This window comes from Aegilops tauschii, chromosome 7 (assembly GCF_002575655.3).
Source record: "Aegilops tauschii subsp. strangulata cultivar AL8/78 chromosome 7, Aet v6.0, whole genome shotgun sequence".
NCBI classification, from domain to species: Eukaryota; Viridiplantae; Streptophyta; class Magnoliopsida; order Poales; family Poaceae; genus Aegilops; species Aegilops tauschii.
In genome coordinates, this window is record NC_053041.3 from 6,368,513 (window position 1) to 6,437,318 (window position 68,806).

At 48.4% G+C, this 68,806-nt stretch overlaps 6 protein-coding genes across 13 annotated transcripts; 3 read left to right on the forward strand and 3 right to left on the reverse strand.

The window, feature by feature from the left end:
• Nucleotides 1-6,290: 6,290 nt before the first annotated feature.
• Nucleotides 6,291-7,352, reverse strand: LOC109785109 (uncharacterized). The gene has a single exon (XM_020343715.4). The coding sequence runs from the start codon at nucleotides 7,204-7,206 to the stop codon at nucleotides 6,685-6,687; it is 522 nt and encodes a 173-aa protein (XP_020199304.1). The 5' UTR covers nucleotides 7,207-7,352; the 3' UTR covers nucleotides 6,291-6,684.
• Nucleotides 7,353-37,857: 30,505 nt separating this feature from the next.
• Nucleotides 37,858-39,874, reverse strand: LOC109785120 (septum site-determining protein minD homolog, chloroplastic). Its single transcript, XM_020343728.4, has 2 exons — nucleotides 39,271-39,874; nucleotides 37,858-38,521 (listed from the first exon to the last, which is right to left on the reverse strand). Exons 1-2 carry the CDS (start codon nucleotides 39,770-39,772, stop codon nucleotides 38,085-38,087), a joined length of 939 nt encoding a protein of 312 aa, XP_020199317.1. The 5' UTR covers nucleotides 39,773-39,874; the 3' UTR covers nucleotides 37,858-38,084.
• Nucleotides 39,875-40,252: 378 nt separating this feature from the next.
• On the reverse strand, nucleotides 40,253-46,750 carry LOC109785119 (uncharacterized). The gene is made up of 11 exons (XM_020343726.4): nucleotides 46,535-46,750; nucleotides 46,133-46,407; nucleotides 45,910-46,008; nucleotides 45,610-45,809; nucleotides 45,032-45,213; nucleotides 44,837-44,942; nucleotides 44,464-44,753; nucleotides 43,620-43,991; nucleotides 42,948-43,032; nucleotides 41,237-42,736; nucleotides 40,253-40,774 (listed from the first exon to the last, which is right to left on the reverse strand). Exons 2-11 carry the CDS (start codon nucleotides 46,150-46,152, stop codon nucleotides 40,608-40,610), a joined length of 3,021 nt encoding a protein of 1,006 aa, XP_020199315.1. The 5' UTR covers nucleotides 46,153-46,407; nucleotides 46,535-46,750; the 3' UTR covers nucleotides 40,253-40,607.
• Nucleotides 46,751-46,906: 156 nt separating this feature from the next.
• Nucleotides 46,907-51,136, forward strand: LOC109785118 (protein REVEILLE 6). 8 transcript variants are annotated; one of them, XR_012189891.1, is made up of 9 exons: nucleotides 46,907-47,188; nucleotides 47,915-47,972; nucleotides 48,279-48,405; nucleotides 48,492-48,653; nucleotides 48,745-48,882; nucleotides 49,474-49,583; nucleotides 50,001-50,060; nucleotides 50,545-50,672; nucleotides 50,757-51,136. XR_012189891.1 is itself a non-coding variant. In XM_020343722.4 (8 exons), exons 1-8 carry the CDS (start codon nucleotides 47,028-47,030, stop codon nucleotides 50,611-50,613), a joined length of 867 nt encoding a protein of 288 aa, XP_020199311.1. In that variant the 5' UTR covers nucleotides 46,910-47,027; the 3' UTR covers nucleotides 50,614-51,136. The 8 variants fall into 8 exon arrangements, 4 of the variants coding, with proteins under 4 accessions (XP_020199311.1, XP_020199314.1, XP_020199312.1 ...); XR_002238007.4 differs by having other exon boundaries at nucleotides 46,911-47,188; nucleotides 48,267-48,405; nucleotides 50,575-50,672; XR_002238008.4 differs by having other exon boundaries at nucleotides 46,912-47,188; nucleotides 48,267-48,405.
• A 338-nt stretch (nucleotides 51,137-51,474) lies between these two features.
• Nucleotides 51,475-54,352, forward strand: LOC109785108 (guanine nucleotide-binding protein subunit gamma 3). Its single transcript, XM_020343714.4, has 5 exons — nucleotides 51,475-51,859; nucleotides 52,509-52,561; nucleotides 53,389-53,433; nucleotides 53,516-53,569; nucleotides 53,847-54,352. The coding sequence occupies exons 1-5, from the start codon at nucleotides 51,761-51,763 to the stop codon at nucleotides 54,103-54,105; spliced, it is 510 nt and encodes a 169-aa protein (XP_020199303.1). The 5' UTR covers nucleotides 51,475-51,760; the 3' UTR covers nucleotides 54,106-54,352.
• A 4,210-nt stretch (nucleotides 54,353-58,562) lies between these two features.
• On the forward strand, nucleotides 58,563-60,429 carry LOC109785117 (F-box protein At5g49610). The gene is made up of 2 exons (XM_020343721.4): nucleotides 58,563-58,863; nucleotides 58,960-60,429. Exons 1-2 carry the CDS (start codon nucleotides 58,738-58,740, stop codon nucleotides 60,148-60,150), a joined length of 1,317 nt encoding a protein of 438 aa, XP_020199310.1. The 5' UTR covers nucleotides 58,563-58,737; the 3' UTR covers nucleotides 60,151-60,429.
• Nucleotides 60,430-68,806: the final 8,377 nt, after the last annotated feature.

The window sequence follows — 68,806 nt, forward strand, 5'->3', positions numbered from 1 at the left end:
CATACCAATTTTAATCATAAGTCATTTGTCGTGCGGTGCAGCCCAGCAAGTCATTTTGTGTACTCCATTCATTCCAATGAATAAGGCGTGCACACATCCCCAAATTCAACTTTGATCATAAAGTAGACCAACAAAATATGAATTATATTTTATATGATAGAATTCACACCGTTGTTTGTATTAAAAATGAGTTTTTAATGGTAGAATTTTTATGTCACAAATACGTATAATCTAATTTACGATTAAAGTTAGATTTTAAAAAACATGCGCCCCTTATTTATTGGAATGGAGGGAGTGTTGCTCATCAGTCGTCATGTTTTTTTTTTGAGACAACCAATCGTCATATTTAATGACCTGCGCGGAAGACAACGCACAAACACGCATGATTTGGGCCGGCCCGTGTGCGCGGCGCCAGGTTCCCCTGTCCTTTTCCCTTATGAGTCGTCTCTTTCCTTTTCTTTTTTCATTTTTTAATCCCAAAAATATGTCCAGGATATCACGAATTTGGAAACTGTTTCCAGATTTCAAAAAACGTTCATATTTTTTTTTTATTTTTTTCTAAAATTTAAAAAATACCTGCGAATTAAAATATCTTCATGAATTTTAAAAATCTTCGTTTTTCCTGAATTTAAAAAATGCTTGTAAATTTCAAAAACTATACTCAAATTATTAAAAAAGACACGACTTAAAATATGTTTTGGAATTTTTAAAATTATACACAGATTTCAAAAAAGGTCCGTTGAGTCAACAAAAACTGATCACAAATTTTAAAAATGTTCGCAAATGTAAAAAAATGTACCCAAAAACTAAAAACATTCTAGTATTTCAAAATATGTTGACGGATTTGTAAAATATTTTAAGATTTAAAAGAATGTTATCAATTTGAAAATATTGCCGTATTTCCATAATATTCATGATTCAAAAAATATTTGTAAATTTGAAAACAAATTCAAAATTTCCAAAAGAATTCAAGATTTGAAAAAAATTCGCAATTTTCAAGAAACTTCAGGAATTTTAGAAAAGATCACGGATGAGGGAAAAGTTCAAAAATTTCTAAAAAATCCAGAAGTTTTAAAAATAGTTCATAGATTTGAAAAAAAAAGGTGAAAAAAAATTAGTTGCATTGGTTGACATACAGAGCAAAAAAACAGTCCCATGAGGCCTTACCTGCCTGGGCCCAAAACTTCACATAACCTCTTCGTGCTGCTGTTGGCAAGTAAAGCTAGGACTGCTATCTCCACTTCCTCTATGTAGATAGTTGAGGCTGCCTGAAGGCATTGCTTTGGTTTGGTTGTTGTAACACTAGTAGCTCAGAACCTCAGAGACTGTTTTTCTGTTCTTTTCTTTTCTGTACAAACTTCTTAACAAAAAATATAAAAATTATGATGTGAGAAGAAATACTCACTGTTTCGCCTATACAAAAAGGTAACTGCAAAGAAAAAAAAGTAAATGATAAAAGAAAAACAAACGAAAATTCGCACAGGCTTCAAGAGCGACGCGATATGGGCCGGCCCATTAATGGTTGCTGCAATCCCGGTTTTGGGAAGTTACCGGCGAGACGTTTGGTTCGCAGAAAAGCCGAGGCTTCCGATTCCAATGCTTCCCGAAACCGTACAGTTGTGTTTGGTAAACCTGCAATGTCTTTCGTAACCGCGGTTTCCGATACAAGGCTTCGCGAAACTAAAAATGCCCAGATCAAAGCAAATTGGAAAACAGGAACACATGTGCGCCAACCAAACAAAGCGGGTTTTCCATAAAACTAATCGGACATCGGAGCTTCCTGATACGATAAAATGAATACGTTACTGGGGCCGAACCAAACGCGTCGTAGAGGTTCCCACAGTCGGGTTTTCCCGTTTTGGGAACCTTCTAGGAGGTTTCAGAACCGGTTTTTTCATTCTATTTCTTTTTTGTTTTTCTCTCTTTTTTAAAAAAATTTCTTCTTATTTTCTTTTTCCAATTGTTTGTTTATATGTTCTTGTTTTTCAAAAAATGTTCGCGTTTCCAAAAATCATTCATGTTTTCAAAAAATGTTCACGTTTGCAAAAATTGTTCTCTTTTTTTTAAAGTCGCAAATATAAATAAATGTTCCTGTTTTCAATTTTATTCAGGGGAGTTTTAAAAATGTCCACGTTTTTAAAATTTGGTTAATAGTTTTAAAAATGTTTCGGTTTTAAAAAATATTCATATATCCAGAACATGTTCATATTTTTCAAAATGTTTGAGCTTATTCTGAATTCATTTGCAGAATTTGAAAAGTGTACGGGTTTCGTTTAAACATTCATTTAAAAAAACTTATTTTTTATAAACATGAACAGAAAATGTTCGTGTTTTCAAGATTTGTTCGCAAATTTCAAAAAACGTCCGTGTTTCCCAAAATTGTTCTGGATATTTAAAAAATGTTCACGTGTTGTAACATTTGTTCACAAATTGAAACAATGTTCGGAATTTCCGGAAATGTTCCTGTTAAAATTTATTCATAAACACCCAAAATGTTCATATTTTTAAAAAAATCACAAATTTGAAAAACTGTTCGCAAATTTATAAAATTGTCCACATTTTCAAAAACACTAGATCCCATCTTAATAAGGTTCAGAAAACATTATTTTAAAAAATCAGAAAAAGAGTTGGAAGCATAGTCTGTCCCACCTTTTTTCACTTTGCAAGAGGCACAGTTGTGCCTCTCGCGCAAGCAAACCTGTGCCTCCATGAGAACAAAATTGTGCCTCTCGTGGAAGCAAAAAAAAACTTGTTTTTACCTTTTCAAGAGGCACAATTGTCTCTCTCGCAGAAGAACACATGTGCCTCTACAAGAAGCAAATCCGTCCTCTTGGGTAACAAAAAAAACATTTCCCCCCTTTCCAATAGGTATAGTTATGCCTCTCATGAAAAGCAAACATGTGCCTTCACGAGAAGCGAATTGCGCCTTGCGAAAGCAAAAAAATGCGTTTTTCCCTTTCCGAGATGCACTGTGCCTCTCGCAGAAGAAACATGTGCCTCCACGAAAAGCAAATCTACGTTTCTGACAGAAGCAAAAAATGTGTTTTTTTTTCATTTTCGATGTGCATCTCGCGGAAGCAAATCTGCGCCTCCATGGGAGGCAAATCCTTGCCTCTCAGAAAAGCAAAAAAACACGTTTTGTACACATTTTTCTTTCTGAAATTTTTCCTCGAAAAACTTGGGAAAACAGGGCAGTAACCGAAAAGTAGGAAAAAACCCAGGAAAAAACCATCTAAAACACAAAAACACATACAGAAAAATAAAAAGAACAAAATCTCAAGGGAGCGCCCAGCACGGGACTCGTGACGGGGGCTGAGAGTGTGCTACTTGGCGCGCTTGCAAGGGGTAGCCCTTGGTTAGTTGCTCCCGATAAGGATTATTGTGCAAACGAGTGAACCCCCTCCATTCCCATAATTCTGAATGGGCCGGCCCACCAAGCACACAAAAGGGAATCCCCCCCCCCCCCCCCCCCCCCCCCGGTTTTAATGCTTCCTAGGCCGGTTTTCGGAAGCTTCTGAAAGCTTTCTCACTGGGTTTTTTGTTTTCCTTTTCTTTTTCTTTCTTTTTTATCCCTTTCTTCTGGCTTTGTTTTTCATTTTTTTCATTCCTTTGCTCTTTGCTCTTTTTCTTTCTCATTTTTTATTTGCGCAAACTTTTTCTAATTTGAAAACTAACTTTAAGTTTGTGTTTTTCTTAAATTTGTGACAATTTTTTCCAAATCTCTGAACATTTTCCAAATCCACTAAATTCTTTTCAAAATCATGTTTTTTTTCAATTTTGTGAACTTTGTTTTCCAAAATCAATATTTTTTAGAAAATTAGTAATTTTTTTACTAGAATACATTTTTCTTTCAAATTCATGAACTTCTCAAATCCTGACTTTTTTCAAAATCGACATATTTTTTTTCTAATTCTTGAACATTATTTCTACAATATCATGAACTTTTTTCTAATCTATGAATAGTTTTCAAATTCGTGAATTTTTCAAACTTATGAAAAAAAACTCAAAATTGTGATTTTTTTATCAAATCAGTGAACTTTTTAAAAATCCATGAACATTTTTTTAAAGCTAACTGATTAGCGGTCAAGTTTCCCACAAAACCTGATTTGCGCTCAACGACAGACTACGTTAATTGGTTATCGGACGAAGGAAATCCGGCCGAGCGAGTTGCTTCGCTTTTGTTGGGCGGCCCAGAAAGGCAGGGCCCTGGGTGCCCAGGTTGTGGCTCGACCCATGATCGGTCTATATCGTTGCAGTGTCGTGTGTGTGTGTGTGTGTATGAAATACTATGGATGATTGGGAAGGTCGTGCACTATTATTTTCGTTAAAAAGGGAAGGTAATTGTTAAGAGTGTGTTTTTTCAATGAAATTATTGAGTTTTATTCCATGGTAACAGGTTTTTTGCGGGGACCATGTTAACAGGTTTCGTCTGCTAATACATTATGCTATTTGGCACAACCAAACATCAGTGCTAACACTAGCTCTACAATGATGAGCTAAACAATGAGCAACTTTTTTTTAACGAAGTAATTTCTGGGGAATAAACTCATGACTTTCAAGTAGAAGCTTGATTTCAATTAGCAGATGACCTTAGCAGGACCGGTCCATCGAGGTACTAGCGAGAGCTCTAATAAGAGCGACACAGTCTGCTTGGATGATCATGGGGTGATCCGTCATTGCAAGTTGAGAGTAATGCCCTCCAAAAATATGTGTATCTCCAATTTGAGGGCATCATTGCAATAAAACAAGTGCATCAAAAAGGGACCCATCAACAAACGAAGACATCCATCCCATGGTTGGCCGAGGCCAAGGATCCGACGCCAATGTTACCTTTGTCAAAGTAGGTCGAGCCCATTCAATGATTGTCTTACCCTTCAGTACCTCCTTCATGGCCTGATGTCTTAATTGTAGAACCACTTTGAGATAGCTACAAAGGAATTCCTTCCAGATGCGCACCAGTGGTATTTGCTTGCCGTATACCTTATCATTCTTGAGGTTCCAAATTTGACAGATGAGAAGAAATATCATGGATCATACCAATTCCATTTTGTTCAAAGAACATGAAATAACCACTTCAACACTGAGATAACAACCTCTTTCTTGCGAGGGATCGACCACTCCCCCCCCCCCCATTGCATCTGAAAGCTTCCCAACATTCAGGCTAGTGGCCAAAGCAAGGGCAGTATCTTCTTCTTCGACACCACACAACGGGCATGTAGCATGTACTATCAAATGGCGACATTTCGTACACTGGTTAGTCCCTATTTGGAGCACATTACACAACAAACCAAGTTCCTCGACAAATACTTCCTCCAAGTGAATCATGCCATGTGACTAGTCAGAGAAGACACCATTGGGATGAAGTATTTCTTCATGATGGGGTTGCACCCGAACATCACGAAAGCTAGTCTGAAACCCCATGTCTTGAATCCATGCTCCAGTTTGCTAATACCATGGTCAAAGTGTTTGGAGCGGAGTACTTGAGAGAACCAACTGACAAAGACACCGCATGACTCATGGAACTGTCGTAAGCTAGTGGTTGGCCAGGTATGCTTCAATTCCTCGATTGCATGCACTGGCAATGGAAGAATTGTCCCATATTCTCTATAAGGGCAATATCAGGCCTATTGCAAAAAAGCCCGTGATCATTCTTGAAGTAGCTGCATCATAAGACTTTTGGATTTGTCACTCTTTCTTTGGGATTCTCGGGTCTCACAATGACATCACTGTGCTGCAGCGGTCTCCATTGTTTGCAAGGTTGTGTGTGTGGGACAAGCTCTTTCATGCAACTACACCATCAATGGTTATGAGTACAACATGGGCTATTATCTTTGTGATAATATCTATCCTTCATGGGCGACCTTCGTCAAGACCATATCTGATCAAATGGGTGAGAAAAGAACTCACTTTGCCCAAAGACAAGAAATGTGCTAGAAAGGATGACGAGAGGGCATTTGAAGTGCTCCAAGCCCGTTTTGCAGTTGTTCCTGGACCCGCATATGGGATCCAGAGGCGTTATGGAAGGTGATGGCAACTTGTGTGATTATACCCAACATTATTGTGGAGGATGAGGGTGACGGAGTTCGCCTCGGTCTGGAATTTAAGCATGTGGGTGATTCTATACAATTTTCAGAGCAGAACCTGTTATCCAAATGCATCAACAGATTCTTCATCGAGCAACTCATGAGCAACTTTAGATCTGGTTGAGCAGAAAACTAAAAAATATGTCTGAATAAGTTGAACTCAAATTGAAACTATTTTATTGAAAAGCTTCAGACGGTGGCATTCCAAACTTGTCAGATAAGAATGTTTGCACATTCTTACTCGGATTAGAATCATATGGCAAGATCGCAAATAACCCCAATTAATATTTAGATCCTAAAGCTAAAGAACGACATGATATAATCGTGTTTTTGACAACCTTTATCCTGATTTCACGGATTAGGAGATTGGTGTTCATGTCACATTATCACTAGTTCACTACAAAGACATGGTTTAAAACAGACTTTGCCATTATGTCTGCACTATATTCTGTGCGGATCATAATAGTATTTGCACTACTTGTCAAAGTGTTTACACATGACGAAGAAATCACGAGAACGTGAGAGAAAACTGGTGTGTTGGGGACTTTCTAGAAGCTAGTTTTGTACATAGCCGCTACGCGCGTCATCTTGCAAACACGCGTCACGATCGAGCCGCGAAGGCCTCGCTCGCCGCCATGACGGCGACAAACCCACCGCCAGGCGCGCGCACCCCACCGACCGCCGAGGCGCGCCTCCTCAGCTCCGGTGGCGTCAGCGCGCAGGCGCCGAAGTCGCACGGCCCGTTCTCGGCGATGGTCGCCATCGCCGGCCCCTTCCTCCGAGCCGGCACGATCGCCGGCGCCACCGGGCCAAGGCGGCCCTTCTTTGCTGCCCCGACATCCGCCGGCTGATCGGCCGTCGCCACGCGGCGCTGCTTCGTCGACGCGGCGCGGATGAGGTCGTCGGCGCGGTCCGAGCTCGTCCACAGGTGCACGGTCGTGGCCGATCTGACAAAGCCGGAGCCGCGGCCGCCCGCGACTGCCCCCGCCGGCACGCGGGTGGCGCACCCGGACATGCCGCGCACGTAGAGGTCGCAGGCGGAGTCGCACGCCCGCGACAGCGCGCGCATCGGCGCGCCGATGCAGAGGCACCCGCCCGTCTCGCTGCCGCCGTCCTTCGTCATCTGCTGCGTACTAGGAGCGTGGAGGTTGCTTCCGACCGACAATGAAACACAGACGGAGCGCTACTGGTACTGGTACGGTCGTCGAGGTTTCTTGCTCTTTATAGAGACAACTCGACGGAGGTCTCCGTTATCTCTGGGTTGAGAGAGAATCGAGCACCCGATGATGGGGTTCACACCGGGTTGCTTGTGCAGTCGAGGTGCTTGGTTTTTAATATTGCTTGGTTAACAATGGCGTAAGCGGTTTTTAATACCGGCGGTAAGGGCGAAATGGTCAGGATGCACATGTATGTGATGTATTTTGGGGCCATAGAGTGATAGGGGAGTTGAGCCGGCCAAGTCTCACGAGCGCAGACGCGCTGCATCGGGTGGTGCCGGGTGCACGCATATGTAAGCCGGGGGCTGGTATCATTTGGTTTTCTGTTAACAAAACCAGTCGGCCTACTAACTTGGGATTTTGACGTGCTAATTAAGCTTAGCAATCGCCGTTGCTTGTGTCAACGATGCAATTGTAAAACAGAGCGAGCGAGCAACCGCGGGAAAGATGGCGACTTTTTCCCGACTAATCGTGTTCCCTGACAGAAGCGCTGGCCGTGAGTCAGCCGTTAATTCTGACAATGGTGGCATTTTCCTAATTTCTTTTGGACATGGACAATGGTGGATTTTTTTTTTAACTTGACAATGGTGGCAACTGGGAAGGAGAGAAAATGAAAATAGCAAGACACGAACCCCGCCACTGTCATATCAATACATCATGCTTAAGCAAAACAGAGAGTGACCGCGTTAAGTCATGGAGTTATCCCGGCAAAGAAAAAAAGTAATGAAGAACTTAGCGCCGGTGTTTTGTGCAATGCAAGTAAGTAATGCATTTCCTTTCTACCAACAGTCCCCAAGGACCTAGGTAGAAGTGGTTACTCCACAACTATTACAATGACCCTACAGAAATATAAAATTAGGCACCAGTCCTTCCTTTGTGCATAAAGGTCCTTGGATGGAGAACTAATAATACAATTGAGTCCCCATGACGATGCCAACCTTGTCAGAGTAGGTGGAGCCAGCGATGCCGACAAACATCACCTTGTCATTACTCTTGGGACTGTGCTCATGAGACTTGCTATGAATTTCCACTATGTGCAACATGTGTTGGGGCAGGGCATCCCTATCTTGGAGGTTCAAGTAAGAGGTGTGTGGGATCGGTGCCAAGCCAACGATCAACCCAAGAACGCCTCGATGCACTCTCTAGACATATGATATTAGGGGTCTTCAACTCCAGCAAACATCGACATTGTGTGATGGACGATGGGGGGTGGGGGCGATTTCACTAGAAGCTCGTCTATCCCTTTGATCGATGACAACTTCTAGAAGATAAAGCTTGTCGTGGAAGGACAGATTCAGAGCAAAGCTTCATGAGGGAGAGCTCAAGCTCCGCTGTCGCATCATCATCACTATGGCCCGGGGAGAAGAAGCTCGGAGCTATCACTCACAGAGCACTCACTATGTCTGCATGTCACTTTATTTAGCGCCAACGACACCAAACACGGGATACCTAGGGTAATATGCATATATTTGAGGGACCCTAGGGCTACCCACCTTGTCTCTCCGGCAGCCGGAGCCACATGCGAAGGAGAAGGTCAGGGGAACCCTCACGAAGGATGAAAGAAACTGACTTATGGGCAAGTCGTTTTTCTCTCAAACTTATTGCGGTTAGTAATGTATTGGTGGGTTGTAGAATGATTTCAATCGGTAAGTCTATTTTAAACCTTGAACTCCTAGAGCCATTCGTAATCATATCCTGAAGTCCTCGTAGCTGAAATGGGCACCATGTAATTTGAACCCGGGCAATCCCGACACTAGACTTGTTTGTCCCTCCGGGGAAGGAGGATCCCGGTAGGGATTATTTTCCCAACTAATTAAGCAGGCACACCCCATGATCTCTCGAGCTACCACTCACCCCCTCACGTGCCTTGCGCCTAGCCACATGCACTCAAGCGGTCGTGCACACGAGCCAAACCACATGTAGAACTTGCCATCTCTCGTGGGAGCTCCTATTTGACACTCTTTGTTTAAAATAGAAGCGCACAACACATGGGGCTCCCCGAATGGGCTGACTCAGTAGCGAGTGGCACTTTGTAGCACAAACAATGGAAAATCCCAAGAATGTCGTGCGATGAACTTTGGTGTCTTGTAGTCAGCGTAGCAACATTGAAACTATCAACACCAATAGATCAAAACATTTTTGAAATATCAAATGAGATTTTTTTTAAAATTAAATATTTTTTAGAATGTGAACATTAACAACTTTGTGAAAAAAAAGTAAAACACAAACATTTTTGGAAACCTCAAATATTTTCCTAAAATGCAAATATTTTTGAATCTCTGAACATTTTCTGAAATTTTGCAAACGCAATAATTTTCCGAGAAAATAAACATTTTTTTAAAAATTGGAAACATTTTTTTAAATGCGAGATTTTTTCTAAAAAGCAAAAATTGTCTGGATTTGTCAACAATTTTTGAAAAAATGCAAGCAATTTCCGAAATTACAATTATTTTGGAACTTGAGCAATTTTGAAATTTTGAACTGTTCTTTTAATATAAATTGAATATTGTTTGAAATTTGAAAAGAAAAGAAACAGAAAAAAACAGAAAACCAGAACAAACAGAAGGAAAAAACCAAACAACCAGAACAAAACAGAAAACCCGGATCCTAAAACAAGAAAAAACAAAGATCCACATTTTGCTCTAAATGGGCTGGCCCATATCTCGTTCGCATGCCTGGTTTTCTCTTGAATGAAGGAAAAAAAAGGATTTTCCTTCAGGAAACAGTGTTTTGCTGCAAGAAGCACAACTATACCCCCCAAAAAGGAAAATGCACGTCACATGCTTTCCGAAAAGGAAAAAAACAAGCATAGATGTGCTGCATGAGAAGCACAACTATGCTTTTCCCGACCGTTGTGCTTCTTTGAAAAAAAGAAAAGCAAAACTTTTGAAAATACAACTGTGCTTCCCTGGAAAAGGAAAAAACACAGCTTCTGATTCCACGAGAAGCACAATTGTTTCCCCAGAAATGGAAACGCAAAGCATGTGCTTCGCAAAAAGGAAAAAAACACAAATGTGCTTCCAGAAAAATTGAAAAAGCACAATTGTGCTTCCAGGTTCCAGTTTTTTTTGGTTTCCTTTTGTTTTCATTTTCTCATTCCATTTGTTTGTGAAAAAATTGTTGAAACCTATTAGTATGAAATATGTTCGAAGATATCGCCACGGGAAATTCAATGGTGAAAACGGTTCGTGATTTAGATGCATGGTTCAAAATATAAAACATTTTAAGAAAATAAATTCAACAAAAGAAAACTCTCAGGTTGCGCGACAACTAACGCACATACAATGTGTCATTTGTAAACATGAGGGCAAAGATGGAGTGACTTTTACAAGAGATACTTGCCAATCAGTAATTTCACTAAATTTCATCTCTGCCTGCCCACTCGAAGATGTGCAACATCACAACCGCCACGGCTCGCACTGAGGCCCGTTTGGAGCCCAAGGCCTGGTTAGTTCCCGCCGCAGCCCGAGGAGCTTCCCCAACGCGGGCGAGACTAGAATGAGATCAGCAAAACGCGTGAGATCTTGCGATCCAGCTAGAAGAGCCATTGGATTAAGAGCCGATGGTACAGATCGAGAAAGGTGGGATGTGGTGGACATTTTGCATGAATCTCCTCGTCATATGGAAATATTGCAGGCAGAGCTGTACCCCAACACTAACTCTCTCTCTTTGCTGGACCAGTGCACGCACGCCAGCATCCATGGATTTGTTTAAAGATTTTGATTCATGGAGCTGACACCGAAGCCTCAGTCGACTGTTTCCTTCTTCCTTTTCTTAGACACTTTTCTAATCTACTGCTTTTCACCTAATTCAGAAATATATGTGATGAATCTAATATGAAATTCTTTCTTCCAGCCACTGTTAAAACTAAAAGCTGTACCAACCCACTGAAAACATCAAATCAGCAGGAAATGGAGTAGTTATATTTACAACATACACGCCAGAGATGCAATGGCTAACATATAATTAGCCCATTGAACCAGTTAAATGGTGTTCGACCATTGAAGCTATCTTGTATTTTCCATTACCGTCCTGATTGACATAAATGTGAGCTTCACATCCACACCTAGTTACTTTGACCTTGCAGCTTTTTTTTGAAGGATTTTTATCCAAGCAGTTAACAATGCACTTGTCTTTTGAGGTCTGATGCCCCTCCCTTGACTATAAGAAATACTTCCAATGAATTTCATTATTCACCAACCTTTGCGCCCCGAGGCGGACATCAAATCTCATATGATGTGCATACTTCTTGTAAAATGCCTGCACAACAATAATATCATCAAATTGCATACCTACGGCTGGTTTGAGTGCATCATCACACACGGGTTTGTACAATGAACCCTGCAAATCAAAAGATTTTTTTATTAAACACAACCTTCGTAGTTGGGAAAGATCGAGGCTGGAGTATGGATGCAAGTTTTGTGTATTTAACATGCCTAATGATTCTAGACAAGTAAACATTTGCATTCGTTGATTGTGGAGTACATATTTTCTCCATTTTGAGAAAAATATTTATGAGATATTATGTGCTCATGTCACAAGTATACACACAGAAATGCATGCGTCCATTATATTACAATCTGCAGTGTACTTACATCGACAGAAAAACAGGCACTGACCTTCACATGGAGCTTACGTGAGGACCCTCCACACACACACACACACACACACACACACACACACACACACACACACACACCCCCTCCCGCGTCGCTCTCCCGCAGGGCGACTCAGGCGGCGACCAGATCCGCCCGGCCTCGGCTCCCCTTCCCAGCCCCTTCCCCTCGCCGCCGCCGGTGGTCACCTCCGGCAAAGCCCGGCCTGGTGACGGCGGCGGCGGGGATTCGCCCTTCGTGGCTCGGTGTGCAGCGGAGGTTGCGTTGGGGCGGCGGACCCACTCTGCGGCGGATCTGGCCGGCGCGCTGGATCCTGGCCTGCAGCTGGCTATGGGCGTCAGGGCTGCGTTCCCTGGCGTCGCGCGTGGTGGTCACGCCGTCTGCGGGCTGCTCGGGTGGCGTGGCGGCGGGGCCAGGCCCATTTCTCTCTTTCCTGCCAGATCCAAGTCGGGGGCAGCTAGGTGCGTCCTCTGCTCACGTCCTCCCGCAGATCTCGCACTCCCTGACGCGCCTTGCGCGGTTCCACCCATGTTGGCTGCTTCGGCGGTCTGGTGTTAGACCGGCAGGCGCTCGATCTGTTGAGGAACGTAGTAATTTCAAAAAAATTCCTACGCACACACAGGATCATGGTGATGCATAGCAACAAGAGGGGAGAGTGTGTCCACGTACCCTCGTAGACCGAAAGCGGAAGCGTTAGCACAACGCGGTTGATGTAGTCGTACGTCTTCACGATCCGACTGATCCAAGTACCGAACGCACCGCACCTCCGAGTTCAGCACACGTTCAACTCGATGACGTCCCGCGAGCTCCGATCCAGCAAAGCTTCGCCAGAGAGTTTCGTCAGCACGACGGCGTGATGACGGTGATGATGATGCTACCGACGCAGGGCTTCGCCTAAGCACCGCTACGATATGATCGGGGTGGATTATGGTGGAGGGGGGCACTGCACACGGCTGGGAGAGATCAACAGATCAACTTGTGTGTCTAGAGGTGCCCCTGCCCCCGTATATAAAGGAGCAAGGAGGGGAGGCCGGCCGGCCCCTGTAGGCGCGCCAGGAGGAAGAGTCCTCCTCCTAGTAGGAGTAGGACTCCCCTCTTTCCTACTCCGACTAGGAGGGGAAAATGAAGGGGGAGAGGGAGAAGGAAAGGGGGGCGTGCGGCCTGCCCTAGGCCAGCCCTCTCTCTCTCCACTAAGGCCCATAAGGCCCACTATTTCTCCCGGGGGGTTCCGGTAACCCTCCGGCACTCCGGTTTTCGCCGAAACCACCCGGAACACTTCCGGTGTCTGAATATAGTCGTCCAATATATCGATCTTTACGTCTCGACCATTTCGAGACTCCTCGTCATGTCCGTGATCATATCCGGGACTCCGAACTACCTTCGGTACATCAAAACACAAAACTCATAATACCGACCGTCACCAAACTTTAAGCGCGCGGACCCTACGGGTTCGAGAACTATGCAGACATGACCAAGACACATCTCCGGTTAATAACCAATAGCGGAACCTGGATTCTCATATTGGCTCCCACATATTCTACGAAGATCTTTATCGGTCAAACCGCATAACAACATACGTTGTTCCCTTTGTCATCGGTATGTTACTTGTCCGAGATTCGATCGTCGGTATCTCAATACCTAGCTCAATCTCGTTACCGGCAAGTCTCTTTACTCGTTACGTAATGCATCATCCCGCAACTAACTCATTAGTCACATTGCTTGCAAGGCTTATTATGATGTGCATTACCGAGAGGGCCCAGAGATACCTCTCCAACAATCGGAGTAACAAATCCTAATCTCGATCTATGCCAACTCAACAAGTATCATCGGAGACACCTGTAGAGCACCTTTATAATCACCCAGTTACGTTGTGACGTTTGGTAGCACACAAAGTGTTCCTCCGGTAATCGGGAGTTGCATAATCTCATAGTCATAGGAACATGTATAAGTCATGAAGAAAGCAATAGCAGTAAACTAAACGATCAAGTGCTAAGCTAACGGAATGGGTCAAGTCAATCACATCATTCTCCTAATGATGTGATCCCGTTAATCAAATGACAACTCATGTCTATGGTTAGGAAACTTAACCATCTTTGATTAACGAGCTAGTCAACAATTACCTAGCAAGATCTGCATGGGACATCACTGTCGGAGTTAAATCCGGCTGATCTCTAGGTAAGGGATCCTAAACTAGGCGTCTTGGGATGATGGTAACAGAGACACATGATTTACCCAGGTTTAGTCTCTCCGAAGAGATAAAAGTCTAGTTCTGCTTGTGTTATATTGCATTAGAGTGTGTACAAAGTACATGTAAACTAACAAGAGATTGTATGATGAGATGTAGATTGCCCTCTATCGACTAGCCCGATCCCAGCTTATATGAGATACCGAATGCCTAGGATTAGAAGAGTCCTCGGTTGCGTCAGTGGAGAGGAGTCCTCCATGCATACGGAGTCCTTGTCTTGAACGTCAGGGCTTCCATTATCTTCTTCGTAGAGCGTCATGAGCCGACCAAAGTGGCCAAAAACGGAACCAACCTAGAGGTCCTCAGCCCGGCCCACAAAGCCGGAAACCGACATGGCGACAGACCCCTGGGTCGGGACACCGTCAGCATCTAGAGGAACGGTCTAGCTCGCAGAGGGGATTATGATCCCCATGGTGTAGATGAATGAGGATGGCGGCCTGCTTTCACCCGTGGCGAGCGAGAGAGAGAACGAGAGGTCGCCCCGGCAGACTGGCAGGGCTTTGTAGAGGCACCGAGCCAACGGGCCTGCCCCGGTAGCCAACTCCGCGAGGCCAAAAAAACCAGCAGAAATGATGCGCCCTGGGTTCAAACTCGCGACGCTGACTCGTCAGTGCGTAAACCAAGCCGCTGGAGCTAAACACCTTTTATGAATAGTAAGCAGCGCAAACTTTTAAGTAGTTAGACTCACATAAAATTCCTAAAAAAGATGGGCTCCGTCAGCATGGAGAGGAACGGTCTAGCTCGCAGAGGGGATTAGGATCCCCATGGTGTAGATGAATGAGGATGGCGGCCTGCTTTCAGCCGTGGCGAGCGAGAGAGAGAATGAGAGGTCGCCCCGGCAGACTGGCGGGGCTTTGTAGAGGCGCCGAGCCAACGGGCCTGCCCCGGTAGCCAACTCCGCGAGGCCAAAAAAACCCCAGCAGAAATGATGCGCCCTGGGTTCAAACTCGCGACGCTGACTCGTCAGTGCGTAAACCAAGCCGCTGGAGCTAAACACCTTTTATGAATAGTAAGGAGCGCAAACTTTTAAGTAGTTAGACTCACATAAAATTCCTAAAAAAGATGGGCTCCGTCAGCATGGAGAGGAACGGTCTAGCTCGCAGAGGGGATTAGGATCCCATGGTGTAGATGAATGAGGATGGCGGCCTGCTTTCACCCGTGGCGAGCGAGAGAGAGAATGAGAGGTCGCCCCGGCAGACTGGCGGGGCTTTGTAGAGGCGCCGAGCCAACGGGCCTGCCCCGGTAGCCAACTCCGCGAGGCCAAAAAAACCAGCAGAAATGATGCGCCCTGGGTTCAAACTCGCGACGCTGACTCGTCAGTGCATAAACCAAGCCGCTGGAGCTAAACACCTTTTATGAATAGTAAGCAGCGCAAACTTTTAAGTAGTTAGACTCACATAAAATTCCTAAAAAAGATGGGCTCCGTCAGCATGGAGAGGAACGGTCTAGCTCGCAGAGGGGATTAGGATCCCCATGGTGTAGATGAATGAGGATGGCGGCCTGCTTTCAGCCGTGGCGAGCGAGAGAGAGAATGAGAGGTCGCCCCGGCAGACTGGCGGGGCTTTGTAGAGGCGCCGAGCCAACGGGCCTGCCCCGGTAGCCAACTCCGCGAGGCCAAAAAAAACCCAGCAGAAATGATGCGCCCTGGGTTCAAACTCGCGACGCTGACTCGTCAGTGCGTAAACCAAGCCGCTGGAGCTAAACACCTTTTATGAATAGTAAGCAGCGCAAACTTTTAAGTAGTTAGACTCACATAAAATTCCTAAAAAAGATGGGCTCCGTCAGCATGGAGAGGAACGGTCTAGCTCGCAGAGGGGATTAGGATCCCCATGGTGTAGATGAATGAGGATGGCGGCCTGCTTTCACCCGTGGCGAGCGAGAGAGAGAATGAGAGGTCGCCCCGGCAGACTGGCGGGGCTTTGTAGAGGCGCCGAGCCAACGGGCCTGCCCCGGTAGCCAACTCCGCGAGGCCAAAAAAACCAGCAGAAATGATGCGCCCTGGGTTCAAACTCGCGACGCTGACTCGTCAGTGCATAAACCAAGCCGCTGGAGCTAAACACCTTTTATGAATAGTAAGCAGCGCAAACTTTTAAGTAGTTAGACTCACATAAAATTCCTAAAAAAGATGGGCTCCGTCAGCATGGAGAGGAACGGTCTAGCTCGCAGAGGGGATTAGGATCCCCATGGTGTAGATGAATGAGGATGGCGGCCTGCTTTCACCCGTGGCGAGCGAGAGAGAGAATGAGAGATCGCCCCGGCAGACTGGCGGGGCTTTGTAGAGGCGCCGAGCCAACGGGCCTGCCCCGGTAGCCAACTCCGCGAGGCCAAAAAAACCAGCAGAAATGATGCGCCCTGGGTTCAAACTCGCGACGCTGACTCGTCAGTGCGTAAACCAAGCCGCTGGAGCTAAACACCTTTTATGAATAGTAAGCAGCGCAAACTTTTAAGTAGTTAGACTCACATAAAATTCCTAAAAAAGATGGGCTCCGTCAGCATGGAGAGGAACGGTCTAGCTCGCAGAGGGGATTAGGATCCCCATGGTGTAGATGAATAAGGATGGCGGCCTGCTTTCAGCCGTGGCGAGCGAGAGAGAGAATGAGAGGTCGCCCCGGCAGACTGGCGGGGCTTTGTAGAGGCGTCGAGCCAACGGGCCTGCCCCGGTAGCCAACTCCGTGAGGCCAAAAAAAACCAACAGAAATGATGCGCCCTGGGTTCAAACTCGCGACGCTGACTCGTCAGTGCGTAAACCAAGCCGCTGGAGCTAAACACCTTTTATGAATAGTAAGGAGCGCAAACTTTTAAGTAGTTAGACTCACATAAAATTCCTAAAAAAGATGGGCTCCGTCAGCATGGAGAGGAACGGTCTAGCTCGCAGAGGGGATTAGGATCCCCATGGTGTAGATGAATGAGGATGGCGGCCTGCTTTCACCCGTGGCGAGCGAGAGAGAGAATGAGAGGTCGCCCCGGCAGACTGGCGGGGCTTTGTAGAGGCGCCGAGCCAACGGGCCTGCCCCGGTAGCCAACTCCGCGAGGCCAAAAAAAACCAGCAGAAATGATGCGCCCTAGGTTCAAACTCGCGACGCTGACTCGTCAGTGCGTAAACCAAGCCGCTGGAGCTAAATACCTTTTATGAATAGTAAGAGCGCAAACTTTTTAAGTAGTTAGACTCACATAAAATTCCTAAAAAAGATGGGCTCCGTCAGCATGGAGAGGAACGGTCTAGCTCGCAGAGGGGATTAGGATCCCCATGGTGTAGATGAATGAGGATGGCGGCCTGCTTTCAGCCGTGGCGAGCGAGAGAGAGAATGAGAGGTCGCCCCGGCAGACTGGCGGGGCTTTGTAGAGGCGCCGAGCCAACGGGCCTGCCCCGGTAGCCAACTCCGTGAGGCCAAAAAAAACCAACAGAAATGATGCGCCCTGGGTTCAAACTCGCGACGCTGACTCGTCAGTGCGTAAACCAAGCCGCTGGAGCTAAACACCTTTTATGAATAGTAAGGAGCGCAAACTTTTAAGTAGTTAGACTCACATAAAATTCCTAAAAAAGATGGGCTCCGTCAGCATGGAGAGGAACGGTCTAGCTCGCAGAGGGGATTAGGATCCCCATGGTGTAGATGAATGAGGATGGCGGCCTGCTTTCACCCGTGGCGAGCGAGAGAGAGAATGAGAGGTCGCCCCGGCAGACTGGCGGGGCTTTGTAGAGGCGCCGAGCCAACGGGCCTGCCCCGGTAGCCAACTCCGCGAGGCCAAAAAAACCAGCAGAAATGATGCGCCCTGGGTTCAAACTCGCGACGCTGACTCGTCAGTGCGTAAACCAAGCCGCTGGAGCTAAACACCTTTTATGAATAGTAAGCAGCGCAAACTTTTAAGTAGTTAGACTCACATAAAATTCCTAAAAAAGATGGGCTCCGTCAGCATGGAGAGGAACGGTCTAGCTCGCAGAGGGGATTGGGATCCCCATTGTGTAGATGAATGAGGATGGCGGCCTGCTTTCACCCGTGGCGAGCGAGAGAGAGAATGAGAGGTCGCCCCGACAGACTGGCGGGGCTTTGTAGAGGCGCCGAGCCAACGGGCCTGCCCCGGTAGCCAACTCCGCGAGGCCAAAAAAAACCAGCAGAAATGATGCGCCCTGGGTTCAAACTCGCGACGCTGACTCGTCAGTGCGTAAACCATGCCGCTGGAGCTAAATACCTTTTATGAATAGTAAGAGCGCAAACTTTTAACTAGTTAGACTCACATAAAATTCCTAAAAAAGATGGGCTCCGTCAGCATGGAGAGGAACGGTCTAGCTCGCAGAGGGGATTAGGATCCCCATGGTGTAGATGAATGAGGATGGCGGCCTGCTTTCAGCCGTGGCGAGCGAGAGAGAGAATGAGAGGTCGCCCCGGCAGACTGGCGGGGCTTTGTAGAGGCGCCGAGCCAACGGGCCTGCCCCGGTAGCCAACTCCGCGAGGCCAAAAAAAACCCAGCAGAAATGATGCGCCCTGGGTTCAAACTCGCGACGCTGACTCGTCAGTGCGTAAACCAAGCCGCTGGAGCTAAACACCTTTTATGAATAGTAAGGAGCGCAAACTTTTAAGTAGTTAGACTCACATAAAATTCCTAAAAAAGATGGGCTCCGTCAGCATGGAGAGGAACGGTCTAGCTCGCAGAGGGGATTAGGATCCCATGGTGTAGATGAATGAGGATGGCGGCCTGCTTTCACCCGTGGCGAGCGAGAGAGAGAATGAGAGGTCGCCCCGGCAGACTGGCGGGGCTTTGTAGAGGCGCCGAGCCAACGGGCCTGCCCCGGTAGCCAACTCCGCGAGGCCAAAAAAACCAGCAGAAATGATGCGCCCTGGGTTCAAACTCGCGACGCTGACTCGTCAGTGCGTAAACCAAGCCGCTGGAGCTAAACACCTTTTATGAATAGTAAGCAGCGCAAACTTTTAAGTAGTTAGACTCACATAAAATTCCTAAAAAAGATGGGCTCCGTCAGCATGGAGAGGAACGGTCTAGCTCGCAGAGGGGATTAGGATCCCCATGGTGTAGATGAATGAGGATGGCGGCCTGCTTTCAGCCGTGGCGAGCGAGAGAGAGAATGAGAGGTCGCCCCGGCAGACTGGCGGGGCTTTGTAGAGGCGCCGAGCCAACGGGCCTGCCCCGGTAGCCAACTCCGCGAGGCCAAAAAAAACCCAGCAGAAATGATGCGCCCTGGGTTCAAACTCGCGACGCTGACTCGTCAGTGCGTAAACCAAGCCGCTGGAGCTAAACACCTTTTATGAATAGTAAGCAGCGCAAACTTTTAAGTAGTTAGACTCACATAAAATTCCTAAAAAAGATGGGCTCCGTCAGCATGGAGAGGAACGGTCTAGCTCGCAGAGGGGATTAGGATCCCCATGGTGTAGATGAATGAGGATGGCGGCCTGCTTTCACCCGTGGCGAGCGAGAGAGAGAATGAGAGGTCGCCCCGGCAGACTGGCGGGGCTTTGTAGAGGCGCCGAGCCAACGGGCCTGCCCCGGTAGCCAACTCCGCGAGGCCAAAAAAAACCAACAGAAATGATGCGCCCTGGGTTCAAACTCGCGACGCTGACTCGTCAGTGCGTAAACCAAGCCGCTGGAGCTAAACACCTTTTATGAATAGTAAGCAGCGCAAACTTTTAAGTAGTTAGACTCACATAAAATTCCTAAAAAAGATGGGCTCCGTCAGCATGGAGAGGAACGGTCTAGCTCGCAGAGGGGATTAGGATCCCCATGGTGTAGATGAATGAGGATGGCGGCCTGCTTTCACCCGTGGCGAGCGAGAGAGAGAATGAGAGGTCGCCCCGGCAGACTGGCGGGGCTTTGTAGAGGCGCCGAGCCAACGGGCCTGCCCCGGTAGCCAACTCCGCGAGGCCAAAAAAAACCAGCAGAAATGATGCGCCCTGGGTTCAAACTCGCGACGCTGACTCGTCAGTGCATAAACCAAGCCGCTGGAGCTAAACACCTTTTATGAATAGTAAGCAGCGCAAACTTTTAAGTAGTTAGACTCACATAAAATTCCTAAAAAAGATGGGCTCCGTCAGCATGGAGAGGAACGGTCTAGCTCGCAGAGGGGATTAGGATCCCCATGGTGTAGATGAATGAGGATGGCGGCCTGCTTTCACCCGTGGCGAGCGAGAGAGAGAATGAGAGGTCGCCCCGGCAGACTGGCGGGGCTTTGTAGAGGCGCCGAGCCAACGGGCCTGTCCCGGTAGCCAACTCCGCGAGGCCAAAAAAACCAGCAGAAATGATGCGCCCTGGGTTCAAACTCGCGACGCTGACTCGTCAGTGCGTAAACCAAGCCGCTGGAGCTAAACACCTTTTATGAATAGTAAGCAGCGCAAACTTTTAAGTAGTTAGACTCACATAAAATTCCTAAAAAAGATGGGCTCCGTCAGCATGGAGAGGAACGGTCTAGCTCGCAGAGGGGATTGGGATCCCCATGGTGTAGATGAATGAGGATGGCGGCCTGCTTTCACCCGTGGCGAGCGAGAGAGAGAATGAGAGGTCGCCCCGGCAGACTGGCGGGGCTTTGTAGAGGCGCCGAGCCAACGGGCCTGCCCCGGTAGCCAACTCCGCGAGGCCAAAAAAAACCAGCAGAAATGATGCGCCCTGGGTTCAAACTCGCGACGCTGACTCGTCAGTGCGTAAACCAAGCCGCTGGAGCTAAACACCTTTTATGAATAGTAAGCAGCGCAAACTTTTAAGTAGTTAGACTCACAAAAAATTCCTAAAAAAGATGGGCTCCGTCAGCATGGAGAGGAACGGTCTAGCTCGCAGAGGGGATTGGGATCCCCATGGTGTAGATGAATGAGGATGGCGGCCTGCTTTCACCCGTGGCGAGCGAGAGAGAGAATGAGAGGTCGCCCCGGCAGACTGGCAGGGCTTTGTAGAGGCGCCGAGCCAACGGGCCTGCCCCGGTAGCCAACTCCGCGAGGCCAAAAAAACCAGCAGAAATGATGCGCCCTGGGTTCAAACTCGCGACGCTGACTCGTCAGTGCGTAAACCAAGCCGCTGGAGCTAAACACCTTTTATGAATAGTAAGCAGCGCAAACTTTTAAGTAGTTAGACTCACATAAAATTCCTAAAAAAGATGGGCTCCGTCAGCATGGAGAGGAACGGTCTAGCTCGCAGAGGGGATTAGGATCCCCATGGTGTAGATGAATGAGGATGGCGGCCTGCTTTCAGCCGTGGCGAGCGAGAGAGAGAATGAGAGGTCGCCCCGGCAGACTGGCGGGGCTTTGTAGAGGCGCCGAGCCAACGGGCCTGCCCCGGTAGCCAACTCCGCGAGGCCAAAAAAAACCAACAGAAATGATGCGCCCTGGGTTCAAACTCGCGACGCTGACTCGTCAGTGCGTAAACCAAGCCGCTGGAGCTAAATACCTTTTATGAATAGTAAGAGCGCAAACTTTTAACTAGTTAGACTCACATAAAATTCCTAAAAAAGATGGGCTCCGTCAGCATGGAGAGGAACGGTCTAGCTCGCAGAGGGGATTAGGATCCCCATGGTGTAGATGAATGAGGATGGCGGCCTGCTTTCACCCGTAGCGAGCGAGAGAGAGAATGAGAGGTCGCCCCGGCAAACTGGCGGGGCTTTGTAGAGGCGCCGAGCCAACGGGCCTGCCCCGGTAGCCAACTCCGCGAGGCCAAAAAAACCAGCAGAAATGATGCGCCCTGGGTTCAAACTCGCGACGCTGACACGTCAGTGCATAAACCAAGCCGCTGGAGCTAAACACCTTTTATGAATAGTAAGCAGCGCAAACTTTTAAGTAGTTAGACTCACATAAAATTCCTAAAAAAGATGGGCTCCGTCAGCATGGAGAGGAACGGTCTAGCTCGCAGAGGGGATTAGGATCCCCATGGTGTAGATGAATGAGGATGGCGGCCTGCTTTCACCCGTGGCGAGCGAGAGAGAGAATGAGAGGTCGCCCCGGCAGATTGGCGGGGCTTTGTAGAGGCGCCGAGCCAACGGGCCTGCCCCGGTAGCCAACTCCGCGAGGCCAAAAAAACCCAGCAGAAATGATGCGCCCTGGGTTCAAACTCGCGACGCTGACTCGTCAGTGCGTAAACCAAGCCGCTGGAGCTAAACACCTTTTATGAATAGTAAGCAGCGCAAACTTTTAAGTAGTTAGACTCACATAAAATTCCTAAAAAAGATGGGCTCCGTCAGCATGGAGAGGAACGGTCTAGCTCGCAGAGGGGATTAGGATCCCCATGGTGTAGATGAATGAGGATGGCGGCCTGCTTTCACCCGTGGCGAGCGAGAGAGAGAATGAGAGGTCGCCCCGGCAGACTGGCGGGGCTTTGTAGAGGCGCCGAGCCAACGGGCCTGCCCCGGTAGCCAACTCCGCGAGGCCAAAAAAAACCAACAGAAATGATGCGCCCTGGGTTCAAACTCGCGACGCTGACTCGTCAGTGCGTAAACCAAGCCGCTGGAGCTAAACACCTTTTATGAATAGTAAGCAGCGCAAACTTTTAAGTAGTTAGACTCACATAAAATTCCTAAAAAAGATGGGCTCCGTCAGCATGGAGAGGAACGGTCTAGCTCGCAGAGGGGATTAGGATCCCCATGGTGTAGATGAATGAGGATGGCGGCCTGCTTTCACCCGTGGCGAGCGAGAGAGAGAATGAGAGGTCGCCCCGGCAGACTGGCGGGGCTTTGTAGAGGCGCCGAGCCAACGGGCCTGCCCCGGTAGCCAACTCCGCGAGGCCAAAAAAACCAGCAGAAATGATGCGCCCTGGGTTCAAACTCGCGACGCTGACTCGTCAGTGCATAAACCAAGCCGCTGGAGCTAAACACCTTTTATGAATAGTAAGCAGCGCAAACTTTTAAGTAGTTAGACTCACATAAAATTCCTAAAAAAGATGGGCTCCGTCAGCATGGAGAGGAACGGTCTAGCTCGCAGAGGGGATTAGGATCCCCATGGTGTAGATGAATGAGGATGGCGGCCTGCTTTCACCCGTGGCGAGCGAGAGAGAGAATGAGAGGTCGCCCCGGCAGACTGGCGGGGCTTTGTAGAGGCGCCGAGCCAACGGGCCTGTCCCGGTAGCCAACTCCGCGAGGCCAAAAAAACCAGCAGAAATGATGCGCCCTGGGTTCAAACTCGCGACGCTGACTCGTCAGTGCGTAAACCAAGCCGCTGGAGCTAAACACCTTTTATGAATAGTAAGCAGCGCAAACTTTTAAGTAGTTAGACTCACATAAAATTCCTAAAAAAGATGGGCTCCGTCAGCATGTAGAGGAACGGTCTAGCTCGCAGAGGGGATTGGGATCCCCATGGTGTAGATGAATGAGGATGGCGGCCTGCTTTCACCCGTGGCGAGCGAGAGAGAGAATGAGAGGTCGCCCCGGCAGACTGGCGGGGCTTTGTAGAGGCGCCGAGCCAACGGGCCTGCCCCGGTAGCCAACTCCGCGAGGCCAAAAAAAACCAGCAGAAATGATGCGCCCTGGGTTCAAACTCGCGACGCTGACTCGTCAGTGCGTAAACCAAGCCGCTGGAGCTAAACACCTTTTATGAATAGTAAGCAGCGCAAACTTTTAAGTAGTTAGACTCACATAAAATTCCTAAAAAAGATGGGCTCCGTCAGCATGGAGAGGAACGGTCTAGCTCGCAGAGGGGATTGGGATCCCCATGGTGTAGATGAATGAGGATGGCGGCCTGCTTTCACCCGTGGCGAGCGAGAGAGAGAATGAGAGGTCGCCCCGGCAGACTGGCAGGGCTTTGTAGAGGCGCCGAGCCAACGGGCCTGCCCCGGTAGCCAACTCCGCGAGGCCAAAAAAACCAGCAGAAATGATGCGCCCTGGGTTCAAACTCGCGACGCTGACTCGTCAGTGCGTAAACCAAGCCGCTGGAGCTAAACACCTTTTATGAATAGTAAGCAGCGCAAACTTTTAAGTAGTTAGACTCACATAAAATTCCTAAAAAAGATGGGCTCCGTCAGCATGGAGAGGAACGGTCTAGCTCGCAGAGGGGATTGGGATCCCCATGGTGTAGATGAATGAGGATGGCGGCCTGCTTTCACCCGTGGCGAGCGAGAGAGAGAATGAGAGGTCGCCCCGGCAGACTGGCGGGGCTTTGTAGAGGCGCCGAGCCAACGGGCCTGTCCCGGTAGCCAACTCCGCGAGGCCAAAAAAACCAGCAGAAATGATGCGCCCTGGGTTCAAACTCGCGACGCTGACTCGTCAGTGCGTAAACCAAGCCGCTGGAGCTAAACACCTTTTGTGAATAGTAAGCAGCGCAAACTTTTAAGTAGTTAGACTCACATAAAATTCCTAAAAAAGATGGGCTCCGTCAGCATGGAGAGGAACGGTCTAGCTCGCAGAGGGGATTGGGATCCCCATGGTGTAGATGAATGAGGATGGCGGCCTGCTTTCACCCGTGGCGAGCGAGAGAGAGAATGAGAGGTCGCCCCGGCAGACTGGCGGGGCTTTGTAGAGGCGCCGAGCCAACGGGCCTGCCCCGGTAGCCAACTCCGCGAGGCCAAAAAAAACCAGCAGAAATGATGCGCCCTGGGTTCAAACTCGCGACGCTGACTCGTCAGTGCGTAAACCAAGCCGCTGGAGCTAAACACCTTTTATGAATAGTAAGCAGCGCAAACTTTTAAGTAGTTAGACTCACATAAAATTCCTAAAAAAGATGGGCTCCGTCAGCATGGAGAGGAACGGTCTAGCTCGCAGAGGGGATTGGGATCCCCATGGTGTAGATGAATGAGGATGGCGGCCTGCTTTCACCCGTGGCGAGCGAGAGAGAGAATGAGAGGTCGCCCCGGCAGACTGGCAGGGCTTTGTAGAGGCGCCGAGCCAACGGGCCTGCCCCGGTAGCCAACTCCGCGAGGCCAAAAAAACCAGCAGAAATGATGCGCCCTGGGTTCAAACTCGCGACGCTGACTCGTCAGTGCGTAAACCAAGCCGCTGGAGCTAAACACCTTTTATGAATAGTAAGCAGCGCAAACTTTTAAGTAGTTAGACTCACATAAAATTCCTAAAAAAGATGGGCTCCGTCAGCATGGAGAGGAACGGTCTAGCTCGCAGAGGGGATTGGGATCCCCATGGTGTAGATGAATGAGGATGGCGGCCTGCTTTCACCCGTGGCGAGCGAGAGAGAGAATGAGAGGTCGCCCCGGCAGACTGGCGGGGCTTTGTAGAGGCGCCGAGCCAACGGGCCTGTCCCGGTAGCCAACTCCGCGAGGCCAAAAAAACCAGCAGAAATGATGCGCCCTGGGTTCAAACTCGCGACGCTGACTCGTCAGTGCGTAAACCAAGCCGCTGGAGCTAAACACCTTTTGTGAATAGTAAGCAGCGCAAACTTTTAAGTAGTTAGACTCACATAAAATTCCTAAAAAAGATGGGCTCCGTCAGCATGGAGAGGAACGGTCTAGCTCGCAGAGGGGATTGGGATCCCCATGGTGTAGATGAATGAGGATGGCGGCCTGCTTTCACCCGTGGCGAGCGAGAGAGAGAATGAGAGGTCGCCCCGGCAGACTGGCGGGGCTTTGTAGAGGCGCCGAGCCAACGGGCCTGCCCCGGTAGCCAACTCCGCGAGGCCAAAAAAAACCAGCAGAAATGATGCGCCCTGGGTTCAAACTCGCGACGCTGACTCGTCAGTGCGTAAACCAAGCCGCTGGAGCTAAACACCTTTTATGAATAGTAAGCAGCGCAAACTTTTAAGTAGTTAGACTCACATAAAATTCCTAAAAAAGATGGGCTCCGTCAGCATGGAGAGGAACGGTCTAGCTCGCAGAGGGGATTGGGATCCCCATGGTGTAGATGAATGAGGATGGCGGCCTGCTTTCACCCGTGGCGAGCGAGAGAGAGAATGAGAGGTCGCCCCGGCAGACTGGCAGGGCTTTGTAGAGGCGCCGAGCCAACGGGCCTGCCCCGGTAGCCAACTCCGCGAGGCCAAAAAAACCAGCAGAAATGATGCGCCCTGGGTTCAAACTCGCGACGCTGACTCGTCAGTGCGTAAACCAAGCCGCTGGAGCTAAACACCTTTTATGAATAGTAAGCAGCGCAAACTTTTAAGTAGTTAGACTCACATAAAATTCCTAAAAAAGATGGGCTCCGTCAGCATGTAGAGGAACGGTCTAGCTCGCAGAGGGGATTGGGATCCCCATGGTGTAGATGAATGAGGATGGCGGCCTGCTTTCACCCGTGGCGAGCGAGAGAGAGAATGAGAGGTCGCCCCGGCAGACTGGCGGGGCTTTGTAGAGGCGCCGAGCCAACGGGCCTGCCCCGGTAGCCAACTCCGCGAGGCCAAAAAAAACCAGCAGAAATGATGCGCCCTGGGTTCAAACTCGCGACGCTGACTCGTCAGTGCGTAAACCAAGCCGCTGGAGCTAAACACCTTTTATGAATAGTAAGCAGCGCAAACTTTTAAGTAGTTAGACTCACATAAAATTCCTAAAAAAGATGGGCTCCGTCAGCATGGAGAGGAACGGTCTAGCTCGCAGAGGGGATTGGGATCCCCATGGTGTAGATGAATGAGGATGGCGGCCTGCTTTCACCCGTGGCGAGCGAGAGAGAGAATGAGAGGTCGCCCCGGCAGACTGGCAGGGCTTTGTAGAGGCGCCGAGCCAACGGGCCTGCCCCGGTAGCCAACTCCGCGAGGCCAAAAAAACCAGCAGAAATGATGCGCCCTGGGTTCAAACTCGCGACGCTGACTCGTCAGTGCGTAAACCAAGCCGCTGGAGCTAAACACCTTTTATGAATAGTAAGCAGCGCAAACTTTTAAGTAGTTAGACTCACATAAAATTCCTAAAAAAGATGGGCTCCGTCAGCATGGAGAGGAACGGTCTAGCTCGCAGAGGGGATTGGGATCCCCATGGTGTAGATGAATGAGGATGGCGGCCTGCTTTCACCCGTGGCGAGCGAGAGAGAGAATGAGAGGTCGCCCCGGCAGACTGGCGGGGCTTTGTAGAGGCGCCGAGCCAACGGGCCTGTCCCGGTAGCCAACTCCGCGAGGCCAAAAAAACCAGCAGAAATGATGCGCCCTGGGTTCAAACTCGCGACGCTGACTCGTCAGTGCGTAAACCAAGCCGCTGGAGCTAAACACCTTTTGTGAATAGTAAGCAGCGCAAACTTTTAAGTAGTTAGACTCACATAAAATTCCTAAAAAAGATGGGCTCCGTCAGCATGGAGAGGAACGGTCTAGCTCGCAGAGGGGATTGGGATCCCCATGGTGTAGATGAATGAGGATGGCGGCCTGCTTTCACCCGTGGCGAGCGAGAGAGAGAATGAGAGGTCGCCCCGGCAGACTGGCGGGGCTTTGTAGAGGCGCCGAGCCAACGGGCCTGCCCCGGTAGCCAACTCCGCGAGGCCAAAAAAAACCAGCAGAAATGATGCGCCCTGGGTTCAAACTCGCGACGCTGACTCGTCAGTGCGTAAACCAAGCCGCTGGAGCTAAACACCTTTTATGAATAGTAAGCAGCGCAAACTTTTAAGTAGTTAGACTCACATAAAATTCCTAAAAAAGATGGGCTCCGTCAGCATGGAGAGGAACGGTCTAGCTCGCAGAGGGGATTGGGATCCCCATGGTGTAGATGAATGAGGATGGCGGCCTGCTTTCACCCGTGGCGAGCGAGAGAGAGAATGAGAGGTCGCCCCGGCAGACTGGCAGGGCTTTGTAGAGGCGCCGAGCCAACGGGCCTGCCCCGGTAGCCAACTCCGCGAGGCCAAAAAAACCAGCAGAAATGATGCGCCCTGGGTTCAAACTCGCGACGCTGACTCGTCAGTGCGTAAACCAAGCCGCTGGAGCTAAACACCTTTTATGAATAGTAAGCAGCGCAAACTTTTAAGTAGTTAGACTCACATAAAATTCCTAAAAAAGATGGGCTCCGTCAGCATGGAGAGGAACGGTCTAGCTCGCAGAGGGGATTAGGATCCCCATGGTGTAGATGAATGAGGATGGCGGCCTGCTTTCACCCGTGGCGAGCGAGAGAGAGAATGAGAGGTCGCCCCGGCAGACTGGCGGGGCTTTGTAGAGGCGCCGAGCCAACGGGCCTGTCCCGGTAGCCAACTCCGCGAGGCCAAAAAAAACCAGCAGAAATGATGCGCCCTAGGTTCAAACTCGCGACGCTGACTCGTCAGTGCGTAAACCAAGCCGCTGGAGCTAAATACCTTTTATGAATAGTAAGAGCGCAAACTTTTTAAGTAGTTAGACTCACATAAAATTCCTAAAAAAGATGGGCTCCGTCAGCATGGAGAGGAACGGTCTAGCTCGCAGAGGGGATTAGGATCCCCATGGTGTAGATGAATGAGGATGGCGGCCTGCTTTCACCCGTGGCGAGCGAGAGAGAGAATGAGAGGTCGCCCCGGCAGACTGGCGGGGCTTTGTAGAGGCGCCGAGCCAACGGGCCTGCCCCGGTAGCCAACTCCGCGAGGCCAAAAAAAACCAACAGAAATGATGCGCCCTGGGTTCAAACTCGCGACGCTGACTCGTCAGTGCGTAAACCAAGCCGCTGGAGCTAAACACCTTTTATGAATAGTAAGCAGCGCAAACTTTTAAGTAGTTAGACTCACATAAAATTCCTAAAAAAGATGGGCTCCGTCAGCATGGAGAGGAACGGTCTAGCTCGCAGAGGGGATTAGGATCCCCATGGTGTAGATGAATAAGGATGGCGGCCTGCTTTCACCCGTGGCGAGCGAGAGAGAGAATGAGAGGTCGCCCCGGCAGACTGGCGGGGCTTTGTAGAGGCGCCGAGCCAACGGGCCTGTCCCGGTAGCCAACTCCGCGAGGCCAAAAAAAACCAGCAGAAATGATGCGCCCTGGGTTCAAACTCGCGACGCTGACTCGTCAGTGCGTAAACCAAGCCGCTGGAGCTAAACACCTTTTATGAATAGTAAGCAGCGCAAACTTTTAAGTAGTTAGACTCACATAAAATTCCTAAAAAAGATGGGCTCCGTCAGCATGGAGAGGAACGGTCTAGCTCGCAGAGGGGATTGGGATCCCCATGGTGTAGATGAATGAGGATGGCGGCCTGCTTTCACCCGTGGTGAGCGAGAGAGAGAATGAGAGGTCGCCCCGGCAGACTGGCAGGGCTTTGTAGAGGCGCCGAGCCAACGGGCCTGCCCCGGTAGCCAACTCCGCGAGGCCAAAAAAACCAGCAGAAATGATGCGCCCTGGGTTCAAACTCGCGACGCTGACTCGTCAGTGCGTAAACCAAGCCGCTGGAGCTAAACACCTTTTATGAATAGTAAGCAGCGCAAACTTTTAAGTAGTTAGACTCACATAAAATTCCTAAAAAAGATGGGCTCCGTCAGCATGGAGAGGAACGGTCTAGCTCGCAGAGGGGATTAGGATCCCCATGGTGTAGATGAATGAGGATGGCGGCCTGCTTTCAGCCGTGGCGAGCGAGAGAGAGAATGAGAGGTCGCCCCGGCAGACTGGCGGGGCTTTGTAGAGGCGCCGAGCCAACGGGCCTGCCCCGGTAGCCAACTCCGCGAGGCCAAAAAAAACCCAGCAGAAATGATGCGCCCTGGGTTCAAACTCGCGACGCTGACTCGTCAGTGCGTAAACCAAGCCGCTGGAGCTAAACACCTTTTATGAATAGTAAGCAGCGCAAACTTTTAAGTAGTTAGACTCACATAAAATTCCTAAAAAAGATGGGCTCCGTCAGCATGGAGAGGAACGGTCTAGCTCGCAGAGGGGATTGGGATCCCCATGGTGTAGATGAATGAGGATGGCGGCCTGCTTTCACCCGTGGCGAGCGAGAGAGAGAATGAGAGGTCGCCCCGGCAGACTGGCGGGGCTTTGTAGAGGCGCCGAGCCAACGGGCCTGCCCCGGTAGTCAACTCCGCGAGGCCAAAAAAAACCAGCAGAAATGATGCGCCCTGGGTTCAAACTCGCGACGCTGACTCGTCAGTGCGTAAACCAAGCCGCTGGAGCTAAATACCTTTTATGAATAGTAAGAGCGCAAACTTTTAAGTAGTTAGACTCACATAAAATTCCTAAAAAAGATGGGCTCCGTCAGCATGGAGAGGAACGGTCTAGCTCGCAGAGGGGATTAGGATCCCCATGGTGTAGATGAATGAGGATGGCGGCCTGCTTTCACCCGTGGCGAGCGAGAGAGAGAATGAGAGGTCGCCCCGGCAGACTGGCGGGGCTTTGTAGAGGCGCCGAGCCAACGGGCCTGCCCCGGTAGCCAACTCCGCGAGGCCAAAAAAACCAGCAGAAATGATGCGCCCTGGGTTCAAACTCGCGACGCTGACTCGTCAGTGCGTAAACCAAGCCGCTGGAGCTAAACACCTTTTATGAATAGTAAGCAGCGCAAACTTTTAAGTAGTTAGACTCACATAAAATTCCTAAAAAAGATGGGCTCCGTCAGCATGGAGAGGAACGGTCTAGCTCGCAGAGGGGATTAGGATCCCCATGGTGTAGATGAATGAGGATGGCGGCCTGCTTTCACCCGTGGCGAGCGAGAGAGAGAATGAGAGGTCGCCCCGGCAGACTGGCGGGGCTTTGTAGAGGCGCCGAGCCAACGGGCCTGCCCCGGTAGCCAACTCCGCGAGGCCAAAAAAAACCAGCAGAAATGATGCGCCCTAGGTTCAAACTCGCGACGCTGACTCGTCAGTGCGTAAACCAAGCCGCTGGAGCTAAATACCTTTTATGAATAGTAAGAGCGCAAACTTTTTAAGTAGTTAGACTCACATAAAATTCCTAAAAAAGATGGGCTCCGTCAGCATGGAGAGGAACGGTCTAGCTCGCAGAGGGGATTAGGATCCCCATGGTGTAGATGAATGAGGATGGCGGCCTGCTTTCACCCGTGGCGAGCGAGAGAGAGAATGAGAGGTCGCCCCGGCAGACTGGCGGGGCTTTGTAGAGGCGCCGAGCCAACGGGCCTGCCCCGGTAGCCAACTCCGCGAGGCCAAAAAAAACCAACAGAAATGATGCGCCCTGGGTTCAAACTCGCGACGCTGACTCGTCAGTGCGTAAACCAAGCCGCTGGAGCTAAACACCTTTTATGAATAGTAAGCAGCGCAAACTTTTAAGTAGTTAGACTCACATAAAATTCCTAAAAAAGATGGGCTCCGTCAGCATGGAGAGGAACGGTCTAGCTCGCAGAGGGGATTAGGATCCCCATGGTGTAGATGAATAAGGATGGCGGCCTGCTTTCACCCGTGGCGAGCGAGAGAGAGAATGAGAGGTCGCCCCGGCAGACTGGCGGGGCTTTGTAGAGGCGCCGAGCCAACGGGCCTGTCCCGGTAGCCAACTCCGCGAGGCCAAAAAAACCAACAGAAATGATGCGCCCTGGGTTCAAACTCGCGACGCTGACTCGTCAGTGCGTAAACCAAGCCGCTGGAGCTAAACACCTTTTATGAATAGTAAGCAGCGCAAACTTTTAAGTAGTTAGACTCACATAAAATTCCTAAAAAAGATGGGCTCCGTCAGCATGGAGAGGAACGGTCTAGCTCGCAGAGGGGATTGGGATCCCCATGGTGTAGATGAATGAGGATGGCGGCCTGCTTTCACCCGTGGCGAGCGAGAGAGAGAATGAGAGGTCGCCCCGGCAGACTGGCGGGGCTTTGTAGAGGCGCCGAGCCAACGGGCCTGCCCCGGTAGGCAACTCCGCGAGGCCAAAAAAAACCAGCAGAAATGATGCGCCCTGGATTCAAACTCGCGACGCTGACTCGTCAGTGCGTAAACCAAGCCGCTGGAGCTAAATACCTTTTATGAATAGTAAGAGCGCAAACTTTTAAGTAGTTAGACTCACATAAAATTCCTAAAAAAGATGGGCTCCGTCAGCATGGAGAGGAACGGTCTAGCTCGCAGAGGGGATTAGGATCCCCATGGTGTAGATGAATGAGGATGGCGGCCTGCTTTCACCCGTGGCGAGCGAGAGAGAGAATGAGAGGTCGCCCCGGCAGACTGGCGGGGCTTTGTAGAGGCGCCGAGCCAACGGGCCTGCCCCGGTAGCCAACTCCGCGAGGCCAAAAAAAACCAACAGAAATGATGCGCCCTGGGTTCAAACTCGCGACGCTGACTCGTCAGTGCGTAAACCAAGCCGCTGGAGCTAAACACCTTTTATGTATAGTAAGCAGCGCAAACTTTTAAGTAGTTAGACTCACATAAAATTCCTAAAAAAGATGGGCTCCGTCAGCATGGAGAGGAACGGTCTAGCTCGCAGAGGGGATTAGGATCCCCATGGTGTAGATGAATGAGGATGGCGGCCTGCTTTCACCCGTGGCGAGCGAGAGAGAGAATGAGAGGTCGCCCCGGCAGACTGGCAGGGCTTTGTAGAGGCGCCGAGCCAACGGGCCTGCCCCGGTAGCCAACTCCGCGAGGCCAAAAAAACCAGCAGAAATGATGCGCCCTGGGTTCAAACTCGCGACGCTGACTCGTCAGTGCGTAAACCAAGCCGCTGGAGCTAAACACCTTTTATGAATAGTAAGCAGCGCAAACTTTTAAGTAGTTAGACTCACATAAAATTCCTAAAAAAGATGGGCTCCGTCAGCATGGAGAGGAACGGTCTAGCTCGCAGAGGGGATTAGGATCCCCATGGTGTAGATGAATGAGGATGGCGGCCTGCTTTCACCCGTGGCGAGCGAGAGAGAGAATGAGAGGTCGCCCCGGCAGACTGGCGGGGCTTTGTAGAGGCGCCGAGCCAACGGGCCTGCCCCGGTAGCCAACTCCGCGAGGCCAAAAAAAACCAGCAGAAATGATGCGCCCTAGGTTCAAACTCGCGACGCTGACTCGTCAGTGCGTAAACCAAGCCGCTGGAGCTAAATACCTTTTATGAATAGTAAGAGCGCAAACTTTTTAAGTAGTTAGACTCACATAAAATTCCTAAAAAAGATGGGCTCCGTCAGCATGGAGAGGAACGGTCTAGCTCGCAGAGGGGATTAGGATCCCCATGGTGTAGATGAATGAGGATGGCGGCCTGCTTTCACCCGTGGCGAGCGAGAGAGAGAATGAGAGGTCGCCCCGGCAGACTGGCGGGGCTTTGTAGAGGCGCCGAGCCAACGGGCCTGCCCCGGTAGCCAACTCCGCGAGGCCAAAAAAAACCAACAGAAATGATGCGCCCTGGGTTCAAACTCGCGACGCTGACTCGTCAGTGCGTAAACCAAGCCGCTGGAGCTAAACACCTTTTATGAATAGTAAGCAGCGCAAACTTTTAAGTAGTTAGACTCACATAAAATTCCTAAAAAAGATGGGCTCCGTCAGCATGGAGAGGAACGGTCTAGCTCGCAGAGGGGATTAGGATCCCCATGGTGTAGATGAATAAGGATGGCGGCCTGCTTTCACCCGTGGCGAGCGAGAGAGAGAATGAGAGGTCGCCCCGGCAGACTGGCGGGGCTTTGTAGAGGCGCCGAGCCAACAGGCCTGTCCCGGTAGCCAACTCCGCGAGGCCAAAAAAACCAACAGAAATGATGCGCCCTGGGTTCAAACTCGCGACGCTGACTCGTCAGTGCGTAAACCAAGCCGCTGGAGCTAAACACCTTTTATGAATAGTAAGCAGCGCAAACTTTTAAGTAGTTAGACTCACATAAAATTCCTAAAAAAGATGGGCTCCGTCAGCATGGAGAGGAACGGTCTAGCTCGCGGAGGGGATTGGGATCCCCATGGTGTAGATGAATGAGGATGGCGGCCTGCTTTCACCCGTGGCGAGCGAGAGAGAGAATGAGAGGTCGCCCCGGCAGACTGGCGGGGCTTTGTAGAGGCGCCGAGCCAACGGGCCTGCCCCGGTAGCCAACTCCGCGAGGCCAAAAAAAACCAGCAGAAATGATGCGTCCTGGGTTCAAACTCGCGACGCTGACTCGTCAGTGCGTAAACCAAGCCGCTGGAGCTAAATACCTTTTATGAATAGTAAGAGCGCAAACTTTTAAGTAGTTAGACTCACATAAAATTCCTAAAAAAGATGGGCTCCGTCAGCATGGAGAGGAACGGTCTAGCTCGCAGAGGGGATTAGGATCCCCATGGTGTAGATGAATGAGGATGGCGGCCTGCTTTCACCCGTGGCGAGCGAGAGAGAGAATGAGAGGTCGCCCCGGCAGACTGGCGGGGCTTTGTAGAGGCGCCGAGCCAACGGGCCTGCCCCGGTAGCCAACTCCGCGAGGCCAAAAAAAACCAACAGAAATGATGCGTCCTGGGTTCAAACTCGCGACGCTGACTCGTCAGTGCGTAAACCAAGCCGCTGGAGCTAAACACCTTTTATGTATAGTAAGCAGCGCAAACTTTTAAGTAGTTAGACTCACATAAAATTCCTAAAAAAGATGGGCTCCGTCAGCATGGAGAGGAACGGTCTAGCTCGCAGAGGGGATTAGGATCCCCATGGTGTAGATGAATGAGGATGGCGGCCTGCTTTCACCCGTGGCGAGCGAGAGAGAGAATGAGAGGTCGCCCCGGCAGACTGGCGGGGCTTTGTAGAGGCGCCGAGCCAACGGGCCTGCCCCGGTAGCCAACTCCGCGAGGCCAAAAAAAAAACAGCAGAAATGATGCGCAATGGGTTCAAACTCGTGACGCTGACTCGTCAGTGCGTAAACCAAGCCGCTGGAGCTAAACACCTTTTATGTATAGTAAGCAGCGCAAACTTTTAAGTAGTTAGACTCACATAAAATTCCTAAAAAAGATGGGCTCCGTCAGCATGGAGAGGAACGGTCTAGCTCGCAGAGGGGATTAGGATCCCCATGGTGTAGATGAATGAGGATGGCGGCCTGCTTTCACCCGTGGCGAGCGAGAGAGAGAATGAGAGGTCGCCCCGGCAGACTGGCGGGGCTTTGCAGAGGCGCCGAGCCAACGGGCCTGTCCCGGTAGCCAACTCCGCGAGGCCAAAAAAAACCAACAGAAATGATGCGCCCTGGGTTCAAACTCGCGACGCTGACTCGTCAGTGCGTAAACCAAGCCGCTGGAGCTAAACACCTTTTATGAATAGTAAGCAGCGCAAACTTTTAAGTAGTTAGACTCACATAAAATTCCTAAAATAGATGGGCTCCGTCAGCATGGAGAGGAACGGTCTAGCTCGCAGAGGGGATTAGGATCCCCATGGTGTAGATGAATGAGGATGGCGGCCTGCTTTCACCCGTGGCGAGCGAGAGAGAGAATGAGAGGTCGCCCCGGCAGACTGGCGGGGCTTTGTAGAGGCGCCGAGCCAACGGGCCTGCCCCGGTAGCCAACTCCGCGAGGCCAAAAAAAACAGCAGAAATGATGCGCCCTGGGTTCAAACTCGTGACGCTGACTCGTCAGTGCGTAAACCAAGCCGCTGGAGCTAAACACCTTTTATGTATAGTAAGCAGCGCAAACTTTTAAGTAGTTAGACTCACATAAAATTCCTAAAAAAGATGGGCTCCGTCAGCATGGAGAGGAACGGTCTAGCTCGCAGAGGGGATTAGGATCCCCATGGTGTAGATGAATGAGGATGGCGGCCTGCTTTCACCCGTGGCGAGCGAGAGAGAGAATGAGAGGTCGCCCCGGCAGACTGGCGGGGCTTTGTAGAGGCGCCGAGCCAACGGGCCTGCCCCGGTAGCCAACTCCGCGAGGCCAAAAAAAAAACAGCAGAAATGATGCGCCCTGGGTTCAAACTCGTGACGCTGACTCGTCAGTGCGTAAACCAAGCCGCTGGAGCTAAACACCTTTTATGTATAGTAAGCAGCGCAAACTTTTAAGTAGTTAGACTCACATAAAATTCCTAAAAAAGATGGGCTCCGTCAGCATGGAGAGGAACGGTCTAGCTCGCAGAGGGGATTAGGATCCCCATGGTGTAGATGAATGAGGATGGCGGCCTGCTTTCACCCGTGGCGAGCGAGAGAGAGAATGAGAGGTCGCCCCGGCAGACTGGCGGGGCTTTGTAGAGGCGCCGAGCCAACGGGTCTGTCCCGGTAGCCAACTCCGCGAGGCCAAAAAAAACCAACAGAAATGATGCGCCCTGGGTTCAAACTCGCGACGCTGACTCGTCAGTGCGTAAACCAAGCCGCTGGAGCTAAACACCTTTTATGAATAGTAAGCAGCGCAAACTTTTAAGTAGTTAGACTCACATAAAATTCCTAAAAAAGATGGGCTCACAAGGATTCAAACACGGCACCTCTTGGAAGTAAGCAGTGGTACATAACCACTGGAATACATAATTTTGATGTTTCAAAGTTGCAATGCGGCTTATAATAACTGTGAAAGGCCACAAATCAATTTTTTTAAGAATTTCGAATGTGTTTTTATTTAGGAAAGCAAATAATTATTGAAACAAAAACACTTCAAAATTGTGATAAAATTTACAACTTGGAAAATTGTTTGAAACGCGAACATTTTATGGAAAAGTGCAACATCTTTCAATCTTGAACAAGTTTTAGAAAAAGGGAGGAATTTTCAAACAATTTTGGAAACTCTGAAAAGAATTAAAAGCAAACAATTTTTGCACATGTGAACAGTTTTAGAAACTGTGAACAAAATTAGAGAAAGGCAAACAAATTCAATATCATGAACAGTTTTTTGAACTTGTGAACAAAATTTGATAAACCAGGAACTTTTATGAACTTTTGAACAATTTTAGAAACCCTGAACAAAATTTAGAATGATATTTTTGAAACTTAAGGATTTTTTTTAAATTGCTAAAAAAATTAATTTATGAGCATAATTGTAAAGACAAAAAAAATTGAACTTAGAAAAATTGAAACCCAGAACTAAATTAGGGAAAAGAAAACATTTTTTCAAATATGTGTACAATTTTATTAAAATAAAGAACAGGTTTTTTTGTTGTTGAACAAAAATTAAAAGGAACATTTTTTAAACTTCTGAACGTTTTTTGAAAAGCGTGAACATTTTTTAAATTTAAGTACAATTTGAAAACGAGAACATGTTGTGGAGTTTTGAAAAGTTATGAGCAACACAAATACTTCTTTTTTGGAAAAAAAAGAGAAAACTTGAAAAAATGAAAATGAAAATGGAAGAAAAAAAAAGGGGAAAAGTGGGAAAATGAAAAAGAAAACAGGTCGGGGAATCTCCTAGAAGGTTCCATAAGCGGAAAAACCCGGCTGCGAACCACGTAGAAACATACCAAAACCAGGAGCGCTGAAACCTATAACGGGCCGGCCCATCCCGAATGCTCGTTGATCTTCCCTTTGCGTCGCTCCGCAACTTGCCGCAGCGAGCGGCAAATAGGAAAACACCCCACAACGACGGATCGACTGGACTCATTCGCGTAACGGACTGTAGTTAGCAAATTGGTAACTGGGCTGAGAGAAAAGGCCCAAATAACTAGAGGGCTCAGTTTTTTCTTCTGGAGTAGCTGCCACAGTTGGCCCATAAAAAAACTGCGTTAAAGAACAAAACTGACAGCACATCTAGCGGCCAGATCACGTGAACGGACGGTCATGAGGGACTGGGTTTAGGTTCGGTTTTACTGTCCTAAATTCCTATATATTGTTGCACGCCCTGACACACCATGATGTTTAAATTTTTTAGAATGCAACAAATTTGCCCACAATGTAAGAACTTGGTATTTCGAATGTCGTGGAGTTCTTGATTCACTTTTAATTACTGTTTTAAAACCTAAAATTAGAACTAAACATTTCAAACAAATGCAAGATAAATAAATAAAGAAATATTGTTCTAATGGCTTGCAATGGGTGCGTTCCTGGGAAGGATAAAAAAGAGCAATGCCCCTGGCCAATTTTCTCTGCTCCTCTTCTCTCCCATCTCCTCTCCATCTCAGTTCAACAATCAATATTAAGCCATGAACAACAACACTCAAACAAGATGAAACCGCAGCAACAGTAAGAAGCAATCAACCACAAAACTACATACATTTACTCTGCTAATGTTCAGCGTGAATTTGGAAGAACAAAGAAAAGACCGTCTGTCTGTGGAATCAAGCACACCGAATGAATCGTGCTACGCTAGGGAAAACAAGAGCAAAACAAACCGAAAAACGACTAAGCAGCTCCAAATCGCAGCTCTATACACACCACGTACGTCACCGGCGGCTCGACTCAGCTCAGGCTTCACCCGCCGAAGAAGGAGAAGAAGCCGCCCTTCTTCTTGGGCCGCTCCTGCTCCTCGACCATGACGGCCGTCATCGCGTCCCGCTCCACCAGACGCCACGTCGCCTGCTCCAGGGCGAGGCCCGCGGGCGTGGGCGGGTCCGTCAACACCAACGGCACGCCCCTGTTTGTGCTGCGGATCACCTCTGAATCTTCTGGCACCACACCTAGCAAAGGCAACCCCAGCATTTCTTGCACGTCGAGCGCTGACATCATGTCCTCCCCCCTCACCAGGTCTGGCCGCACTCTGTTCACGATGATCTTGATGTCCTTGATTCCGTCGCACTCCAGCAGCCCCGCGACGCGGTCTGCATCACGGAGTGCCGTGATGTCGGGAGTGGTGACAAGCACCGCCTCTTCAGCAGGGGCGATGGCTGTGACGAACCCGGCATCAACACCTACAAGGCAAAAGACCAAGTTCAGCAGGGGCAAGATGCACGTTTCAGGCAACTGCATGAAACAGGGTCGAATGCACATGCAGAGGCTGGGAATCATCAAACATCTTGTAGAACAACTGTTGTTACTGATAATGATGCAAATTATACAGAATTATGCTATGTTCACTGCTACATTACAGATAGAGTACATGATACTACTAGCCACCAGGCAGTTTGTTAAAACGGCAGTTTATGACAAGTCCAAGCAGTGAAACTCGAGTAATGCTGCTTGAAAACAGCAGTAAGAAAATGCAACTAAGATACACCGTTGTAAGAATAACCCGATAAATGGCTCAAATCTGGCAAATCCAGATACCATCCCCGTACCATAAGTGTGGACTAGCATCATGAAACAACCACAGATTCAGAACAAGTCCTGGCTCTGAAATCCTTATAATCTAGGGAGGGGTGAACAAACAACAATAGTTGCATTCCTCAAGCAAATGGGTGAACAAACAACAACACTGACAATTAACCATACTAGCTATTATACGGGGCTGTCCATTTCATAAGAGTAATTTGTACACAGTGTAGGTATTACGGTATAATCATACGAGTAAATGAGTAATTGATTGGCTACACTAGAGAACATAATGGATTCATGGTAGAATCATCATACTGACAAGACCATGTTGACATGAATTGGTTACGGTTTGGATTCTTTGGGGGGCAATGGGAATGCGGAATTCACGCGGGGAAAAAGGCCGGACCTGCGGGGCAGTCGATGAGGATGAAGGCGGGCGGGTCGGCGCCGCGGCGGAGGGCGTCGGCGACCCAGGTGAGGATCTTGGAGCCGAAGGCGAGGGGCAGCTTGGAGCGGGGCTTGGAGAGGCAGAGCAGGTGGAGGCCCCGGAGGGAGCGGTGGCGGACGAGGGCCTGGTCGAGGCGGCAGTCCCCGGCGAGCACGTCGGCGGCGGTCAGGTTCACCCGGTTCTCCAGCCCCAGCAGCAGGTCGAGGTTCCGGAGGCCCGCGTCGGCGTCCACGGCCACCACGGGGAGCCCGAGCCGGGCAAGCGAAGCCGCGAGGTTGGCCGTGGTGGTGGTCTTCCCCACGCCGCCCTTGCCCGAGGTCACCACCACCACCCGCGGCGTCGGGCCCGAAAGCTCCGGCGCCGTGCGCCCCACGCCGCCGCTGTGGCGCGCGGAGGCCCGCGCCGGTGGGGCGGGCAAGGGGGGCCGTGGCGGCAGCAGGAGCCGCGGCGCGAACGCCATTGGGCGCGGCGGCTAGGGTTTCGGGAGGATCTCACGAGGTGGCGGCTGCGACCATGGCTGAAGGAAACCACACTACGCTCCAACACAGTACCGCTGCTTCAGAGTTCAGACTAGCAAAAAATGCCCATTTTACCCTCACAAAAACAGAGTGAAAAATGGCACTGCCTTTTCTTTTCTCGGTTATAAGGTAACATTTGTTCTTTAAGATTGACCAAAACATACAAATCTTGGATTTGTAATGATCATGTGACAAATTTCAGTAAGTATTTTACCGCAACAAACTGAAAAAACACCATCAAGTTCAGCATGGGGTGCATTTCTCCCGCTCTGTTGAGCTGAAAAACATTGTGTAGGGATGAAATCCATCCATGTACTGGTCTTTTTATTTGTTGAACTTTAACTTTGTGTCACAGCCTTTTATCCCAGTTGATGTGAATGGTTAGTTTTTCTTCACACAAAAAAACTAAAACATCAAGGGGGGGACCAAATGCAAATATGTTATTGTTAATCTGGTCCTTTTTTTTAGTATTTATACAAAAATGAAAAACAAATAGCCAGACACAGACACGGACACAGGTACAGATGTGGCTGCTACAATGACAGCACCCAATGTATCCTCCATCCCTCCCTCCCTCCATCCTCACCAGATCATCATCAGCAACCCATCCAACCATTTCAGACACAAAGTACTACATACATGGCGCACGCCGGCACCAGCGAAACTTCCTCCCCGACGAGCTATCTTATCTTGTAGCAACCGCAAACGCTAGCGCAAGTTCATGGACACAGAACATGGTGGTTTGTCTGGGTATGACAGGCACAACAGGGTCGTTCTTCATCTGTATCTCAGGTTCATGTCGAGCTCGGGCCCGTACATGCCGCCGCCTGGTACAGGGCCGGCCATGGCTGGGTGTATCTGCTTTGATCTGGCTGTGAGCTCCATCTGCATCAGCCTCTCGAAGGCGTCTGGGTGGTTGCCTCGCACCTCTGGACCCGATGGACCTAAATAAAGAGAAAACAGAGCTGGATCATAATAAATTCAGGATAAAAGTGAACGGTTTGGATGTCGCGTGTCTGCTAATTCAAACTGGAAAAACAAGAAGCCATTTTCCTGAAATCAGGGAGAAACAAGGAGATAGTAAACTACCTTTAACTTTGAGAATAAATGATTTCTTTTCACGTTTTAACAGTAAATGAAGTTCCGAAGAAAGATCATAAAAGACCCAGAATTCAACTCGAATCAACAAATTCAGATTGGTAAAATTTCAGGCACAACTTGAATGAGTGGATTTTGTGGAGTGTAACAAGAGATGTCAGATTTTGGAAGTAAACAAATCGTTCTTGTCTAGTCACCAACAGCAGGCCAGAGCCTCTCTGCCATCAAAACTTTGACACAAACAAAACACTGACGGAATAAACTGCAAGTAAACACAAAGTACGAAATGAACTTGTACAGACTCTTACCTGGTGGCATCAGTCCAAAGTCTCCATAGCTGGGCTGGCGAGGGTGCATATGGAAATTATTTACATTGTTCATCTCAGGTCTATAACCAGCCGCCTGATGCACAGGCTGAGATGGCAGAACACCTCTTGGCAAGCCTTCTGCTGGAAAACTTCCACTCATGCGCTGCAGCATAAGATGATGGGCAGCAGGATCTACATGAGGGACCCCTGGAGCATTTAGTGTGTGTTGCATAGGATTCATGTTAGGTGGGAAAGAACGGCGGGGATCATGCCGTATCGCTTGTGGCATGTCAAATGGGGCTTGCTGACTCCTATTACCAACGCGATCCAGCATCGGACGAGGAGCCAGTGCAGGTTGCCTACCACCCTGTAGAAGATGGTAAAGATTCTGAGACTCAACCTGATAACGCTGTTCGTGGGAACGAGGCCCCAGAGCATCAGGGCCAAGTACTTGAGCAGGTTCTACATCACCAGGCACAAGGCTTTGAAGCTTATAGTTAAGATCATCAACTGCCTTCTCTGGTAATTGAACCTCCACCCTACCGGATCTCAGTGATGGCAACATATCAGGCTTTCGAACACCAAAAGAGTCATTCATTGTAAACAAACTGTCTTCCTCAGGCAGATTAATTTCCAACCCATTCTTGTCAAAGCTAGTACCCTGACTTGGACCACTGAATGGTGTATTCCTGTACTCTATTCCAGTTCTTGGTTCTTTAAAAGGATCTCCACCTTCATTGCTGTTAAAGGGCTCTTCACCAGGGTAGTATCCTTCATGACTAGATGCAGATCCCCGAACAGAAACTGGCGCATCCTTGGAATGGAGCTCATTCATAAATGCAGCCCCAAATAATGCTTCCAAGGTCACGCTCTTCCCTGAAGCAGGAACAGTTTCAGTTTTGTTAATCGGAACAGTTTCAGTTTTGTTAATCGGAACAGTTTCAGTTTTGTTACTCGGAACAGTTCCATATATACCACCATTGGCCCTGGCATTTACATCAGAACTCTGTGGTTCATCGGCTGATCCTATGTGGAAACCAAACGGAGATGATCCCTTGCTATCTGTTCCCTTCTGTAATAATGAAAGAAGATGATGTGATGCATGATTGTCTACAGCTACTTTCTGCTTGGCGGCCGGCTCATCCAAAACAGCCTGATGCCTCTGTACAGCACTCTTCTGAGTAGAACCGCTGTTGCTAGCAACCTGTGCCAGCATCGCCTGCTCAAGATCCTCACATGTCATCATAACTGGAGCTGGCTCTGGGATACCAGCATGCCTGTACTGCTCCTGGATACCACCAGCAGGTGCAGGAGATGGAAATGGTAGTAGCCTTGATGAAGCATCGAATTTATCGGTAGTTAATTTTGATGATAAATTCTGATGAATAGCACCATCAGACAAAGTTGGACCAGGAGCTATGTTTTGTGGGCCTGTTTTGTCATTGTTCACAATCATGGAGAGCAGGCTCTTTGATGGCAAGTCCTCTGAAGGTTTTGAATCTACAGTATATACAAATACAAAAATTATCAAACGAACCTTGTAAAATAAAAGGAGAAGTGTAAACATGTCTTTTAACCTAAATTTAATTTGCATACTGGAAAGGGGGATATGTATACAGAATTTATTTCTGTTAGGAAATTTTCATGGCATGACTATCCTACTTCTATTAACTGACACATAGCATATGACACAATTATGAAACAGGATTACCTTCATCACGAAACCAGCGAGCAAATTTGGATGATTCTGGTACAGAAGAGGCCATCATATCAGCACCCGTATTCAGCTGTTGACTCTGAAAAAAGATGGCGGAGACAGAATAAACACACGGCAGTTAATAGATATCTGAATGCCCAACAAATCTGTAACTTCCTTCTTACTGGAGAACCTTGCAGCAACGTGGCAATAACCAGGAATATTTTCACTTCTGCACTGTGACCACCAAATGCTACTTTTAAGCACGATAACAGGCTAAGTTATGGGTATGATGCCATCTAAAGAAGTAAAAGGTCCAAGAAGTTTATGTCACCATCAGCCATCAACGCAGCCATTCATCCCCAGAAACAAAAATCGTTTGGCACAGAAAAATATATCATATTTGAGGAAGACCCATTGGCATTTTGTGACGACATGAACAGCATAAAACTGTCATAACATCAGATATAAAATTACAGAGGTGCAAATTCAGCCAACAGCACATTTACATTCAGAGGATAAGGTTGGTCCATGTCACAGGTCATAACTGTACAAAATGGTCTTAATTTTGTAATATGTGAGTATTTAATGCTTATATACAGAGATGACAGAGATCCACATGAGAAAACCGCACATGTCGGAATGTAAGAGTGAGCACAACAAAATAAGTATTAGTTGGCATATTACCTCAACATATGTCGGTAAATTGCCACTGCCTTTTGACAATGCGTTGCCAAAGAACTCCTCCAAGATTGAGATTGAATTGTCCTTGCCAACTGAACCACCATTTTTTGACATGCCTTGTTTCTCAATGGAGTACTTATCATCCATTGCATCAGCTTCCCAGTCCTCAGTTCCTTTCAGAATTTTAGGAACAAATTCAGTTGAAGAGCTAACGCCTCCAGATGGAAGTGTGTGCTTTTGATGTACACCAATGTTGTCAGTAATGCCCTTCTTTTTGTTGCTTGCAGTGATATCTGTTGCTGACTGGTTTCCCTCTACTTGGCTACTAAATTGCACAATAGTCGGTAACTTATCCTCTCTAGCAGGAATGTGAGCCTAAAAAAGAGCAAACACAACTGAGAAACAGTATCACATTGGCAGATAGTAATATATTGTTAACATGTTTTGCTACAGAGATGGCAACTAGAATCCCAAGAGTGCTATTCCCTTTATACTGATGAACACATCAATCTAGTAATTGCGGAAATCAGAACAATATCTCATAGTGCATGAGTATCATAAACTATAAAGTAACTGCTTTTCACCTAGTGTTACACACTCATGTCAGTAAAAGATATAAACCAGATGAACCGATTAGATTTAGACATGAGTAAAAACTGTCAGCAATAGTAAAAAGATTTTTTAGACCAATTTTGATCACAGAGAAGAAGATGTGATGGTTCAGTAAACTAATTTTTAATACCAGATCTTGTTAGCAACTACATGGTACAGAGCTGGTACTTAGATGATAATTGCATGCATTTGCTGGCATCTAACTATATTACTGAAACAATGTCAAGCTGTGCACCTTTGGTTCAAGTACAATGTTGGACGACTGGGACTGAACCTTTTTCTCCACAACTGCATTTGAGAAACCAGGCGGGACAAGTGGCCTCGCCGCAGGAGCTGGTAGAATAGAAGATGTTTTAGTGGTATCTTGATGAACTGAGGGCACTATTCCATCTGGCTTCCCACTGTTAGTTGCGGAACCTAAGTTTTCAGTAGAATTCTGTAACATCGTCATGATATCATCACCAGGACCAGTCTTCTTTTCTTGTAGAGATTTATGTTGCTCTTTCCTCATCAATTCAAATGATGCTGCACAGAAGGGCAGCATCAGATATTGTAGATGACTACAGCAGAAACAACATACATTATATGTCGCAATAATAAATACTGACCCCTTCGTTTCTTTTCTTCTTCTGCTCTATCGTCATTTGAGCATTCAAAAGACCCAAATGTTTCATCATTCATTGAGTCAACATCTTTTCGTGAAAGAGGTCCAGCCTGTCATTGGTGTGTAATGTATTCACTAAACAATTGTAGTTGACCTATACAATATAAAGAAAGATGGAGACACGCGTGGAAGCTCAAACCTTGTAAGGGCGTGGTGGCTGATAGCGCTCAGCTGTTCTGTTTGGCTGAGGCGCATTCCCACGATCCTTGGCCGCCAGCGGCCCTGCATATCCTGATGGTCTAGGGAATCCACCGCTTCCCAGTAGGCCATCATGTTCTACTTTTTGCCAAGTGCGTTTGTATTGGGTTCCATTATTCCTATCTACAGACATAAAAAGAATTCCACAGCAGATAAGAAGAATGCCAGTTGACATTTCTAATAAGTGCATAAATTAGGATGCACAGGAGAGAAAATTAGTATAGCTAACTAATACACAGTATGACCATGTAATTAATTGACTTCATCTGTTTACTATTCTTAGCGACATCGATGCACACACAAGCACAAACCAGCACATCGGGTTTCTTTTTTGAGACACAAGAGTAAAAAGCACCTGATACGCAACAAAAATATCATTTGACCAACACAGAGTGGTCATATCGAAAAGGTCAACATAACTACTACTCCCGGTATTAGCTAATCGTTCACATGTTCCCAGAGCTAAAAGGAAAGCAAGTACTGACAGCAAACACTTGCCCGAAAAGAAGGCATGCTTACCCTGCGTCAGCGAGTCGCGGTCAGGAAAGTCCCCTTCCCGGTCGCTCGACCCCGTCGAGCGAGTGTCCCACCTCCCGCCGGAGCTCCCGCCACGCGACGAGTAAGTGTAACCCCCGGACCCGTCGGACCTTCCGAGGGGCGTCGTGTACTGGCCCCTGTTGCCCCTCTCGTACGCCACCGACGACGCCTCCTGCAGCTCGCTGCTCAAAGACAGAGATAAACGTTTGTCACCACCTGAACGCCGCAGACAAAAGAAAGCAGTTATACACACTAGTAGGGGGGCAAAGCGACAGGCGGTACTTGAGGAGCGACAGGTTGACGCCGGGGGGCAGGTTCTTGCAGCGGTCCGACTCGCCGATCGAGATGAGGAACTCCCTTGAGTAGACCGTCCTCATGTTCCTGCCGGCACAGAGAAACAAACGTGCAATCGCGCAGCGAATCAGATGAAAGGGTTCATGTCGCAGGAAGACCGGCACACTAGCAGCAACAGACAACGCAGGGCACACTGACGAGTACTACTCACTTGGGGGCCTCGGAGCTCATCGCGCAGCAACAGCAGCAGCAACACCTCTAGGCTCTAGGGGCTAGGCTAAAATCTCTGTCAGCAGCAGCTAATTAACCGGGGCGGGCGGGAGGGAGGGAGGCGGTGGTCGGGCTCAAGCCGCGGCCGCCATCCTAGTAGGTCGAAGGAAATCTAGCTCATCCCACGCCGCGCGCCGAAACCCAGCCTCCCAACTCCCTCCGGCGCCGGGGGCGAGAAGAACCCGCCCCGGACGGTGGCCGCCGAGAATCCTCCTCCTGCAGCACGCGAAACCCGCATCAGGACAGAGTTAGCCGCGGAAAAACAAGGTAAACCGCGGGCTCGCGATTCAGAGGCGAATCTGGGCGAGGGAGGCCCGGAGCGGGGGAGCCGGGCCGCACGCACCTGGGTTTTCCGGGGATCCGCGGCCGGCGACGCGTCGGAGACGGCGGCGGGGGGCGCGGGTTGGGGCTGGCGGATTTGGGTGCTCCGATTGGCCGGGGTCGGGAGGGGGGAGGGAGAGATCGGACGGGGATGATGATGGCGAGGAAGAGAGAGAGAGAGACAGACAGAGGAAGGAAGCTAACAGGAGAGAGAAAACATTTTGGAGAAGGGCGGCCCATTTCGCGTCTCGCCCCTCCGTGCTCCGCGTATTTGCGTTTCAGTCCCTGGATACGTGGGGCCCCGGCGTCGGTGAGAGTGGGGGGAACTCGTGGCCAGGAGCGGCCGGGCTCCCCGCCTCGTCTCGCCTTCCCCACGCGCGCGGGCAGGTCAGGGGTGGAGGACTCTGCTGCTGGCCACAGAAGAGTTCCATTCCATTCCTCATCAACAGACGAAAGAGAGAGAGAGAGAGAGGGACTGAGATCGGATCAGAGAGAGGGGATCTGAGGCGTGGGTGATGGCGGCGGTGATGGAGTCGGCGGCTATGGCGGGCGTGGGGAGCGGGGAGGGGGAGGGGGCGGAGGGGGCGGGGAGGGTGAGGAAGCCATACACCATCACCAAGTCGCGGGAGAGCTGGACGGACCCGGAGCACGACAAGTTCATCGAGGCGCTCCTCCTGTAAGCAGATTCCACCTCCTCCCCCCCACCCGTCATGTCTTGTCTGCCGGTTGGGTTCGGGCTTAATTAGGTCCGGCTGGTCGGAGCTCGTCCATCGGCTCGCTGGCGTGCTAGATCGCCGGGTTTAGCCGAGGATCCCGCCGGCCGGGCTAGAGGCTGGAGTAGAACATCTGGCAGCAGCCTGCCTAGTTGATTTTGATTTGGACCGCATGCTGTACTAGACGCCTGGTCTCAAGTCTGAACTGAATGAATCCCCATGGAGCTTGGCAGGTGGGAGCAGGATCTCTTCCCTTAGGACGCTTGGCCCAGCGGTTAACTGCTTAACCCGTTGATCGATGCTATGCTCGATGCGGAACGCACTGGCGTCGTAAATCATCCATCCATCCATCTGTTACCAGCAAACCATGGGCCATTTACATTTGATTTTTACCATATTTTCACCAATTAATCATATTGCCCTGCACTACTTCACTTTGTTAACTTGTTCCGACCGAGTGGCCTCCACATCGTCCTCCGTCTGCCGGAGCGACTTAACATTGAGGTTTCGTGTAGCCGTTTCATAGGTTCAGATAAATCTGTGGACAGAGCACAAGACTGCTTTGTGTTGGCACCTTAGGCCGTCTGCTTCTCGAGAGGCTCGTGTGGCAACTGAAATGGCTCTCTCTGTATATTCTGACTATCCTCGTTACTTACATGTATCTCATTATTTGTGTTTTTGTATAATAGGTTCGATCGTGATTGGAGAAAGATCGAAGCATTTGTTGGCTCCAAGACAGTGATACAGGTATATACATGTGCTCTGTTCTGCACCCACCTTCTGCTTCTGTTAGCTGTTTACTTGGTTATCATCTCACAAAATATGCCTAGTCGTTTGGCTTGGCAACCAACATTTTATACTAGCTGGTATACATTTTCCAGGTCTGTTTGGTTGCAGTCTTTTATCTGCTTCTTCTCTGAACGTGGTCATTATAAGTTTATTATAGCTTTGCCACTCTTGACTTGTTCCAATAAGTAGATGCACTTGCTCCTTTGTTATATATTTGTGCCTGACAAACTGTGCGGTGATCTAAATAAACAGTTCTGTTCACAGATCAGGAGCCATGCGCAGAAGTACTTTCTGAAGGTTCAAAAGAATGGAACAGGTGAGCATCTGCCACCACCTAGGCCGAAGAGGAAGGCGGCACACCCGTACCCACATAACAAAGCCTCGAAAAAGGGTAATCATTTTTCATCCCTCATCTGACTAACCTGAATAACTTTCAATGAAAAAACGGTCTAATATGATATCTTGGAGCTCCTGCAGCCCCTGAAGCTGACTTGCCACAACAACCTCCTCATATCGTGGAGCAAGGATGTGCTATACCTATGGATGCACCTACTGTCGCTACAAACTCAAGTGCAAACGACACATTTCCTTCCTGGGACGATGTTCTTACCCAGCCTTATAGCCCAAGACATACACAAGGTTTACAATTGTGTTAACTACCGCATATTCTGTCTATGGTCAATATTTTTACAAGGTACCACTAACTTGTTTGCTCTTGTTGAACCGACAGATTTAGGCGCTGCAAATAATAGCTCTAGTAGCATAGAGTGCCAATCTGGAACTTGGGCAACTTCTGATGCGATTGAGCAAGAAACTTGGCCAACTTCCGATGCGATTGAGCAAGAGATTATACTTCCAGCACTGCATGGTGAGCTTCTCTTTGTACATCATACATCTATACAGTTTGTTAACATGCTGGAGACTGTTGTCGACATCTATACAATTTTTTAATAAATTCACAACCCTATGGATTATGGTGGCAACTGTTGTGCCTATACTAAGATTCATCTGATTATATTAGATGTAAACTGGAATGCATGATATGTGCAAATTCTATTCCATTTGTTAAAGTGCCTGGTATGTGCAAATTCCATTCCACATATCTGGCAGATGTGCATGATATGAGAGTACACTTGAAAGGCTAGTTTAACTGCCATTCATTTTTTTTTGAACCTTTTAGTTTGTGGTGTCAATCAGTGTGTTTTTCCCTTTTTAACTCTGTTGGAGCCTTCTGCATTTGGCTTACCTTCATTCTGTCCATCAATTCTTGCAATTTTGCCATAATGCTCTTGATGTCTGGGTGATAAATGATGTACCCTGTTACAATATGAAAATGTAATGATGTGCAGTATTTCATATTACCCTTTGATGGCCTTGATATTAATCAACATGTTTGCCTTTTTGGTCTATCAGTTCCCAGTCTAACAGTTGTTTTGTACTTATTCTGGTTAACTTGCAGCCATGCCAGACTTTGCTCAAGTATACAACTTTCTTGGGGGCGTATTTGATCCAGATACAACAGGACATTTGCAGAAGTTGAGAGAGATGGATCCTATAGATGCTGAAACGGTATGCCATTTGCTAATCTCCCCTCTATAATTGATTCATCTGCCCTGCTATAAAGCTATTAATATCTGCAAGCATGAAGGCCAGGTCATTTTGTTTGCATTGTTTAGTGACATCCCAGTTACTCGCAAGCTGCTATGTCAGTACCTCGATTCAGTCAGTGTGATATAAAAACCTATGAAACTATTCCGGACAGGTGGATTCTGGGGTGAAGTTTAATTACTCATTGTTGCACATTGCTCCTTATCAAGGATATTTAGTTGTTGTAATTCTTATATATGTTACTTATATGTTCACCGCAAATGCAGATGCTTACTTTGTTCATTCTTTTAACAGTTAAAATGTACTGTCAGGGAGTCGCTTTTATTACCTAATAACTTCTACTCCATTACAATGATCTTTTTATGGGCTAATCTACAGGTACTACAACTGATGAAAAATCTATCGGTAAACCTGTCTGGCCCGGACTTTGAGACACACGTAAGGACTTAAATTATTTTTTCTTGCACACCATCTGCTTAATATTTACTCCGTGATCCAACATATTTGTCTACCTACTGTAGACAAAGTAGCTGATACTACTGTAGACTAGAAGTAGCTTGCGGTATTGCTGACATCCACATTAGTGTCACAACTATTTTTAAAAAACTAATTGTTTTAGCATAATAATTTTGCTTCATTTGTGAATCTGCCACAACTTGTAGTACTAATCCATTATATGTGAAGATTCTTTTTTGTGACTGTTCTGAACTGAATCAACACAGAACCAGTTATGGTCCACTCCATGCTGCACAATAATCGAATCGGTGCTATCCTGTTATGTAAAATAAAAGTAAATGGCAGGATGGTGTTTCGCTTGCTAGGTGCTTTGTCAGGAATGAAGCATATAGTATATAATATTGTGTTTCATGAGATCATTTCATGCTCCCTAATATGTTGCGATTCATCTTTCTTGGAAATCCAGCTGAGCATACAGCATCCCTGACTGTTGCAGAGGAGGATGCTCTCGTCGCACGGTGGCGGCATGTGCTAAGCCAAGCACAAGATCGTAGGAGATCCGGGGTCTACTCAGACCCTTCGCATTCCATTCATGTAATCTCTAGTCACCCTCTTCCTGAGCACGGATCCATGCTTGCGGCATTGCTAATTTAGCTAAGCGCATGGACCGCTCTGCAGGGTAAGGAGCAAATGAGGGGAGAGGACAGTACATTGTTGTCAGAGGTGCGACATGTTGCAGTATCGCTTGTTGTCAGAGGTGCAACATGTTTCTGCATCACCACGTGCCTATGTTTGTACATAGTTCTTGGAGATCTTTTCGGGCTTTTAGATGTTGGAACTTTTATCTATCTGTTGATGAGGCTTTGTGGCATGTATAGTCAGGGCATGGTTGCGCATGTTGTTTTGGAGAGGGGAGAGGGGAAAGTGTTTATTACCCACCAAGGAAGACCGTTCTTGTGTGTAATTCTTTGTTTTGAGATGATTTTGTTTGTAAGTCTATTATCATCATCGTCATGAGGATGGATTTGGACTATATATGCAGTGAACTCTTTTCATCTCGTCGTCTACTATCATTGATCATGTTTTTTCCGAACGAAAAATGATAATCAAGTCGTCAATCAGCTACTAGCATTTGCCAAAGTTGCTTTGTTTTTTAACCCCAAAAGAACTGGACTTGATTAGCTGCTTCAGAAAAGAACAAAATGCTAACAATTTTTTTATTTAGAATGGAGTCAAAGGATGGAGAGAAGTGGTGGTCGTGGTAGGCCCGCCACGATCCATCCGGCCCAGCAGCCTTGGCTAACCCTACCCACTACCCACCACCACCTACCTACCCCAGTGGCCAGCCCTATAGACGACTTCCTGTCTCCTTCCGGCGGCCACCTCCGTCCATCGCTCTCCGCCGCCGCCGCCACCCGGACTCTAAATCCCTTGCTCCTCTCCACCGTCAAGCGTGACAGGCCGAGGAGGCAGCACATTCACACCGGCGGCGTGATCTGGTCTGGTCTGCTAGATTGATCCTTCATTCACTCCATTGATGACGCTCTCTGGTTCCCCGCACTCCCCGCCGCCGTCTACCTCCCGGCCCCCGCTCCTCTCCTGGCCCAGCTAGCCAGCCGGCGCGAGCGAGCGAGCTCCCCGTCCACCGTCCAGCTACTAGCCAAGCTCCTTCGAGGCCGGCAATGGCGGCGCCCAGGCCCAAGTCCCCGCTCGACCCCTGCGGCCGCCACCGGCTGCAGCTCGCCGTCGACGCGCTCCACCGCCAGATCAGCTTCCTCGAGGTAACCAAGCTCCTGACCTTAATCGCTCTTCCTGGTTGGCTCCCGCACTACTGCCATGATAAATGATGCCCTGCTGTTACTCTGTTATTCCGCAAGAAAAATTACAGTACTAATTAGCAGCTGAGCATGTACAAATGATCGCCATTTCTTTATAGGTATGAGTACTCTATTATAGGTATCTAAAGTCCGCTACCAACACACAGTTTGGTTGTCACTTCTAAGTCAGTTCCAAGTGTTCTTTTCTACTACTACTAGATTCTAGAGTAAGTGTTAAAATATCCCCCCAGTTTAGCAGTAAGCATACAAAAATGATCAGCATTTCTTTATAGGTTGGTTGCCAACACACGGTTTGGTTGTCACTTCCCAGTCAATTCCAGGTGTTCCTTTCTAGTACTCCCTCCATTCCAAATTAGTCGTCGTGGTTTTAGTTCAAATTTAAACTAAAACCACGACGAGTAATTTGGAACGGTGGGAGTAGTAGTAGATTCCAAGTGTTGTTAAAATATCCCAGACAGCAGCCTGAAAAGTTGACACATGCCCTCTCCTCCTTGTACTGTATTGCTAGTAGCTATACTAGCTAGTAGCTACTGCTTTTTTTCAATAAAAAAATCATTTCTATGGAATTCAAGAAACTGTTCTTCTGTGCCAGGGGGAGATCAGTTCCATTGAAGGGCTCCATGCTGCCTCCATATGCTGCAAAGAGTAAGCTGCTGTCTTGTTCAATTCTTATACTATCAATTTCCTTTTTGAAATTTAAGAGGTAACTTAGGGAGCGAAAACAAGAAATAGTTCTCCGGCTCCAAAAATGGGAAACAATCCATTACATGTGAGCCCATGTTTTAAGAAAGTTGTACAGATACGTGCAACACTTCTACATGGATATGTGAAGGCAACACAGATTTTAGTTAAAACCTCTAAATAGAAGTTTCGCGTTTTAGCCAAGAAATGTCGCTCTCAGTGGAGATTTATACAATAATACTCCCTCCGTCCCAAAATTCTTGTCTTAGATTTGTCTAAATACAGATGTATCAAGTCACGTTTTAGTATTAGATACATCCGTATCTAGACTAATCTAAGACAAGAATTTTGGGACGGAGGGAGTAGATTACTATCTACGACCATGGGCTTCCACACCAATGATTGAAAATAGTATACACTTACAACTGAACATTATGCAAATCCAGTAGCAATAGTTTGGGAGATTTGGTTAGTTGAAATTTGATTAGGATGATTGATTGTATTTAAATACGTGAATATGTTTTGGAATTGGACTTAAATTACATAGGGTTGCGGTGTGCTTTTATTTTCATCTCCAGTCTTGGTGCCACTTATTACTTGATTCTTCATAAATGAATATCAGTGTAAGCTGCATACGTAGCAGTCAGATCATGCGTGCAAAAGGCAAAAATATGTAATTCTTCATGTGTCAATCAGTTCACACAATTGTGCCAATTTTAAGTTAATTTTCTTCTTATTCATGACATATGGAGGTGATTGATCGTCGTTTGCCCCTTTGATAAAATTTGCAGGGTCGATGAGTTCATAGGAAAGAATGCCGATCCATTCATCACGATGTATGGATTTTCAGGTTGAGAAATTGTCTTGGCCTACAAGATATCTTTGTTCTTACTAGTATCTCTCTTTACAAGCTTGCAGTTCATCTGAGAAGGGAAATGCCGATCAATCTCATCGCTTCCCAAAGAAGATTCGGTAATCATTTCCTCCCTGCAGATCTTAATATATGTTGATGGTTGTCTTGAAAGAAAATGACGCCGGATCAACCCAAGCTGATGCAAATTGTTATCCTAAACTGCACTTGAAGCATTTAAAAGTTTGAAATATTGCTAATTTTCCGGTTTTTACATCTGCACTCTACAAACCTTAACAATTATTTGTCAGCCAGTAATGCATGCATCGATTTGAACTCGTTTTTAGTTAGCCGTTGTAATGAACTGACCGAGGGGGATGTTAATGTTTGTGTCTGCAGAACCCGGTGGGCGTGTTTGAGCTGCTTCCCGTGGATCTGCGGCGGCGGGTGCTCCGCCGTCCAGCTCAAGGGGCCGAGCTGCTGCTGCGGATGCCCCCGGTGCTGCGTGGGGAGCGGGGGCTGCGGCGGCGGGCCCTCGTGTGGCTGCTCATGCTCCTGCGCCGGTTGCTCCTCCTCTTGCGCGTGCCCTGCCTGTACCGGCTGCGGCGCCACGTGCTGCGGCGGTGTCCCTCGCCCTCGCTGCTGCCTGTGTTCATGAGGCGCCCTATTGAGATTTTTCCTCTTCTTTGTTCTTGCTGTGTGCGTTGCCTGTAGGCTCAGGCTCGGCTGGTGTTTTTGACGGGCATGATGATGATGATGTATTTCTGGCTCAGTTGGCGCTGTGGATTTGCCTGGTTTTACTTGCCACAGCGATGGATCCCTTGTGCTTTCGTCCTTGCTATGGTCTCCTATGTTGTAATTAAAGCTTTGGAGATAACTGCAGAATGAACGGTTCTTCTCACTGATGATGGTTAGGGTGTATTACCCGGTTAGAGCATCTTTAGCTGATCCTGTAAAAAAGGCCTCGGCCCTTATAATAACTGCCGGTTTCGGTTTTTGTAAAAAGAAAAAAAAAATGACCCGAGCACATTCCCACCCCCTCCAGCTGATTGTCGCCGCCCTCCACCCATGTTCCCGCCCTTATCGCCGTCGGCCGCCACATGGATTGGTGTGTACCATTGCCGGAGTTGGAGAAGGAGGATCCAAAGCTAGTGTCCTTATCGCCGTCGGCCGCCACATGGATTGGTGTGTACCATTGCCGGAGTTGGAGAAGGAGGATCCAAAGCTAGTGTCCGCCCAGAAGATCAACTCGGCGACCCACAACGCGTGCCACCACGTCGAAAGGTGCAAGGAGATGGTGGCTTTGGCGAGCGAGGACTAAGCGCGCCGCCGCCACCGTCGATGCAGTCTCCACCCTGGGCAGCGGAGATGAAGCCGATACTACTATGCCGCCACACAGCTGGGTCATCAGCACCCCGTCCGCGGCCACTTCCGGCACATCCGTGCCATGAGCCATCGGCGTCCCTCCATTTCGCTGAGTCGCCATTGCCGCAGCTTGTCCAGTCACATATGTCGGGCATGGATCAATTGGGTGCCCGCTTTCTATTCGCCGGTATGTCTCAACCGGGCGCGACGTCGACGGATAACAGGGAGATGTTGGACATCACCCATGATGGATGTGGCTAGCTTCGAAGATGGACAAGCGGATGATTGTACAGCAACCAGTCGGGCGCATACAATGAGTAGCTGGGTGCATACATCAAGCAACCGAAAAACGTACAGCTAACAGTCAGACTCATACGCCAATCAGACGGGCCTTGATTCAGACGATTGGCCGGCGGGGTGGCGACCCAAAGAAGAAGGAGAGGCGAGCAAGTTTCAATTTGAGGGAGTACAAATTGTTGTGTGATGCTTGGCTGGTCACTACCGTCGATCATTTTCAAGGCACGGAGCAAAGAGGCGGCTCGACCTTTTGTGTTCATACTTGGCTCCATGAGCACGAGAACTTCGATTTCTACCGCTGCCTCTTTTGCTAGCCCTCCCATGCGGTCACATTGTATTTGAAGGTGGAGAAGAATAACCTCATCCTCATGCATTGTTGGTTGAAGTTGAATGAGCAACCTAAGTGGCTCCTATCCAATTTTTCATACCATCAAGACCGACGGCATCGGCAATGAAGACGAAGATGGTGACCCAACAGACCCAACAAAAGGAGACCCGACCAAGAAGGTCAAAAGGGCAATCCGAGGGAGGAAGTGGGGGCACGAAGTAGGGGAAGGGGAAGCGAGAAGGGGTGGCGACCAAGATGATGGAGAAGGTCAAGGGCATCATGGAAAATAAGGAGGAGGCATGTAGCGTCATGACGTCAAGGAGGAAAAGAAGGCGGAGAGGTTTGACATGTTCATGGAGGTGATGGAGAAGAAGATCAACCTCGAAGAGAAGAAGACCAAGCTCAAAGAGAGGAGGCCGAGCTTGCGGGCGCTTAGGAGGAATCCAAAATGTTGCCATGAAGATGAACGATTTGGATCCCGATGGAGGGAAGATCATGCAAGCCATTCATGCAAATATGTTGAAGCGCTTGGCAGCAAAAATGGTGAAGGCAAAAGGTGTGGAGGAGTCGGCGATAGAGTGATAAGGGAGGAGGCACGAATAGCCAGTCTGAGAGGGCACAATTTGCACAGATTGTCGAACTATAACTTTTGTTATCAGATGCATGTAACATCTGCCACTTTTTGGTTGTGAAGATTACATACGTATGCACTTATTTACTCATCACAACTGCTATTGATCAATATTTGAACTTTTGTGATCGGGCGGACGTGTTGGGAACGACATTGGATGGCCGGCTCCCGTATCTGTGTCCATGGACGCGTCCGCAGATGGATAGTGAGTCTGTTTTGCGGCACCATGTTGGAGATTCAAGGTGGTTTTCAAAAGGGATGGTTACCAAAAGTGGCAAGTACATAATCAACACATGCTAAATTAACTTTATCACTATCCTAATCATTCTTTGATCTTGCAAATAGCCATAATCTTGATAACAACTCCTCTGAAACAGTGACGGAGAAATTTTGAGTAGTATGGCGTTTGATATGTTGTTCAAATTCCTTCAAACATAGTGGGGAAATGAGGAGAAAATGACACACCATATAAATGTTATTTGCCTTGTTGACAACTCATGTGAGAGAACCTTTGAAAAGAAAACCCCATACATGAATTTAGAGAGGTAAATATGTCTTGTATATTCTTTTCATATTCCATGAGAGCTCCAATTAAGGCAATGCTGAAATCGCCTGCAAGGAAGGACCACGAGTATTGATGATTGGGGAGTTGCTCCATTGCCAACCCAGCGCCCATGCTCGTTGGAAGGGTGGTCGTTACCCATGCCGGAGTGCAAGGAGATGAGAGATACTAGCGCATCGAGCATGTATGAAGGATTGGACAAATTCTTCACTGAAAGGGTGGCCATTGCCCAAGGGAGTGCGGAGAAGAGAGATATTAATTGAGTAGTCATTGCCCAAGGGAGTTCGGAGAAGAGAGGTATTAATTGACATGATATCACGACGAGAATGACAATAATGGGGGAACCAAATGCCGAGGACACTTGAAGGCTCACAAGAATGCAAAAAAAGAGTCTGCCAAAAGGGGATGAGCGACACCACTAATATGGGAGAACAACGCCTCATGGCTGGATGAAGCCAAATAGTGATTTCTTCACATCCCCAAGCCCACCATAGAGGGAGGGAAGGCATGACATCGCCACCAAGGTGGGATATGCCACCCAAAGGTGCCACCATTGTTAGACAGTTGACACCGACACAGATTTCTCTAGCCTTCTACTAGTCACCACACACCCAATCAACCATACACGGTCTCGAGGGCATGACTTGTGACTTCTAGGCCGGTCTACAGTCGCGACTGAGCCTGAGGCAGAGGAAGCCGAGGGTGCAGGGGCACATTTGGATCTAAGGCAGAAGGGGGGAAGTTTCAACCTCCATGCATCTTAACCAGACCAACAACTCAACTGCTACACCGATAGAGACTCCTAACATGGTGTATTATATTGTTGGCACCGTAGGGTGATTGAGGCTGACACGGTTCAAGCTTTTAGATCCATGCCTGATCCAGGCCACTGCAACTCATCGGAGGTCATAGCCAGACAAGGAAGAGAGAGGAGGGGGCTTCAGAGCAACCACCTTGTGGAGGGGGAGAAGCCCACAGGTGAGTGAACATGTTGAGCATGGGCATACCACCGTCATACGTTATTTAGGGCTTAGCATTTAACGACAATAAAAAAGGCATGGTATAATATGGGTAGGTGGTGGTGGGGTCCTCCAGGGTTGCTCGAGGACATCCCAGGAGTTAGACGTGAGTACCAAATGGACAACAAACAAACACCAATGAATTACTCATACATGTCGCTTTGAGTACCAAATGGACAACAAACAAACACCAATGAATTACTCATACAGGTCGCTTTTCTTGCAGGTCAGCGTCATATGCTCTCGTTGGGTGGTAGGGCAACCCCACTCTTCCCCTACTTGTGTGTATCCAATAGTCCGAACCAAAAAGACCCTCCAATATCGACGCCAAGTGGTTCCCATGATGCATAACAACATTAATGTGCGCCATTAAAACATCAACCAACTTTGATTTGTTCGGTTTGTTGCATTTAATAATGAACTTGTTGAATTGCTTGTTATGCAAAAGTTATGATGAAATCGTTTGGCATGCCATATCCACCGTTGATTTATTGTTAAAGGTTGCAGATGGACCAAGAAATTTAGTTTCAGAAAAGAGGAGGCGGGTAATTTTTTTGAAGAGACCAAGCGTGTTAATTTGCGTGCAGGTAAGGTAGTTTATTTTTTTTCAGAACACAATCCAGACGTAGATGCTCATGCGTGCTTACACTCACCTCTATGAACACACACGTACATCATACCCTTATGAGCACCTCTGAGAGACTGGGCCGGCATATCATTTTGAGATAAACGAAGTCATCATAGTCGCCTCGTAGTCGACGGAGACGTCTCTTTCCACTGAACGCACATCACTAGAAATCTTCAAATAAATCCAGGATATCACCGTCCTCCTAATTATCTCATCATAAGTTGGTTCGCGATAAGGTAGGGTAGTTTATTGAAAGAAAAAATAAATCACTTTTCAAGATATACATACGGACGGTTATCTCGGAGAGTTCTGGAAAAATCGTGAATGCCATCGAGGAGCACGAGCCGCGGCCGCCGCCGCTCTGTTGCCCTTCCGGCTTCCAAACCCTAGACTTCCGGCGAGCTCCGGAACTTCCTCCCACGACGGCCAGCCACCGATCCACGAGTCCACGAGGAGCGCGATGCCAGCCGGGGGAGGAGAAGCAAGCAAGCATGGCCGCACGGGAAAGGAGCAGAGCCACCCGCCGGCGATCCGCCGCCGCGACGGGTCCCGTCCTGCGCCGCCGTTCCCCGCCGTAGCTTCTCAGGTCTGATCCGTACCTCTTCTTCCAATCAATCTTTCTTGGGTCAATGGAAGGGAATCGCCCGGGAGCCTAATTAATCTTTATTCGGTCCGTTCATAGAAGACGAAGAAGCAGAGGAAGCAGAGGCAACCGCCGCCGACGGCGGCGGCGGCGGGGAGCGTCTCCTCCGAGGGCCCCCTCGCCGAGATCCTGGCGCGGCTGCCCTACCGGTCGCTCTGCCGCTTCCAGTGCGTCTCCAAGCAGTGGGCCGAGCTCTGCTCCGACCTCATCAAAAGCATCAAGACGGCGCCGCAGACCCTCTCCGGGTTCTTCCACAACAACTTGGCCGGCAGCCTCTGCTTCAGCAATCTGTCCGGCGGACGCCCGCTGGTCGACGCTTCGCTCCCGTTCCTGCGCGAGAGCTACCAAAGATTCAAGCTCCAGCAATGCTCCACCAGCCTCCTCCTCTGCAAGTGCTGGGAATCGGAAGACGACGACGAATTCGACTTTGTCGTGTGCAATCCGATGACCGAGCAGTGGACCGTGCTGCCTCCTATAAAATGGCTGGGCGAAGACGACGAAGACCCTGAATGCTTCGAGCTGATGTATCCCTTCCTGGTTTTCGACCCCGCCGTCCCGTCTCGTTTCGTGGCGTTTGCGCCCCTCATGGAGTCGGTTGACGTCGTGGCGGTATACTCGTCGGATACCGGACAATGGACTCCAAGCAGCGGGTGGGAAGACATAGCGTATCCCGCCATCAATCCGGAATGTGCCGTCCTCCTCAATGGCATGATGCATTTTCTGCATTTGACGGTCGACGAGCCTTTGATAGCCGTGCTGGACATGGAGGGGGAGGTTTGTCGGGAGATTGCTATCCCAGATGACATGCTAGGAGCCATACCTGGTTATGGTTCGGTGGGGTGCTCTCAGGGACTCCTTCATGCTTGGTATGTGGATCCTCATGATTACCAGCTCTCTGTGTGGGTGCTCAAGGATTATTGTGCTACTGATGAAGAAGAGTGGACTCTAAAGCATACCGTCGACGTCCCGCGGCTCTTTGGAGAAACGGAATCCGATGAGGAAGAGGATTATCGCCGCCAAGAGGATGGGGCCCATAAGTACAATGTGTTTGCAATTCATCCGGAGCATAATGTTATCTTCCTTACTGACTGGAAGGAGGTAAATCTGTCGTATGATATGGACAGCAGGCAAGTGCATCCCATGTGCACCACTGGAGATTTCCTGGGTGGTCTACCTTTTATTCCCTGCTTTGCGGATTTTGCTCGACCTTTGCAAAAATCACTCTTCTAGTTGGTTCCGTGGCACTGGTTTGGATATGGCCTCCTAGCATTCCAAATTATATGCGCTCTCCAGATGTTTTGTGGCGTTGAACAATGTTGGTCACCGGTAGAGATTTTGTAAGCGATAACCGATCCAGTGGGTAATGCGTGCTTAGTTGTATGAATGACTTGGTCACCTAAATTTATTTGCGTTTATGTAGTACTGATTAATGTGGTCACTTGTTATCTGTTCGCGTCGGCTGAATGTGAGTTTCCGTTATCCAAGTAGTAATATTTCTGTTGTTATTTCCATTTCTGTCAAGCAAATAGATATTCGATATGACTTGCTGTCCATCAATGCTGAACATTGATGACGCCCTGTTTTTGTAGCAGTAACAGAATTTTGTGGATGGTTGGTCTTGTTCTATGCTGCATATACAGAGTGTAAGGAGATGCTAGTGTCATTTATGAAACCAATATGGAGATTTTCTATATAGTACTAAACAGTACGTATGCATCTTACCAGATATAGTGAGCATGATTATTTCTTTATTTTGTTCAGGGGAGAGAGCAAAATGATTCGGCCCGTAGCTAAAACTAAGCACTCTCTAAGTTTGCTGTTTGTCACTAGCTACCAGTGTGTTTCTAATTAATTTCCTTTTTTGAACCTTTTTTTGCGGGGATTGAACTTCTGATTGACCAGTTTTTCCTACTTGAATCCTGACCATACTGTTGAACTGCTAGTGTTGTCAAACCGCAAATGATGCAGGGGAGGCAGAACAACAACCGCCGCCGATGAAGAGTAGCGTAAGTCAGAAGGATCGAACCACAAACCTCAATGTTCAGCGGCTCATCATATGTATCAATAAAAACATCTTCAGGTAGGGTGCCTAAGTTACTGAACGAAAGCCACATAGAAGGAACATTGAAGAAAAAGAAGGGGCAATTCAAACGGCACATGCATCATGCAGAATGCTGGGATATATATGGTGTCATGGTCCATATGGTATCTGGTTTACTAAATATGGTGTCATGGTCCATATGGTATATGGTTTACTAAATATGGTGTCATGCTCAAGTATTTAGTATGGGTTGATTGGGTTCCAAACTAGTACCTGAAAGTCTTGCAGTTATCACATATCTGTTACAAGATCGGCTGGCTCCTCACCCAGGCGAGGATCCACACATGAGACTTGCTGCTCAAAAATAAGGTCGTCGAAGAGTGTGAGGCTGGGTGTGACATCCGCCGTGCCCCTCTGGACAGTGCTGACCATTTGATCTTCCACTGTCGGTTTGCCACCTCCTTCCGGTGGACCATCGGCGTCCACGTCCCCGACGGTGCCACTGTCCGGGAGCTCCACCTGGTGGACGTGTCTGCAGCCTTGTTTGCGGCCGTCGCCCCTGTTGCAGGTTGCAGCCAATGCCTTTGTTCTCCTGTGCCACTGACATATTTTGAAGCACCGGAACCTTGTCGTGTTCCAGGATCAGCCGTTGTCTCTTGTCCGCCTGAGAAAGGACTGCCATGACGACGCTATCCTCTGGCGGCCATGCCTTCCCTACGCTCACCGTCCAGTGGTGGACGGCTGGCTCTCGTGCCTTCGTGGCGAGACTCCTTAGTTGTTCTATATGTAACTGTTGCTGATGGCTCTCAACTCTCTCCCCCGCTTTACCTCTGCTGCAAAACTTTTGAGGTGAGTAACTGTTAGAATCTTCGATGCTTGAGTTATTCTTGTATGGTGCACTGAGCCGTTTCACTGAACCTTGTTTATCTTGCAGTCTAGTAAAGTTTGGGGCTGCCATTCACTCGAACATGGTTGATCGGGTCCCTTGTTTGGGGCTGGGTTGCAGAGCCAGCACATCACACCTGAGCAGTCCAGAGATCACAACCGTAGCCGTATCTTGCCTCTCTCCTGCAACTGCAAAACTGGTGTCATGCCACAGATGATAACATGGAGAGAAAATGCAACATGAAACCCAGAAGCTCCCTTGTGCTTCCTCTTCTCCACTGCTTTGCTGCACCAACGGAGTTTCAGTGTTACTGCAACACGCATGCATTGCTTCATTGCAAGTTACAAATTTCTGCATTGTTGAAGTTGAAGCAAAGGAAACATTCAGTTGCTGCTCGTCCAGCAATAGGACTGATTGATGACAAATTTACAAAGGCGACGAGAGAGAATTTAACTAGTAAACGGAACACCCATTTCTTTACCTAATAATAAAGGACGGACCTGATTGCCTCTGCTTGCCGCTTATGAGCTCGCCGGCGGGACCTGATTGCTTTTTATTTTATTGTACAGGAACCCGATCGCTTTAAATTTTTTTTAAGGACCTGATTGCATTTGTAAAGTGGACCTATGTGGACGAAACGGTCGATTTGCAATGTGGACGAAACGGTCGATTTACAGACATGGTAGTTTTTAGGGAAATTTTAGTAAGAAAGTGGTAGTTTTCGGTACAAATTTGTAAAGTGGTAGTTTGTGGGTACGGTTTCATGAATTGTGGTAGTTTTTCATTAAATACTCCCAGGATAGGTGCCAGCGAGGCCCGGAGGCGGGGGCAGTTCGCCGAAGGTGCCGGTCGCCGGATGTCGTGGGAAGTGAGGTTTGGAGGTGGGGGTAGTTCGTCGGGGAATGGGAGGCCGGCGGCGCTCGGGGTGGGTAGTGGGAGTACACGGGGTGGTTGGACTGGAATTCGGGAAACACCTCCGTGGCTCCTTATAAGGGCGCTGTGATCAGAATAACTATTCTGATCCTGGGATCTATATATATATATATATATATATATATATATATATATATACACACCACATCAAGTTCACATAGCTATGTTTAATTCATACAAGTTTATAGACCACATCACATGCAAAATCAAAGTTTGTAGACACACATTAACATCACATGCATGTTTCTAGAGCACACTACATGCAAAATAAATGTTTGGAGCCGCACATCACATAGCACACATCCTTTGACACTTCCTCTAGTCTTGTGGAGGACGAGGAGGGGCATCATTTCCACCCCCTTGCATATAAGAGGGGGGAATCATGTGAGCATTGTTCATCGATATATGATGAATGGGGCCAAATTAAGAGAATGTTCTACCTCGAGATTTAGCTCGAGCATCTTGAACCTTTCATTTCTTTCTGTCCATTTGATACCCCAAAGACGGCAGATGAAGCGGAAAACCCCTAAACGCCGACGAAGAGGCCATCGTAATGGAGACAAAGGTAATGGCGAAACAAACAATGGCGACGCTGGTTACAGTGACACCGTCGACAACGACGCCACACAAGACAGCGCCGAAAACCAGACTGCCGGCAGCGACGTTGGCAATGGCAACAACAACGACGACAATCCGATGAACATGGACGAAGACGACCCAGAGGACGTTGACTATTATCCAGAGTCCGAGGAAGATAGAAGCCTCGGTGCCGACGAGTTTGATGTTTTTGAGCAACCCCTCGAGGCACCTCAGCTCAAGACTTCCCGCAAGCGATTGGCCATCACGACCAAAAGCATTAAGAAAAAGACCCAGCAGCTCAAATCCGATCAGGATGAGCTTAATCATAGATGGGTCAAACTCCTCAGGGACGAGCAGGACCTGGAGGATAAGCTTGCGAAGACCGGGGCTAATAAATTTTACCCCCGAAGAAACTTGCTTCCGGAGCTTGACAAGGAGGATGAAGACAACATGTTATCCAAGCGCGAGTGGGCCGAACAGGACGACCGCCTACCTCGGGGCCGGGATAGGCCGACTGGTGGTAAGAAAAATATCCCCGATCTAAGGGAGAAGCTTCCTCAAAGGAAAGCAGCTCCATCTCAGTCGATTTACAAAGCAAGGGAATGCCCACCCGCTGGACATGCTGGATATCTGGCTTGGCTAGCCAAGAACGACAATATACGCGACTATACATGTGATCGGAACGTAACTATGACCGATATCGATCACGCTAGTCAGGATCCAAGGAGCTGCCCAACCGATGTGTTCTACAGACAAGGTAATACAACACCAGTTCATAGACGGGTTTAAACCCATTAACATCAAGCAATATGATGGCACAACGGATCCCGTTGTAAGGATCAAGGATTTCCTCATGCACGTGCACATGGAGGAAGTCGACGATTTCCATGCCATCAAATACCTACCCTTGAAGCTCAGAGGATCAGCTCGACATTGGCTTAATAGCCTCCATGAGGACTCTATCAGCAATTGGGAAGACCTTGACGAGGCATTTTGAGCGAACTTCCAAGGCATATATGTCCGACCTCCGGAGGCCGATGACCTTGCTCACATCGTGCAAAAACCAGGGGAGTCAGCCCAAAAATTCTGGAATAGATTCCTAACTAAGAAGAACAAGATAGTGGACTGCCCGGACGTCGAAGCAATAGCCACATTTAAGCACATCATTCATGACAAATGGCTGGCTAGAGACCTTGGGTAAGAGAAGCCGTGATCTATGGCGGCTCTCACCCAACTCATGAACCTGTTTTGCATCGGTGAAGACAACTGGTTGGCTCGGAAGAGCAACCACGGTGGCGATCCAGGCACCTCCGAGGTGCGCGACTGCAATGGAAAACCTCGGCTCAAAAGAAACAATAAACGGCAAAACAGAGGCAGTAGCAGCAACGCCGAGGAGACCGCAATCAATGCAGGTTTTACCAACCGTCGTGCTGGCAACAAGAGGAAGCCTTTTCAAGGAGGCACAGACGGTCCTAAGTACAGTCGACAAAATACTGGATAAACCAAGTGCCATTCATAGCAGTCCTAACAAGCCAGCCACGCACACCACCCGTAACTGTTGGGTGATTAAACTGGCTGGAAAAATGGCGGCCGACAATCAAGGCAAGAGCCAAGCTCGTAATGAGGATAGAGACCAGCTAGGCCCAGGCAACGCCGGCCAAAAATAGTTTCCTCTTGAAGTCATAGACGTTAACATGATATATGTCATGCACGTTAGTAGGAAAGAAAGGAAGCGTGTGCTCTGTGAAGTGTACGCCGTGGAGCCAGCTGCACTAGAATATAATCCGTGGTCAGAAACCCCGATCATCTTCGACAGATGAGACCATCCAAGTATCCAACCAGCATCCGTCATGAAGACACGACATCATTGGTACTCGACCCAATAGTTGACGGCTTTCACCTAACCCGAGTCCTCATGGACGGTGGCAGCAACCTCAACTTAATATATGCACACACAGTCAAGAAGATGCATATAGACCCGACGAGAATCAAACCCAGCACCACCTCTTCAAAGGAAACATACCTTGGATTGAAGCACAGTGCTCGGGATGGGTGTGTTGGGAAACTTAGCAGAAACTAAAAAATATCGCCCTAGGAACACCCAGGAACAATATGAAGATGCATAAACAGTTTGGATCACGATTGTTACCGACTCCGGAGTGCAGCGGAAGCAGATGAGTCGGTGTAGATCGTACTTGTAGTCGCTCAAACCGCCGATGAACGACCCCGCGAAGCACCCACGAACGATCCCTCGAACGGAAGACCGAAAGCACGACCTCTCTACTTGGTTGCAAGTGTATGGTCTTTACGATCTGGCAACGCTTCGCCGTCCAGAGCTAATCATCACCGGAGAATTAGAGGGAGAAGATTAAAACCACATCTGACTTCTAATTATGAGGATTAGAGGATCTAGGTCAAGCTCTAATTGATTAACTAGGATCAACTAGAACTAGAGGACTAGAGGAGGCAGGAGACAACTCTCGCTCTTCATGCTACGGCCTGCTACAAGACATCAAACGAGCGCAACCAGTCTTCTCAACCTTTAGCATCAGTAACGTGGGGAGAGCATGCAATGCACTCGCCCATGAGCTCGCTGCGGCAACCAGATTTCTTGGAGATCAGGAGAGGATCGCCGACGTACCGGATAGCCTTCGGCCTCTTATGATTTCTGAATTTGTGGTTTATTTTGAGTAGTTTTTTTACTCTAGATCTAAAAAAAGAACTAGAGGAGGATCCAAAAGTTGTGTGTCCAAAAGTGTCCAAAAGTTGGAGGAGAGGGAGGGGGCGTCACAAGGGGGAAGGAAATCTCCCCCTTAGGCCGGCCAAGGAGGGGGTTTCCCACACCAATTCGACATCCCCTTGGCCTCGAGAAAAACTAAGGGATGGCGCCTCTCTTATTGGGTCCTTGTGGCCCAATACTCATTCCACTACTTAGCCTTTTAAGGCATGTTAATATTAAATTAAATATAAAAGCCTCCTAACAATTACTAGAGCCTTTTATTATTAATTTAACATTTCCTGGAACATTTTTCACCTATATATTATTTATTGGTAATACCCGGTATTGCCCGATAAACTCCGAAACTCGTCCGGTGACCCCGAAATGCTTTCGGTTCCTCTCGAAACTATTCCGAATATTAACGAAACAATTTCACAAATAAATCCTCTATACTCTCGACTAACACTTAGCAGATCATGAATACCTTAAGCTTGTGACCCCGTAGGTTTGGTAAATCATAGACATGAACGAAACCCCTTCATTCAATGACCGATAGCGGAACCGTGGACGTCCATATGGATCCCTAGGATCACACGAATTACATTCGGGTGAACCTTTGGCTATCATGTGATGTTCCCTTTGCTTCGCGATACTTTACAAAACCCTAGGTGTGCTGGTATCCTCTTGAGTCATACACATGCTCACTATACCGTCATCCTCATTGCCGGTTTTGTTCTTCTTTCTCGTTGAAGTGTTCCGGCATCCCCGTGACATAGTCACTTGTGTCTAGCCAGATGATGATGGATGCCGTCACCGAGAGGGACCTAAGAATATCTCTCCACCGTTGGAGGAGCAAATCCCACTCTCGAGCTATCTAGTCCCTTGTCAAACTTTTTGATGAACTGTAAGTTGTTGTTATGATCACCATGTTACAAATGACGTTTGAGCAACCGCAAAGTCCACCGTATGATAGGAAGTGACTACGATATTCTCATGGTCCGAGGAACTAAAACACATGTTAACACTCCGTGTTACAACAATTGTTTTGAGATGACATTATCTCAAAATATAACAAATAGGTTTGGGTCGATTCAATGTGATCGTTCTTATAACGTCATACTCTTAGTGTTGTTTTAGGACTATCGTTACACTTAACCATACCCTAAGATCCGAAAAACATGATCACCAACAACACTAGAGTCTGTCTTAGAGGCGAGTCTAAGAACCTATTCTTTACCATTTATTATTCCACATGTGCATAGGAGTTTTCCACCGAATCACATATTCAAGGGTCATAGCAATTATACACTACTAGGGAAAAGCCTATACACAGAATCTTACCAGCAGCGCGCTTTAAAATAAGGCGCTACTGCTACGTAGCAGAAGCGCGCGCAAACAAAACTCGCTGCTGAAATTAATATAGCAGTAGCGCGCCCGCTCTAAGACGCGCTACTGCTATAATTCCCACGACGCCGCGAGGCTAGTTCTAGCAGCAGCGCGTTAGCACGAAGAGCGCTGCTGCTACGGATCATAGCAGCAACGCATTTCACCAATAAGCGCTACTGCTAAGTTTACTACAAAAATTTAGTCCCACCTCACTCCGTGATCAGAGTTTCTACCACCTTAAATATGTTACTTCTCAAACTTTGACAAGCACTTGGTCTTCATTGAACTCTATGTGTAGAATTTGTGGCCGCAATATGAGTTTTCACCAGTTCCTAAACCGGTGAGGACTCATATTGACAAATCAAATTGTACACAAAAAGATCGTTGATGATCAATGTATTTTTGATGTCTATTTTTACATGCTGACACATAGCAATAGCGCGTTCTTTGTGAAAGGCGCTACTGCTAGGTAGTTTAGCAGTAGCGCCTAGCGCGCTACTGCTAAGCCATTTCATCTCCCACCCCCACTCTCCTCTCTATCCGATCCACTCACACTCACACACTCACTGGATCTCCCCCTCAACCCCCCGCGCTGGTCCTCCCCCGTCGCCCCTCCTCCCTCTGTGCCGTTGTCACCTCCTCCTCCTCGCTGGACTCGGTACCGGCCTCCTCCTCCGTCCTCCCTCCACTCGCCGCTGGACGGCCCCTCCTCGCTCCGCCTTCCTCCTCCGTCCTCCCTCCACTCGCCGCCGGCCGGCCCCTCCTCGCTCTGCCTTCCTCCTCCGTCCTACTCTCTTCTCCCTCCTCGAGTCGCCCCTCCTTCTCCCTCCTCCCTGCTACATTTTGATTTAGTAGGCTAGTTCATATGCAACATTTTGATTTAGTTGATATGATTTAGTTGATTTAGAACATTTTGATTTAGTTGATTTAGTAGGCTAGTTGATTTAGTTGATTTAGAACATTTTGATTTAGTTGATTTAGTTGATTTAGAATATTTTGATTTAGTATGCTAGTGGATTTAGTAGGCTAGTTGATTTAGTTGATTTAGTATGCACCATTTTATTGTTATTTTTTCTGTACATGGATAGGTAGATGCTTTTGTTTTTTTGTAATAAGTTATTTTTTGGCAAAATGTTGGTGCCAATTTAGTTAAATATGCCACTTGTTTTCTAATCAATTATCTTAGGCAATAGGGGCCAAATTAGATGAAGTGTCTTGGTAGGTGGTACCCTGATTTGGTAGATATTTGTGAAAAGTTTTTTCGGCAATAGGTGCCACCGAAATGCTTTGGTAGGTGGTACCTTGTCATCTAATATGTTACTAGATCTTAGGATTATAATTG

What these genes read in the sequence shown, in the direction of transcription:
- LOC109785119 (XM_020343726.4), bottom strand. Translation starts at nt 46,152, where the DNA reads ATGAGCTCCGAGGCCCCCAA. An exon ending in AGAAGAAAAGAAACGAAGGG is followed by an intron (nt 44,754 to 44,836) that starts GTCAGTATTTAT and finishes CCTTCTGTGCAG; the next exon opens with CATCATTTGAATTGATGAGG. An exon ending in TCGCTGGTTTCGTGATGAAG is followed by an intron (nt 42,737 to 42,947) that starts GTAATCCTGTTT and finishes TATATACTGTAG; the next exon opens with ATTCAAAACCTTCAGAGGAC.
- LOC109785117 (XM_020343721.4), top strand. Translation starts at nt 58,738, where the DNA reads ATGCCAGCCGGGGGAGGAGAAGCAAGCAAGCATGGCCGCACGGGAAAG. An exon ending in TCCCCGCCGTAGCTTCTCAG is followed by an intron (nt 58,864 to 58,959) that starts GTCTGATCCGTA and finishes GTCCGTTCATAG; the next exon opens with AAGACGAAGAAGCAGAGGAA.
- LOC109785108 (XM_020343714.4), top strand. Translation starts at nt 51,761, where the DNA reads ATGGCGGCGCCCAGGCCCAAGTCCCCGCTCGACCCCTGCGGCCGCCAC. An exon ending in GCCTCCATATGCTGCAAAGA is followed by an intron (nt 52,562 to 53,388) that starts GTAAGCTGCTGT and finishes TAAAATTTGCAG; the next exon opens with GGTCGATGAGTTCATAGGAA. An exon ending in GCCGATCCATTCATCACGAT is followed by an intron (nt 53,434 to 53,515) that starts GTATGGATTTTC and finishes ACAAGCTTGCAG; the next exon opens with TTCATCTGAGAAGGGAAATG.
- LOC109785120 (XM_020343728.4), bottom strand. Translation starts at nt 39,772, where the DNA reads ATGGCGTTCGCGCCGCGGCTCCTGCTGCCGCCACGGCCCCCCTTGCCC. An exon ending in CCTCATCGACTGCCCCGCAG is followed by an intron (nt 38,522 to 39,270) that starts GTCCGGCCTTTT and finishes TTTGCCTTGTAG; the next exon opens with GTGTTGATGCCGGGTTCGTC.
- LOC109785118 (XM_020343722.4), top strand. Translation starts at nt 47,028, where the DNA reads ATGGCGGCGGTGATGGAGTCGGCGGCTATGGCGGGCGTGGGGAGCGGG. An exon ending in GCTCCAAGACAGTGATACAG is followed by an intron (nt 47,973 to 48,266) that starts GTATATACATGT and finishes CTAAATAAACAG; the next exon opens with TTCTGTTCACAGATCAGGAG. An exon ending in TATACTTCCAGCACTGCATG is followed by an intron (nt 48,883 to 49,473) that starts GTGAGCTTCTCT and finishes GTTAACTTGCAG; the next exon opens with CCATGCCAGACTTTGCTCAA.
- LOC109785109 (XM_020343715.4), bottom strand. Translation starts at nt 7,206, where the DNA reads ATGACGAAGGACGGCGGCAGCGAGACGGGCGGGTGCCTCTGCATCGGC.